This window comes from Hippoglossus hippoglossus, chromosome 1, assembly GCF_009819705.1.
Source record: "Hippoglossus hippoglossus isolate fHipHip1 chromosome 1, fHipHip1.pri, whole genome shotgun sequence".
NCBI classification, from domain to species: Eukaryota; Metazoa; Chordata; class Actinopteri; order Pleuronectiformes; family Pleuronectidae; genus Hippoglossus; species Hippoglossus hippoglossus.
In genome coordinates this window covers 18,595,661-18,667,153 of record NC_047151.1, presented here as the reverse complement: position 1 = coordinate 18,667,153, position 71,493 = coordinate 18,595,661, and the positions used below count along the sequence as shown (strand labels likewise).

At 39.5% G+C, this 71,493-nt stretch overlaps 4 protein-coding genes across 9 annotated transcripts; 3 read left to right on the top strand and 1 right to left on the bottom strand.

Moving 5' to 3' along the window:
• The first annotated feature begins 21,188 nt into the window (after window positions 1–21,188).
• On the top strand, window positions 21,189–27,203 carry bdh2 (3-hydroxybutyrate dehydrogenase, type 2). 2 transcript variants are annotated; one of them, XM_034583513.1, is made up of 10 exons: window positions 21,189–21,287; window positions 22,418–22,508; window positions 23,447–23,525; window positions 24,544–24,640; window positions 25,429–25,537; window positions 25,896–25,956; window positions 26,123–26,236; window positions 26,597–26,655; window positions 26,737–26,829; window positions 26,948–27,203. In XM_034583513.1, exons 2-10 carry the CDS (start codon window positions 22,437–22,439, stop codon window positions 26,999–27,001), a joined length of 738 nt encoding a protein of 245 aa, XP_034439404.1. In that variant the 5' UTR covers window positions 21,189–21,287; window positions 22,418–22,436; the 3' UTR covers window positions 27,002–27,203. The 2 variants fall into 2 exon arrangements, with proteins under 2 accessions (XP_034439404.1, XP_034439414.1); XM_034583523.1 differs by having other exon boundaries at window positions 21,218–21,287; window positions 22,421–22,508.
• Window positions 27,204–28,715: 1,512 nt separating this feature from the next.
• On the top strand, window positions 28,716–40,447 carry si:dkey-162b23.4 (sodium/hydrogen exchanger 9B2). Of its 5 annotated transcripts, none has more exons than XM_034583453.1 (13): window positions 28,716–28,842; window positions 30,638–30,929; window positions 31,735–31,936; window positions 32,128–32,298; window positions 33,125–33,267; window positions 33,533–33,660; window positions 34,792–34,967; window positions 35,341–35,447; window positions 35,783–35,932; window positions 36,184–36,292; window positions 36,992–37,128; window positions 37,337–37,553; window positions 37,953–38,014. In XM_034583453.1, exons 2-13 carry the CDS (start codon window positions 30,771–30,773, stop codon window positions 38,012–38,014), a joined length of 1,761 nt encoding a protein of 586 aa, XP_034439344.1. In that variant the 5' UTR covers window positions 28,716–28,842; window positions 30,638–30,770. The 5 variants fall into 5 exon arrangements, with proteins under 5 accessions (XP_034439344.1, XP_034439370.1, XP_034439378.1 ...); XM_034583479.1 differs by having other exon boundaries at window positions 28,764–28,842; window positions 37,337–37,514; window positions 37,953–40,447; XM_034583487.1 differs by lacking the exon at window positions 28,716–28,842 and adding an exon at window positions 28,891–30,515 and having other exon boundaries at window positions 37,337–37,514; window positions 37,953–38,650.
• On the bottom strand, window positions 39,671–44,285 carry cisd2 (CDGSH iron sulfur domain 2). Its single transcript, XM_034583536.1, has 3 exons — window positions 44,031–44,285; window positions 40,720–40,934; window positions 39,671–40,623 (listed from the first exon to the last, which is right to left on the bottom strand). The coding sequence occupies exons 1-3, from the start codon at window positions 44,131–44,133 to the stop codon at window positions 40,534–40,536; spliced, it is 408 nt and encodes a 135-aa protein (XP_034439427.1). The 5' UTR covers window positions 44,134–44,285; the 3' UTR covers window positions 39,671–40,533.
• Window positions 44,286–45,897: 1,612 nt separating this feature from the next.
• Window positions 45,898–66,443, top strand: suclg1 (succinate-CoA ligase GDP/ADP-forming subunit alph). Its single transcript, XM_034583500.1, has 9 exons — window positions 45,898–46,023; window positions 48,362–48,462; window positions 51,112–51,228; window positions 51,430–51,642; window positions 52,125–52,182; window positions 52,697–52,780; window positions 56,334–56,485; window positions 60,996–61,184; window positions 66,032–66,443. The coding sequence occupies exons 1-9, from the start codon at window positions 45,990–45,992 to the stop codon at window positions 66,056–66,058; spliced, it is 975 nt and encodes a 324-aa protein (XP_034439391.1). The 5' UTR covers window positions 45,898–45,989; the 3' UTR covers window positions 66,059–66,443.
• Window positions 66,444–71,493: the final 5,050 nt, after the last annotated feature.

The following is a 71,493-nucleotide window of genomic DNA, read 5'->3' as shown; positions in this document are numbered from 1 at the left end:
GGTTGCTGGAGAATTAGATGATTGAAAAGCAAATTAACCAACTAGAAACCAGTGGAGCAGTGTCCATCATTTTCAACATGTTATCTAAGTGAAGGATACAAAATAAAGGTACCTGTGCAGTGAAATGCAGTTAATGTTTGTTCTAATGCTCTGTAATGTTCTTTTAGATACAGTATATGAGTACACGTATACGGAGTACACGAGTAGTACATTGTGGGCTACTGTTCTTGGCTCCTGGGTTGTATCTAAATTCAACTCCTTGTGTGGCTGGACATCCTGGATCCTGTTTTACACCCCGTGCAAAGCGGAGCCAGGCACAAAGAGAGTGGCCTTGCTAAGTTTCAGACTGACACAGTTGTCATAGTCACATCCACATTGTTTTAATAGCAAATCCACCTCTCTGAGCGTCCTTGAGCATGTGCGTCTTAAAGGTGTTGTCAGGCACACCTGGGGTTTAAAAAGGGACGACACTCACCTATACTCACCCTAAACACACCTATGATTATTTAAAAGACAGAATAGAACTCTTCTGAGCCACATGCCTGGTACAGTCTGGACATGAGCAATAGTGCAGCCTTTCAAGCTGGGTTTACAATACAATCGAGGAAAAAAGGTGACGGGAAGGATTATATAAATTGAAGGGAATAAAAAACACAGAAATGACCAATGACGAGGGCGGAAAACATTTATCATGTTTGTGAGATTTCCTTTTTTTCAGTGCTGGCAATGAAGCATAATATTAATCGGGACCTTATCAAAAGATTCCGTGAAATAATTTTTGAACTAATGTTGTTGCCAGTAGCAGTAAAAGCTGAATAGTTTTGACTGTATTATACATGTTGATTAACAAAGACATTATAAATAGAATTCAAGCTTGAATCTTATTGACCAAAAACGTAGGAACTCAATGTAATTGTTTTAATTGTTCCTTCCAACATTTGTTTGAAGACTTCATGAAAGTATTTACTAAAGAATGTGAAGACAAAAAACGTTGTTGTGCATTATAGTGTCTTGTAATTTTTATTGAAGTTGGTTCAATATTTTGTACGTGTTGATGTGTTTAAATGTATGAGTTTTGTCTGAATGTACAGAACAACGTGTGCCTCACTTTGTCAAGTGATGACTATATAATATTCTTTGCTGTTTCTTTCAAGGGTAATTGGTCTATTTCAACCTGAGCCTTCACTACGTATTTTTGACCCTTTTTTTTGTGTTTGATCTGAACAGACCTCAAGTTGAAAATAACTTGAATTGTCCTTCAAACAAACACAATAAAATGATAATTGCTAAAATGACAATTATTTTGGTAATTTCAATGAATCTTTAAAGTTCTCTATCACACCTTTCTAATTGTAAGAAGGTTTTCATAGCTCTGCAGTGGTCAGTACTGATGTATTTGCTTCATGTTGCCTCATTGCAGCAGCCGATCCAGTGTCATGAGAGTTTACAGATCACTTTACGTGCTTATGATCTTTGATTAAATGTAGCTGTGGCTTGTTGCAAATGCAGTGAAGTACAGGAAAGAAATACTGAGCAATAGTGTTTTGTTTTGTGCTACTTGTCTGAGACAGTGCAGACTAATAATGTAATAATCCACAACTTTTCTATTGTTCGATTGTATGGAAGCAAACTGCCGTCATAAAACAAAGATATTTTACTGCCGTTACCCCGATCACAATTCATTGTGTGTGAGCATTTTTTGTTATTGTGATGTACTTCCATATCAACCTCTGCGCCGCTTGTTAAAATATTTACATTTTCCTCTATAGGAAGGGAGAACCCACAGTATACATGAGTATAGAGTGGGGTGTTGACAGCATGTTACTGTAATGTGGGGGCAGATACTCGCCATTGTCCCAATGTTGGTGCAGTTGGTAGCCTTCTCCAGTGTCGCCATGTTTTTTACATTTTTTACAAAACTGGAGTACTGTGGTTTGTACTCCGGAAGAATACTCCAGTAACATGCACACTACATAGCACATACAAACACATGGGTAAAAAGGAAGTAAACTCTGGGCCTTAGAAACTTCAAATACTCAATAACTAATGTATATTTATATCTTTGCTCAGCAGCTGCTGTCAGACCACTGCGATGCTGTGGGATACAATTGAGATCAATACAAATGTTGTGGATTAAAATGTTACGTTGACCATTAAAGTTTCAGTATGTGTTGTTGTTTCTGTTTTGCTATTCAGAGTTGCTTAATAAACCATTAGCTCATAAATTCCCTGTGACAGTGTGAACACTGCAGCTGAAGGAGTCCCTGCAGGGGAACCAACCGAAGATTTACAATCACACAAACTAAATTACTTTCATGTCCAGTTAATCATTTATCCGAGCAGGCTGCAAGATTAACAAGCCTGTTACGAGTGAATTTCAGAAATGATCAGATCCACAAATATAACTTCAGTTGCTATTTATTGCAGAGTCTCACAAGATTCAGTGCATGAACACTGTATCAGAGGCCACATAATGTCACCAGGTACAGAATTAGAAATAACCTGAAGCAGTTTCACCTGATTGACCACACAAAGAGTTGGGTGAGCTAACTGAGTGAGGTTACCAGGTTTAATCAGAGACAAAGATGTAACGATGGACGACATGTCACCACTTCCTCCCGTTGCACCAAAATGAAGCAATACTATTCCGGTCATTTTGAGTCTGGGCAGTAGTGAATGTACTGTAGAATGTAGGATGGAGGTCCTGTCCATTCACACGCTTAACCAATCATGAGTCAGCCTCAGCTGTGGATCATGAGGTTTCACCCCATTTTCATTGCATCAAATAAGACCAAACTTACTTAAACAAATGTACACCTGACCACACATCAGTATGATAACAACAATGACAGAAAGCATATTTGAGAAAAAATGTATTTGATGCATATTTTGACTTTTTAGTTTGGTCCATGTCCTTTCCACTTACATGGTTTATAATTTATACACCAACCAGCCACCAGGGGGTGTTAAAGATGTTTTGGCTTCACCTTTTAGGAGCTTTCATGTTGTCCACCTTTTTTCTGAGAATATCCAGGCTTAATCTGAGCTGGGGTTTTGTTTTTGTCCCTTTTTTAAATTACAAGCTACTCTTCCTACATAAAGTTTGATCTCACTTCTTCCTCATAATATCCATAGAGCATGACTTCTTTTTAAGTTATATGTTCAACAATAGACTCACATAAACCGTCATCAAACCACAAGGTCTATTTTCCCTTATCTGTCAGTATTTTTGAGAAGCATCAAGCTACTGCAGTGGTTTCACACTCTTCTATCATTTAAGCTTTACCGTCTTCCCAGTTGATTGAAATGAAGTTAATGACCAGAAACAGCAGGCAGCTGTTGTCATGTGGCTTCTCACAGGGAATCTGTCATCACTGAAAATAGCACCATTTGGTGGCACATCTTTTTTTCCCCCCTTCTTATTAGTAGAAGAACCATAGACTGTATAGAACGCGATTTAATTACTGCAGGTTCTTTATATAGAAGGCATCCTGGGAAATGTAAGAAACGACTAATTGAAGCCGATGCAGACGACAAAGGCTGAGAGGGAGAAAGCAAATACAAGAGAGGATCAAAAGATTAATGACAAGACATCACACACAGGCATCAATTGTTATTAATGTCAATATTAATGGAGTGCATGAAAATATATGAGGGCATATTTTTATTTTTTGAGAGTAAACTGAGATTAAAGACCAACAAGAAGATGTCATGGAGTCTATAGATGTTCAATGTACAAAAATTGAATATTAAAATAAGAAATAAAAGATACATTTAGAAAAAATACATTCAATCACATTTAACACATTTTTTAAAATGTAAAGTAATGGAAAAGAAGGGATGATCAGACCTCATCCCTCAGCGTCTAATTGTTTAAACTAATTTTAGCGTATGTGGCAGGAAAATAAATTGCACGAGCACTTACATGCCAGGGTTTATAAATTATTCATTCTGGTTTTAATAAACTATTCTTTTACTCTACAGTGAACATCATTGATTAAAACAGTGGGCACTGTGTCCAGGGGCTTGTCTCTGGTCTGTTCGTTGACAATAAATCTTAGACATGGTATCTATTCTATTAGATTATATGAATGTGTGTGTAAGCACAAAAAAATATACATATATAAATATAAATGTGTGTGTGTGTGTGTGCATGTATATTATATATATAATATAGAGACTATTACATATTCAATGTCACCAGAACACTGTTGAAGCAGCTGCTACATCTTCACATCTTTTACATCACAGCAGTGACATGTTTGCAAGTGAATGAATACAAGCGAGGTTTTTTTTAGAATAGAATAAGATAGAATAGAACAAAAAGCCTTTATTGTCATTGTGCAAGAGAAAGCAGCAGTACAGCAAAATTAGAGATGCTACTTCTGAAAACTATGAACATTTATAAAGAAAAAAGTTTAAAATCCGACACAACCAATATATACAAGACTTATATTACTTTGAAATTAAAGACTAGTTACCTATTAGTTATGGCACAGAATGTCAATATATCATATTTATGCATTAGTAGTTTTCGATGGCCCAATGAAAGACACTTTTTTTGAGTCTATTTGATCAGTTTATATTTTGATCAGTATCTTCGAACAGTAGATAAGATAAGAACAACTTTATTGATCCCACGCGGGGAAATTCACTCGTTACAGCAGCAGATTGTCAGAATGACGTAGACAAGAGAACATGTGAAAGAATAAAAATATAAATACAATCAGCAATAAAATATAAAATAAGAAATTAAATTAAATAGAAATACAGATATGTAATATACACCAAATTTGTAGAGAAATCTACGCAAAGTGCAGTGGCTCAGGATGATGGCACGAGGAGGAAAAGTGTTCAGTTAAAAAAATTCAGACATGTCTTTGACACAGTGTCCTGCAAAATAGCAGCCTTTCCAAAGAAGTGCTGTTGTATTGGTTCTGCACCACTAAATAAGGTGATTGTCACACAGAGGTCCATACTACATATGGTGCAGGAGTAATGGTCTGCTGGTCTGTGTCAGACCACTTGGCAGGTCAGTCATTTTTATTTCAGCCTCTTCACCAGTGAAATGGTAGAGGAGGAAAATGTCATAAAGCCGTCGTTGTGGCTGAGCACTGCTCGTACACACAGTTAACGACTGGTGTTTAAAATAGTTTACTGCCTCTGTCCTTCTCAAAAGAAACATTTTTATAGATGCCAGTAATTTTTATGTTCACTCTAAATGAGCTGTTTGAGTTCAATGCAAGGAATGTTAATTCCTCTAATGCCAGCAATTTATAACCAGAAGCTTTTTCCTCCTTGAGTAAAACCGCTTACAGGTTTTTTTAGTGCCACTTTTAACATTTTGCGTTTGTCACCAATAAAGATTCTACTGTGTCACCTTATGTTTTTTTTTTACCTGTGCCCAATATTTCATCATATACTCCCATATGGGAGTTATTCAGAATTGTATTAATTCGATGTGTTGTCAAACTTCTCTTCCGGTATTTGTTGTTTTGCTTCTATGGACGTTGAAAACATTGAACTTTTATGGTGGATTTCAGACAGACTGTATGCACTTTAGGAAGTTAGCATTAAAAACCGATTAGCTAAGAGGCTAATTAATTCAATTCAGTTGTTTGACATGGTTGATACTCAAACAAGTGGATTGCGGAAACAACGCATAAGTCCCCGATCTGAAAGAATGTATATGTATGTCCGTTGTTTATCATATTTGTTATTTAGTTTTGTAATCTTTTTTTTATTTCCGCATTGAATCTATGTTAAAAAAAAGTTTTAAAAAGGCTTTTTAGTTTTCAAAGTTCATTCATTCATTTATTTAATTATGTGCTGTACTTACTTCAGGCTCCTGGTGTATTTTTGTTATTTCTGTTTGAGGTTTATAACTTGTCACTGAGCTTAATGTCACAGAGATATATCTAAAACCTCAACTTGTCATCCAGGACGTGTGATAGAGTTAATTGGAATCCTGTTTGTGTGTGTGTGTGTGTGTGTGTGTGTGTGTGTGTGTGTGCGTGTGTGTTACCAACATATCCTCTGAATCACGGCAAATATGCGATAATAAAAGTGACATTCCCTGCCTGATTTGTCTCTTGGATATGCTTTGTACTCTGGAATCTGACATATTAGATTCATGGCTGAGATGTCACTGAGCAGTGATGTGAAATCTATCAGGTGACTCTTCCCACTGACGCAGGTGGTTAGTCATGACAAGCTTTTCTCCTCCGATCTCACTCCCGAGGACCATTTTCAGAGGAATAAACACAACAAAAAGCCGTAGAGATCTCTTATTCTTTATCTATGGGGTATAACTCTGCATGAGCATACGTTACAAAATATATTATACTACAGGAGAGCATTAGCCATCTTGTCATTTGTTCAAAAAAGGGGATCAGTGAAGCTGTGAGACCACGATATGTGGAAGTGCCTCAGTTTCTAAACCTGTGATCATCCGCTGAAAGTGAAAAATGAAGTGATGAACTCGTCCTGACAGGTAATTTTCCTTTAAAATTAACTTTTGTGTTTCATTGTAATGGATCTTGATAAAAAGCAAATACGGGTAAATATTGACTTCATCTCTTCTAGTATTGACTGTGACTTCACACACGTTTATAAGGAAATGTTGCCGAGTGCTTTGTGGTTTTAAAAAGCGTAAACACAAAATTCTTCATTGAAATGTGTAAAAACAATAAAGGACCGTGTTGAATATTTTGTTGACTTGTTTACTTACATTATTCAAAATGTTTACAACAATGTTCAAACCCAGAGAAATCCACAATTTTATTCAAAGTAATGGGACATTTCATTTTAGTTGCTTATTAATTGTGTCACATCCTCTTTATCCGTGCTGTGCTCTGTTACAACATCCAGAGCAAACAGCATATAACTAACCAAAGACACACTGAGTCTCATCAGGTAGATTTTCATCGTGGTGAAGACAACAACTCCCATGATCCCACGCTGCTTCAAAGTAACATATTGGAAGTTTAATGAGCTTGATGTGAAAGACGTGACATTTTGGTGAAACTAGAGGGTGCAACATGTGTTTTTTTGATATTAGTCTGACCACTGCTTCTCCTGCTGTAACAGGTCAGAACCTCTGCTGTGAAAAAAGGCCTGGAGGGACAGATGTAAAAACAAAAACAAAAAATCATACGGTAAAACACGGACTTTGAACCTTCCTCAAAGACCTGCTGCTCTGGGGTTTCACCAGACAGCTTGTGAGTCAACAGGTCTCAAACACAGAGGCTTCAACTGTCTGTTAATAAACCAAACCTCCAACTCACACAGTGTAAACCCGAGGTGCAGACCTCCAGCTCCTGAGCTGGGTTTTTATTTCTGAGTGATGATGCAAGAAGGTAAGTCGATCATTGTTTGAAAAGGTTAACTTGATAAATCTCTTGCGTGTTCCCCAGTTTATAGAGTTTTTATGCTGAGCCAAACTATGCGGATAAGGCCATGAAGCTGCAGATGTGAGTGTTGTATGAGCCTCTGGACAAAATAAACCTTTCTCCGCTCAGACATTTGGACTTGTCAAAACAAAGATGTAATGAATAACATTAAAATGGCTCCATTCCACTTAGCTATTCTAGTTCCAGGGACATAGCAATTTACCTATGTGAGCAGAGCTGTCATTATTCTTATTAGTCACGCCTGCTTATGCTGCTGTGACAAGACAAAACGGCCAATGGAAGGAAGGGCTATTAATAGGGAATTTAAAGTGTGTAACTGTGTCTCTGTATGTGTGACAAAACCAGTGGTGATGAAGAGCTTAAATTAAACTGTCTTTCTTCAGAACTTTGTTTGGAGAAAAGTACTTGAGGATCTGCTCACAGGTTGTGGCCGCGGGAAGAATGTTTTAAGCTCTGCTGCTTCTTCTTGAGGAGCCTCATGATCACTTGACGTGAAAGTAGGAATGTACACACTTCAGTGTGATTTAACTCTTGCATGATGCCTGTGATTCTTTTAAATTACTTGGTTTTGTCAAGTGAAGTTGGTCAAAATATAAAACTACAACTTTGAATCCTCCTTATTGAAAAATGGGGATGAATTTGCTTCACTTACGCCCAGTGAATATGGTACTTCTAATACCATAACAACCAGGCCCTAAGACATATAATTCATTTTTAATAAGCATTTGGCTCATGTATCTTTCCACGGTGAGATTTAACAGATCAAATCTCAATTTGTAAGAATGAGACGTGTTCTGTCCTGGGAGCAGAAGCGCTTCATCTTGGGAGTGTCTGCAAATTTGTGCAAACTTCAGCGACCATCAAAATGCATTGGCCATATTTCAAAACGACACTAAATGTAATAAGGAGATTGCAAAGGTTATGTTCATAAACTTCACAAGCAGCTTGAACGTCGTTACAGCTGCGGGGAAGAATAAGGAGATTACGATCATCTGTCTTCAGAGCCCATTTTACCACATACTGTGGAATGTGAATTTGTCATATATTGACAACTTTAAAGGATTCCTCACAAAGCTGTTGGCAGGCGTCATGTTGTACGGGTAAAGTTGGCTAACCGAAGCTCCTTTGACATTGGACAAAAAAACCCCAATAACATCCACAGACATCTTGTGTGTAATGATAGCCATCCAGTCCTCAATGGCCCTTGCAGGACTGTAATATACACAACCAATCATTTCATGTTAACCAACCTGCCTGTGCTTTCCCTGCACACGACAACACGGGCATACAATGCTGAAGTGGAGATTATGACCAGAGCTCAGCAAAGGGAGTTGCCACAGTTCAGTTGTCAGTCATCAGGCAGTTAGCTTTGACAGAGGGCTGAAGAGAGATATATTTTCAAAGTGAAGCATGCTCTTTCAAGCTCTTCCATGATTACCAACAGTAGCTTGAAGTGGCGAAAGGTGCATCAGCATTTGTTTCTGGTCAAATGACTCTGCAGGGGTCGCAGGGATGTGATGGAAAGTCACCAAGGTTCTTGATCTTCAGGCCAGACAACAGAGCCCTATTTATTGCATCAGGGAGGCTAAAGACACCCGAAAGAGAAAGGTCCCTGGTGGATGTGACAGGGCGTTCAACCCACCACCCAATTCTAGTGTAATTGTTTCTTTTGCACAGTGTGAGGGGAGGGAGTGTGACGAGAGGTTTGCACTCAGAGCAATAAACACAAGGACAGCTGCCGGCCCGAGTGATGGTGTGACCAAAAGGTTTCTGAAGGAGTGTGCAGACCATCACATGAAAAAAAAAACTCTCCCAGACTGTTATACTATATATATTGTATATTATATTATATTGTATACAAGAATGGACGACATGATATCGGTCATAAAGCCCCCCCTCCTCCATGTTACTGCCGTGGACATGGACCAAACTAAAAGTCAAAGAACACTTTACATACATCCTTCTCAGAGATGGTAACTGACATTTTAGGTATAGTTCTCATCACACTGAAGTTTCTTCAGTTTTTAATCAGTTATTTAGTGGTATAAAAACTGTGTGAAACGTAATGATTGACAGCATGTATCGGAGGGACCTCGATACGGTAGCTCTATTCTACTGTGCTCTATTAAGGACATGTGCAAGATGGCAGCATTCGTGATATTTCGGCTTCATGTCTGGATAGTGGGAGGAGGTGGAGAGACGCCGGACATCTTTATAGACAGTCTATGTTCTGCACTCATGACTTCGCCCCACCTATCTCACCAACAGCATCATCAAGTTTACGTACAATACAGCTGTGGCTGGGACAATCTCAGGGGGGAATGAGAAAACCTACAGGAATGAAGTCCAAAGACAAGGAAAAACAAAAACAACCTGCAGGAGAAGCTGCTGGTGTCTGTGCCAGAGTTTACTGCATCTCTGCGTGATCCACCAGCCGCTCAGCAGTGGACAGGAGAGCCCTTCAGAGCGTCACCTTGTCAATACACAATATCTTGTCAGCTTATTCAGCTCTCGCTGCCTCAACAGAGCAGCCAGCATACATAAAAAACCCATCCCACTATGGACATCATCAGTTTGATAAGCCGGCCCCCTGGTAGCAGCCTCACGTCATTCATATCACGGACAAGCAGACTTTTTGCAGCAGAGATGGTTCGAACACTCGCACAGGCAATAGTAACGCTTATCATTTTAAATAAAAAAAATGACTGACAAGGTCACTGGACTGCAAAACAGGCAAAAACATTTCCTGAGTGAGCAAGATCACTTCAATAATAGGGGTTTTAAGATAACAATAAAATACATAATATTTTAGCACAGTTGTCCTTGGTTTTATCAATGTGGGCAGAGCAAATCCGGCCATTGGGGCCCCACAAACAGCTGATCAGGTCAGTCCACAGAAACAAACATTTAGTGAGAAACCCCTTTAATTCTATGATCGGTTGTGAACAGGAGACTGTAATGACACCATGGTCGGAAACCCCCTGACTGGGCCCCATGCCACCAGCTTTCTGTTTTAAGACTGTGTGCGTTTGTAATTTTTTTGTCGGGACAGGTCCCTTGTGCCTGGGGCTCCTTAATATGTGAATTAAAATCACCATCACTGACTGGAATCAATCCAGTTTGTAGAAGTTGTACGGCTATCATATAAATCAGCACTACATTTTTCGTTGTCTACATACATGAGATATAATATGTGTTTAATAATCGGGCGGCAGAGCTGAGGAGGCAGAGCAGTCATCTAGTGATAAGGAGGATCCCGGCTCGATGGCTCCTGCAGAGTCTGTTGAAGTGTCCTTGAGCAAGACATTAAAACCCCCAAACAGTGTGTGAATGATTGACAAACATTGTCCCCCAGTTGTAGGTTGAAAGAAAGAGCCAAATGAGCAAATGTAATGTAATAAAAAAAAAAAGACACTCTCCACTTAGTTTCTTATTTTTGCATTTTATGCGTCTGACTTTATTCATAAAATCCAAGGACTCAATCACTTCAAGGACCCCATCGCTACGATATTGATTTGCTCTTGCACGTGTCCGTTCCAGATCCAGTCGGCCTGCACTCGTGTCTTGGTTTGCAGCAGAGCAGAGGAAAACTTTTTTTCTGTGACCTTCTCGACCGTATCAGTCTCGCCTGCCCGAGCAAAAGAGAGCTACTCCCTTATTCTGTCATGTTCATTATTAGCAGGGCTCGCGGTGCAGATTGTGCTCGACTCTGCCGGTGGAGGTCAGAGACGAGATGTGATGAGGTGTTGGATGAGGTGTTGGGCTGAGCAAAGCATGACAGTTATTTCAAAATGATTTTAGAAGGAATCAAACTGGTGGTTTATTCAATGTCAGCTCTTTTGTCGGTGAATCGTAAAAAGGAGGGAAATAGAAACATGCAACAATGGAGGGATGTTGTTGATCCTGTCTCCCAAAAAAAAACACTCTCACATTTTTAGATAAAAGATATATTGCTGCGTTCATTATATGTGTTGAAAGTATTTCTATTCCTTGTTTTTCAACCATGTTGTGTGTCCCTCTTTGAGTGTGGCTTGCCAGCGTATCCCTGGCAACACACTGAACCCTGTTTTGAACCTGATAGCTTTCCCATCCGTTTGAATGATGTGTGATAGAAAGGGTGGGTGTGAATGGCTGAATGGGACTTGTACTGTAAAGCAATTTGAGTCGTCGTTAAGACAAGAAAAGTGCTTGAATGTTGCACATTAAGGATTTTCACTGTGACCATTTTATATCCAATTTGATTGGAAAATACATCTTATGACCCAGTTCTAATAGAGCATGTTTTACATCCTGTAGTGTGCTGTAAAAAATGTTTGTCTATGTCAAAGTTCTGCCAAGTTAAAAAGCCTGAAGTCTGTCCTCTCTCTCACAGAAAACACTCTTCAACATCGTTTTTCTCATTTTATAAATAATTTGAAGACATTATTAATATAATTCTTTACCGTGCCCACCTTCAAGTCTTTCGATTTCATATATTTTTTATCCAGATTCTCTACACCCCAGATTTCCAAGCGCCCAAACTTTCACCCTATTGCAGCGTGATTCAATACCTTTTTTGAATATGTTTTAGTTTTTTCATTTCATAGTTATGAAATCTGTTGTCTTTAAATATCACCGCCATTTATTCCTTGAACAAAGTGGTCTGAGGCTTATGGGAGAATATATTTCAGAAAGGCTGGGAAACAGAAATATGTGATGAAATACAGTAGATTGTTTTTTATTTTAAATACCATCCTTATCTCGATATACAGTTGTTAACGGTGACCAGGGCTGGATTTTTAGTCTTTTGTGTGATTATGTTCCTTTGAAGCAGCACTCAGAGATTGTGTTTACTCTTCTCTCTACATGACACCCCCTCCTCAGACCTGAGAGCTTCAGCCTCATCACTCTTCTTAAATAATACAGCTGCCACCCAAGTGTCTCATGCCGTGAAGACGCTGAGGTGTTAAAGCTCCGTGTGACCTGGTCGTTCTTCTTCTGTACCTTCCACTTGTCTTCTCTGCAAAAACAACAAGAAAGTCACTGGAGAATAAAACAGCGTCTCAAAGCTTTCCACGTAGAATTTTCATGTTTTCTGTTTGTCACTCATTCCCATTTTTCAATTTCTGCAATATACTCTAAGAGCAGCAGTTTTAATTTGAAATCCACCCACTGAGTTCAGAGCTGCACATTTTCAGTAATTTGCCTTCATTCTCTCCCTTTTAGGAAATGAAAGGGATCTTTTCTTGTCTTGTGCTTTCATTTCTTTGGCTGATTGCTGTTGTTCAGCTTCCACGAGTCATTGCTCCGGCACAATGATGAAATCTGTTTACTTCAAACTTGAGACAGCAAATGAATTAGATTCATATTAGTGGGGAAGTAATAGAAATATGTTTCATGAAATATGGGAGGTAAAGTAAACATGGAAATATTTTATGTGATGCTTAAATATCTTTAAGTTATATTCAATTTGTAAGTTATAGGTGGCGTAAATATTTCTAATATATTTCTAAAAGGAGATAATACTATTATTGTAAATTAGCCATAACATTAAAACTGGTATATTGTTTATTTTTTTACTTTGTTTATTCGGTGTATTTTTGAATTTATCAAGAAATTAACCAATGGAAAAAAGTTGAAAATACAAAATTAGTTTTCATCATGACAGGTGATTTTAAATGATGTTTTTTCATAACAGGTCACAGATCAGCCAAGATGTCAAAACCACTAAGTGTATGTAGTTTTGAAAACATATATTGAATTTCCATGTGATAACAGTTTTTAAGACTTTCTTAAATCTAAGGAAGTGAAGCAGTACGTTTTTGGTTTTTTTAACTGTCTGATAGAAGGTGACTAATAAAGCCCAGGATCCTTGTCTGATTTCTCACAACTGGAGCAGCATATGGTCTGACAGCAACATAAATCACCACTGGTTTTCTAAGTGATTACAATCAGTGTGATGAATAGACTCCAGAGTACAGAGACATTGATTTTTGCATAGAAGCTCTCAGAGTCAGGAGATGTGTTATGTGTTCCCAGCACTATGTGGAAAATGAAATGAAGGAGTTTATTAAAAAATATATATACATCCCTGCTCTTTTGGAAGTTTTCCACTTAACTTTATTTTTTCTAATAATTTTTAGCTTTTCCCTCAAAAAGTGTCAAGCTTGACTGATTGGACACAAATGCTATTCTTTAAAGACACAACTCAGCCTTGGACCCTCTCACCTTGAGCTGCCGCCTCTATTTTGGCCTCTTACCAAGATCCCTCAGTAATTGCTATTAAATGCCAAATGGCTCACAGACCAAATTTAACCTTGACTAAAGAAATGATCAAATGTTGAAAATGAAATAATGTTTTAATATAATATACTCTACTAGGCAGCTAGAACTTCAGCGCTGATTTAAATACCATCCAGATACACACATTTGCATAAATATACAGACTCACTTTCTTCCTTAAAGTTTATATGAGATTATTGATACCACCCTCGTGCCTTATTTAAAAACTGTAGAACGTTAGAAGTGAGATATTGTTTGTATATCTTTTGTCTGCCTTCCTAAATTGCACAGTCCATCCATGTGCCAACAACAGCACAGCTTCATTAAAAAGAAATTCACTGAAGTAAGGCTGTGACGCAGTGTGAGAAGAGTCAAGTACAACATTGTCATGCTGAAATTCACAACTGGAAAAAAAGTGGATGGAACTAGAAAAAGGTTTATTCGTGGTTGTTGCAAGTTGAATATTTTTGTCTTTTGATTCTTTTAGGACAGTTTACCTGTTACATGTGATACAATGCATGAAAAAGGGTCCTTAAAACCACAAATTAGAATTTTTAATTGTTTAATTTGTGAATTGATTAATCAAACAAGATTTGATTTGTGTGCATTGTTGATAGTGGTCAGGGGATTTCAGGACAGAGTCAGAGCCCCTGTTTCCCCATTTTTTGTCTTTATGCCGAGTTCTCACAACCTTGATCCAGCTCCACCTTAAACGCCCACGGCAACGATCGTCCCTTCCAAAGCTAATCACCCAAAATGGGGCAGGATGCCTTCAAGTTCCTGACACAAACTTTTGTTGTTGTAGATTGTAGAAAGCTTTGTTTATCGCAGGTAACTGATCTGCATAGTCCACTCTCTGTTTCATAGAGCTGAAGCAGATGTGTGCATCAGCATGAAGACAGCCTGTCACATGGCCGTGTGAGGGGAAATGGCAAATAAGTAAGGATTAATTATTCATTAAAGCTGGTGGTATGTTTCTGTTTTGGCCAAGTGACATTTTCAAAGCTGGAATCAAAATCAACATTGCTCATGTTCCAAATGACCACACTGATTGAACCAAGCCTGCAAACAGTCGCTCTGTGACATTTGGGTGGTGATTTTAATGCAACAGGAGAAATACAAACAATCAAGCTTGACTACAGTGTTGACACAGACCTACGCTGACAGAATCCAGCTCTGGAGGATTAGAAATTGTTGATGGGATTTTCCAGAGAATCCATGGCAATCAAAGTCAGTTCTCATGGCCATGGACTCTGCCGGGTCTCCGGACGAGACACTGAGCCGTCAACGCTGACACTTACATAACCTGTCCTGTCTGAAACCTTTCAATCGCTGAGGTCATCCGAAATGAAAATTCATACGCCCTCATAAGTGAAACAGACTAGAAGGAAAAAAGCGAAAAAGATGTGAATGTATTGCATAATACAATTTATAAATTTGCTAATTTGTGCATGGATCAAATGTGAAACAGCATTTATGTGTGTACAGATACAGTTTTTACCAAATCCCAAATATTTACCCCCTTCTGTCACATCACGACCTAGAAAACATTTTACATTTGTTTGCTTGCTAATATTCTAAGTCCAGTAGGTGGCAGTAATGGCCCATCTAAGCTGATTTGCCAACTGCCAACAAATCCAGAAGAAGTCTTCATATATTTAAACACTCTTAAATGTTTCTCAATGCTGTATATCTAAATGTGCTATAAGAAAGTAGCTTTATATAAAGCCAAGCCATTTGTTGTGGCTGGGGCTCAGGAAGTAGAGCGGGTCGTCCACGAACCATAAGGTCGGCGGTTTGATCCCCGTCTCCCCCATTCTGGGTGCCAAAGTTTCTTTAGGCAAGATTACCCCTGACGGCGCTGCCAGCATTGTATGATTACTGTATGAAAGAGAAAGTGCAGCACATGTATGAATGTGTGTGAACGGGTGGATGGCAAAACTGTACAGTGAAGGTCTATGAGTGGTCATCAAGATTAGAAAAGCTCGATATAAACACAGACTGTTTAACATTAAACGAGAGGTGAGGTTTACCCAGCGTATCACCCGTCCAACATACAGAGACCAACAACCATTCACACCTACAGTCAATTCAGAGGCTCTGGACTGAACGCAGACACAAGGAGAACGTCCACAACGCCACACAGATACAGATAGATCCAGAATTTGAACCAGGAACCGTCTTGCTGTGAGACGGCACTTCCGCCATGCCACCCCTGTGAATTATCCAAATTATAGCTGTACTTGCTCCCGGCTAAAATGTTCACCATCCTGAAAGTGTTATTTTTGCAGCTTGTTGTGTTTAATTGCATTTAATTACTATGACTCAGCACTTATGTATGAAACAGAACAGAATAACTGGGACATTTTCATTCATTTCCATTCATTTCTTTTTACATATCACAGTAAAAGGGGAAAAGAAAAACAGAGACAGACAGATGCAGGAAATCTAACACATGGAGCCCAAGTCTCGGTCCTGTCTGAAGAGCCTGTTGCTGTTTGTTGTGTTTGCGCTGACAAAAGAAATATGAAAACGATGTGACAGATATTAGATTTATTGTGCATCTAGTTCACCTGAAGGAAGTTGGCCTCAACACAATGATTATCTCACGCACTAATCACTGTGTTTGCTCAAATTATCATTGTAATTGAATTTCATCAGGAGGAAATTATGTTCCTAGATTGTGCTTGAAGCTATTTATATACTTCATACTACTTCAGTGGCAGTGATAGCCTCCTCTTAATGTCCGTGGGACAAATCTATTTAGGGAAATTAAAAACAACAGCTTCCTTACAGGTAGAAAATACACAAAAGGCCGGATTTCAGATTTGACTGATTATCAGAGAGGTATACAGCCAAAGACAATTACTAATTCATCCGCTTTACATCCCCATTTATTCACATAAAAGACCAAAAGGGTTGAATCCTGGTTCTAGGGTCAACATTCACACCTATACGGTTCATTTAGATTCTGTGATGCTTGTCCTCAGACTGTGGGAGGAAGCATCCACACGCAGAACCTTCTTACGCTGAGGTGAGGGTGAAGTAAAGTGAGTGTTATCTTGTTTTAGTTCGAGAAAGGTTTTAGTAATTTCAGACATTACTGACGGAGACTGCTCTCCACTGATCAGATTGAGATGCAGCCAAAATTAAATTCAAGCACAATAAGCAAGGCAGGAGAAGATTAAAATTTCTCTGCAGCATTTTGCATTAGTTTCTTTCTATGTGTTAAACAATAATTGTTCTATTGCTGGCAGCTCGCTTATCAAACCTGCTTCATAACAGTTTATGGATTTGGACATAATTATCTTTTACATAATATGTCTCAAATATTAAGATATGGATATTGTTCAGGCTTTTATACCCAAATAATTCTGATTTCCTCCTATGCTGCTACACAGAAGTGCGTGGTGTTTTCCTTGCTTGTGAACTAAAACTGTTTCAATATCACGAAAAGATAGTAAATAATAGAAAGACATTGTCCTGAAACATGTCAATGTGCAAAACATCCCATGAAATGTATCATATTCTCTGCAAGCGAGAGCTGTGAGCTCAGACTCCTTCCACTCATGGAAGCTGCCACCTCCTAAAGGAAAGGAGAGTAATAGCACAAAGTCCAACCTCCAGGTCAATGCAGGTGGCTTCTCACCCTTGTCCCACCAGAACACGACCATTTTTACAGCTGTCTTTTACACCTACTCTCCTGTGAGTAATACAGATATGTATTACCTCAGATAAGTCCGGTATTCATACTGCTTTAAGTGTACGAAAGACTCAAACATATATCCTTTCTATTATATTTGCTCATGTGTAACCAGGTCTCATCCTTAATTTTCACTCTCAGGAACAAACGGCTCAGAAAGACACCAAATTACCTTCGATCCCATGTTCAGATGAAGAAACTAAAGAGCTCTCTGGAGACAAATACTGTAGTTTAACCCCTCTTTATAAACTGTAATGGCTGTATTGTGTATTGACTCATTTGCTGTAAATAAAGAGTGTAGATCTTACACAATGTGTTGAGAGACTGTTTAGGATTACATGGATACATAGCCTTAAGGACAAAGTGCTTTCATTTTCTCCTCCAGCTCAATCAATAAGTTATTACAAGCTTTCTTCAAGTCTCTTACAAAGCAGATATCTGCAATAATGCAGAGATTGGAGAAAGGGCCCCTCCAGTGATTTAGGATTTGCAGTTACACAAACAATAGGTCACAATCAGTGCAACAAAGCCATCATCTCTGGCTTTGTTTAGCTCCCAGTATGGTTCCTCTCCGTCCCTCGAAAAGATGTTGACCTGAAGGTTCGGGGTGAGCGGCAGTTGAAAGCTCTGTAGAAAAAGAAAATTAACTGAACCTTGAGTTGATATGTTTTCCAGCATCTTCGACCATCCTTGTAAAGCCTTGACTGTTTCTAACTCACTTTACTACAAAGTCTTTCGGTTGCCTTCATAGTTGCAATGCTCAAACATCCTTGATGATATCATACGTCTGAGGCCAAAGCCGCGAGTGTCCAGAGATTTCTGGCCGTTATCCACGTTTGGAGAAATCCTCATACCTCCTCCATCTCTCCCGTATGACTGCAAAGGTTTTTCTTTGCCTTTCGCCTCTGAGAGCAGGTAGGAGGGTTTTTTGCATTTAGGCATGATTTTGACAAAACTTTGTACAAAATGGTTTGTAATTATTCCGTAGCATATTCCTCCAGTGCAACGAAACACAAAATATAACAGTTTCTGCCAGATATGTAAAATGATATCAATGTATAAAATCGGTCAAATGGTGCATGTTAAATTAAGAACAAAAATGTTACAATAAACTATGAATACATTATACATATATTTTATGTTTTGGGGTGTGGTTTGCACACTAAACTTTGCTTGAACAGTAGATTAACTTGTGTCACAGTCTATTAGTTTCTTTCTTCTCTCTATCACGTACAGTGTTTTCATCATGAATTATTTCCTTGTCTTTTATATTATGAGGTGTACTATTTTAATCATGGGCTATTTACTTTACTATCTTATCATGGGTTTGTTGTACGGTTAGTTTGTGGGTTTATATGAGGCACATGATTTTTTTTGTAGATTTGTCATTATATAAGATTATTTTAAATTAAATTAAAATTTATTTTATTTCAGGTTGCGTTGTAAGAGCTGTGGAGGGACAATTAGCCTATACAGCTAACTGGCTCATTTACAGTATTTTGTACGTCTTCCCTATCAAAGAGATTATTAAGGACACACAGTATATAAAAAAGTCATTTGAGGCTCCATAGTCAAATTTGTTTTGAAGATATATGCATGATATTTTTTGATGGGAGACCTTGTTGGATATCTCCAGCTGAGAGCAGGAATCTGGACTCACACTAATACACATGTGTCACTCTGATGAAATACATAAATGCAAACTGTGTAACCCATTAGGACAATTTGCAGGAAAAACAATCAGCTCCTAGAAAATGTAATGTACCACATCAACAAGTGACCAGGCCACCCTGCTGTAATGGAGCCGGCACTCTCTCTGTGCACGTTATTGTCCACTGATTGAAGTGTATCCTCAGTGTTGCATCAGTCTGACTCCGAATCCACTCATCTGCGGTGATGAAGATGATAATGGTGACTTCACTCCCCCATGGCCTCGTTCAGGTAGAGCCGGCGGGTTGGTCAAGCCTGTGGCAAACCTTAAATTGTTTCATGCATATTTTATCATTCAGCGGACACATGCAGTCTTTCAATCGACCGTCTCAGATTGTTTGTCGTCGGTGTGACCACAAGAACAAGACACATCCACGAGCTCCCGTTGGTCTCCAGTGTGGTGCTTCTGGTTCCATGCACAGTACATTTTATTTCTATGATGACAGATTTGCATCGTAAATAGAAAATATTATTCTGGATCTATTAATTTATTTTTGAAATTTGCACTCTAACTAAACATGTCCATCTATTCTTATGCAGGTTGAAAATATCACGGAAAATTAAATAGGACTTTAATCTCATTAAATGTTTGCATATCTATCCTTACAACAACAGTTTTACACACAGTTCACCAAAATGAATGCACCATGCAACATCATTTCAATTGTAAAGACTGACATTTATGAGGCTGTTGAACTCAACTGTGTTATACAGAGATGTTTTTCTGTTACTTAGCCGACGCTCATTGATGTATAGGGACAAAATAATAGACACTGCAACAAAATTAATTCAACAGCACATCAGGGAGGCTGTGGCTCAGTGGTTAAGGCGTTTGTCCTTTAACCAGAAGGTCGGTGGTTTGATCCCATTTTTCCCTTGGGCAAGATACTGAGCCCCAAATTGGCTTCTTATTGAGAAAGTGCTAGACATTGATGCACTGTATGGATTTTTGTGTGAATGTAAAACTGTACTGTAAAGCACGATATAGATACAGATCATTTACCATTTACATCGAACTGCAGCCTCCAAAATAACAGCAAAGAATAAACATTGCTCCACAACAGTGTCAATACAACCTGAACTGAAGGCAGGACTTATCACAGGACTTATCACAGGACTGTATGATAAAACCTAACCTGCCATATGGTTTCACAAATTCATGTGATTCTCAGCATAACACTAAGAAACTAGTGATGGCAATAACAGACATATATTCAGTTAAGAGCCGTAGATCTCTGAGCACAAAGAAGCAGTTTTGTTTCTATAAGTCAAATACTGAAAAACTTGAAGCCAATGATTATCTGACTTAGTTTTTTTTTAAAGACAGTATTTTCAATGTATAAAGGCTGAAGGATTTGCAGTTTACACCAAATTTAAATTAATTATTATGCTCAATTTTACGTATGGATTTAATTTACTTTTATTATTAAAATGTTCTTAATATTAATGTATTATTAATACAAAATGTTCTTTTCTTTTTCTTTTTTAACAAATCATTAAACAATTCAATGATTAAACAGGGCCCGTACATTGCAGACCTTTGTGCAGAACTTAAAGGTCAATTTCCAACGATAGGGGATTTTATCATTATCAAGAGAGTTCACACACACACACACACACACACACACACACACACACACACACACACACACACACACACACACACACACACACACACACACACACACACACACACACACACACACACACACACACACACACACACACACACACACACACACACCACAATCATCTGATGCATGTTGACGTGCAGTGAAGTTATATAAACGGCTGCTGTTGCAAAAGAGAATGAAAAAAGAAAAGACAGGACAAGATAATGCACACATCATGGTTATTGTGGTTATCATGACTTATAGAGCAATACCATTCTATAAGGCTGGAGCTTCTAAAATGAGCTGAACATTATGGAACAGTCCATACCAGTCTTAAAGAATACACATGTATTTGACCGAACACGAGTTAGTGTCTAGTTGACTCAGAGAAGAAGCGTCTTCACAGTAAACAACTCAGTGGTGAGTCAAATAAAAACCGTCGGGTCACTATCTTGCTCTGTATTTCATCTTCTCACCGCACAGTCACGCTCACTTCCTGGTTGTGAACCAATAGCAGAGTCAGACCCAGGTCACGTGTCGGGCTCTGCTTGCTCATTGACGTGCACAATATCGAAGCTGAACCACACGGTGAGTTTCCTCAGTGAGTTTTTACTGAGTTTGTTCTCGACAAACAATCCGTGAATGTGACTTGTATCAGTTGTGCAGCACTTGTTAGATTGTTCATCGATAGCAAAGACAATCGATGACCGATTATGACCGACAGATTTTCTCTCAACTGCTGGAGCTGATAAGTTTAGAAAATATTTGTTCTGTCTGTGCTGTTGATAGACATCAGCTAAAAGTTGGTTTGCAGTTTCACACTCTTCCCTCTGTGGAGAAACTCATCATTTCACAATGGACACATGTTGATTTTCGCAGAAACTGAAGGGAAAATAAATAACTCATAACAATTGTGTGGGTAGAATTCATTGCTGGACTGTTGTACCGACCTCTATCCAATAAAACAGATATAGATTGAAAAACTGCACAGAGACAGTGTGTGAAACACAGAAGATCAATTCTGTGCTGAAATGACTGCAACTGGAAGATCTCCACTTGATTTGTGTAACTCCGACTATGAAAGCCTCCTTGTTACCTCAGATATTTATATCACCCTGACTGGATTTGACAGCTGCCACTATGAACAAGTGGACTTTTTTTTTTTCCCTCACTGTAAGGCATCAGTCTACTGTGCTCTGCTCAGAGACATCCATTGAGAAACAGCCTGTCAATTATTACATCCTGGTTGAACATTATTACAAACCTCAGGTGTGAAGTCAGAGGAGCTCCTCTCATTCTTTTCACTTCTACTTATGACTCAGTGTTGTTACTTTGACACCAGTCGATTTATTTTTGTTTCTTACATTGTTAAAGTTAGATTTTCTGGAGGTGGAGCTGTGATACTTTCCAATCATCGTGGCTTTGGTGACACAGTGTTACATGATGCGTGCTGTCCTTGCGTGGCCTGGGTTTATAATTGAACCTTGATATCTTACTTCCTGTTAAACGTCACAGACATTTTTCTTCGCGTAGAGTTTCCTGTATTTGGAATTTAACTAATTTTCTTTGAACGTTTCTCGTTTCATTCGGACGAAAGAAACCTTCGTAAAACACACATTAGCAAATATCTAATGAATTCTCCGGACGTGTTCAATTTGACAAAAAGAGCTTTTATATTGGAAATGAACCTTTTATTTCTTTTCTTGTTTTGATCACAGCAGCGGTGGAAGGAGCGCCATGGGCCGTCTGGATGGGAAAGTGATTGTGTTGTCGGCAGCGGCGCAGGGGATTGGACGTGCTGCTGCAATAGTAATGAGCTTCAATAAGCACTTCTCACTGATCTCTTTCATAGCAAATCACTCTTAGAAAGAGAGTATATTTTATGTGAATGCAAATTGAAGATTACAATGTCGCTGACACTGTGCGATGCTATCTCCTGCACCGAATAATCTGCAAATGACTGATTGTGTGTATGTGTACAATATGCTGTGACACCACATGGACACACTCTAAATAACTGAGCAGTAACAGTGATTTCTTGGGATCAGACAAACACGGGGTCAAGACAATCCTCCGGCCAAAGAGGAGGAAAAACAAAACACTCGTACATCTCCCACACGTACTCGTCAAGATTGGGTCATCATCGCCTCCATTCCCTTCGAGTGATGTCTTTATGTGTGCGTGAGACTGTGCCTCGTAGCACAGCGGGTGTCGTGTCACGTTTGCGGTGGAATTCAAATGTGTTTACGCTGCGTCGGATCATTAGTCGTTTAAATGACTTCCTGTTAAAGGCTTCATTTTGTGTCTCGTGAGCATTTTCCACCAAGACCTTTAAAATGTTGATTTTTTGGGGGGGTTCACTGTGTTCTGTGGTTAATGATGCATTCACTCCATCAGATACCAGCTGACCAGAAATTAAATGGATAGAAATTTGAGAGTGGAGAGATTAGATTTGAATATATTCTGTATCTATAGATAGTTGGTAATAAGTGGTGACCTGAATTATGCCTCAGTGACTGATTACAAATCAGGCAGCAATTCAGATTTGATGAGCAGAAAAAAATGACCTGCCTCCCATTCTTCAAAAACTATTTATTTCGCAAAATAGCCTCGGTGTATTTTCCTTGAATCAATCATCTTCTTTTTGAGGGAATGAAAAGGTCACAAGGGTCAGCGTTAGGGGTCAGCGTCATCATGCTCAGACGTCGTGTAACTGCTTGTAAGTGACTCATGTTTTTTAACTGTAGGCGTTTGCAAAGGAGGGAGCTCAGGTCATGGCCACAGACATCAACGGGGAGAAGCTGAAGGAACTGGACGGTATCCCAGGTAACATGATCCTCTCTTGGTCTGCAGCTGACACCTGCTGGGTGACCAGTGAAATGCAGTCAAGATGGCCGAGCCAAACACGTCTGTGTTTAAAAACCAAAGATTTTGCAGTCTGCTAGAAGACAAAATTTGTTTCCCTTCAAAATGTATTTTTATTGATTAGTCGATTATAGATATATTTGGTTTTATTTCCTGTTGATTTGCTAATGTAATTAATTAACAACTATTTTTAGTTGCACCTTTTTTGCACTTTTTAGGTTATATCTGTGGAACGCCGTCAAGGAATCCTTTCACATTAGGCGCAAACATTCACTTGGACTCCCATACATTATTATGATTTGCAGAAAAAGAAAACCCAAACAGAGTCCATTACACACACTCATACATATCAGGGAACCACTTATATATATCACACCAAGAATTATACAATCTTGAACTTAGACACGTTTCTGCAGACTTGCATCGGACACACAAAGAGGAGATATCGGTAAAGATTCTATGCAATTTACTTTTTGAATGATGCAGCCTGTGTATCACCTTGATTTGGATTAATCGCTGCCTGACATTGACAAGTGATCACTGTTAAACCATAAAAACTAACGTCAACAGGATTCTTGATTTGGCAGACGAACAGTCACTCATTTTCTTGTCAGTGAAAGTGGAGGAGCAGGTTGATTTCAAGAATTTGTCTCTACCAGTCCCTGCTGGACCAGGATTGAATAAACACTCTTCCCTCGCTCCACACCTCCATACAGTAACAAGCAAAGCCCTTCCCCTCTGATTGCTTTGTGTAGAGCTGTTGAGTGGTGAGCAGGAGAACACAGTGGTTGTAGGCAGCAGCTCGGTGTGAGTGGTTCTTATACCTCCCCTGGTTTCCTTAATTTAGAGGAACAGACCATTTACTCGAGGCTGCTGAGTGTAAGGAAGTGGGGGGAAATAAAAGAAATGTTAGGTGTTTCATCTAAAGTAAAGTATGTCTGTAGTAAAGTCTTGATTCAGATCTCCTCCTCATCAACAGGGATCAAGACCAAGGTGGTTGATGTGACGAAGAAGGAGCAGGTGGAAGCTTTGGCCAAGGAGCATGACCTTGTAGATGTGCTGTTCAACTGTGCTGGGTACCTTTTCATTCATTTTCATTTTCAGTCTATTCTTTTCATGGAGGTCCACAAACAGCAGAATACAATGAAAAGTAAAAATGAACATAATGGATAAATAAACACAATAAGAGAATACAATTGGAAAAATAGGTAATTGTACATCATAGAAATTACAGAAATAACAAAATATAAATCCTAACCACTGTGTTTCAGAAAGTAAAAACCCTGCCCGTTTATCCAGATCGGTTCCTAAATGTGATGGGCTCTTACTTCCCAACTTCTCCACAAAATTGAATGGCATTGGATTCAGTAGTTTTTGAGTAATTCTGCTGACGGACGGATAATTCAGTTAAATCCAGTTTAAGCCACCAAATCACAACATAAATCATGTCAAGACATTTTTAAATCGTAATAGACCTCACAATATTATAGAGAAACCCGACAACGAGTGGACTGTGGAGAGAACAAACTCCTGTGTAAATGGCAATGAAAACATAACCTCCTCCATATCTCTGTATGCATGGTGGCTCCATCAGACAGAGGTTCCTTAACTACATCTCCAAAATCCCTGTACCATAAGGTTTAGCCTCGACTCGACCTTTCGTCAATCTTCTTAAAGTCTCTGAACTGGCACCTTTTAAGGCTCAGTAAAATGATGAGTGGGCTAATGCAGCATTTTGACCCATATTTATTTTTCTTCTGTGATTTGATTCTGATTGACGGATGAGGTCCTGTATTTTATGAACACACTAAATACTGTCATATATGTGTCAAAAGACTTTTTATTTGTCGTGCACCGTACACAGGTTTGTGCACCACGGCTCCATCTTGAGCTGCGAGGAGGCCGACTGGGACTTCACCATGGACGTGAATGTCAAGAGCATGTACCTCATGTGCAAGGCTTTCCTGCCTAAGGTGACCTTTGACCCCTTTACCCAATACTTAACACCGTTGATCCTGTTGTCGAGAGATTGAAATAAAGTGGCGTCGTAAATTGAGTGACATATGCTTTTTTTTTGTTCTCTTCCTTTGTTCGCTGGGATTAGCTGCATTACACTGAGCCTGTGACATGATGGGCGGCGACTGCCCGATCACTAATCCAGCTTTAGCGGCAAACTAACCAAACTGTCACTGTGGGGGAATTTAAACCTCGGATGATTTATCTTTGTTAAATAAAAATGTAAAGGCTAAGAATGTTATGTGATTTTAATCTTCATTTGAACAATTATAACCTTTTTACATGGCAATTTCCTAATTTGTCTTGTCATTCTAGATGTTGGCAAAGAAGTCAGGAAACATTATTAACATGGCTTCTGTTGCATCAAGTATAAAAGGTAAAAGAATAACCCACACATCTTTTCACTGTAGATGTCTGCAGAACAAATATCAAGCCTAATTAAAGGGACATTGAAGTATGACCAAGTTCAGTGTAATCCTCTTATCTTAGATAATTGCTTTCCGTGCGTGTATGTGTGAGTGACATGTGTTTCCTTGGCACAGGTGTTGTGAACCGGTGCGTCTACAGTACCTCCAAGGCCGCGGTAATTGGTCTCACCAAATCTATAGCGGCTGACTATATTGACCAAGGCATCCGCTGTAATTGTGTTTGTCCTGGTAAGTTTTCAGCACCACATAAAAGATACTGTTCTTTTATTCTCCTGCAGTTATTACTCAAGGTTGGGAATATTTGAAAGATAACATCCTGTAGACAGACAGAGGAAATTAAATTGATGTTTATAAGAAAACTCAAGGGCTTGTAATGTTTGAGAACTTTGTGTAGGAGATATAAACCTTGAGTTTGACCCTCCTGAACAATTCTAAAAAAAATGTACCAGGGGTTTTAATGAGTACTACTTCACTGACCTGAATTAAACCCCCTAATTAGTCAAAATGTATCTATATATCTGAATTCAGTTTTGTGTTTTAATGAGGGTTTCAAAAGAAAATCCAGCTCTCTCTTTTATATTTCCTCAGGGACTGTTGATACTCCATCTCTGAGGGGGCGGATCCAGGCCCAACCTGACCCCGAACAGGTGCTGTACACCGGGTACATCTTCCACTAGAATAAATCCTGATGTCTGGGTATTGAGGACAAATGTAACCCCTCTCTGCAGGCTTTCAAGGATTTCATGGCAAGACAGAAAACTGGCAGAATGTGCACAGCTGAAGAGGTGGCCTACCTGTGTGTGTACCTGGCCTCAGATGAGGTGAGTGTTCGGGGTTGGCACAGAAACGTCATGCATGCATGTGGTAAACTGGCAGTTATGGAGAGGACGTGCTCAATATAAATTTTTTTATTTTTCTCCTGTTTTTGCTCCTCCACAGTCGACCTATGTGACAGGGACGGAGCAAATCATCGATGGAGGTTGGAGACTGTAAAAAACATCATGTTACCATTGAAGCAAATCCCTTAACCTAAATAAAGTTTATAAAACTTCAATCTATGCTGCAGATGTATACGTGTAGTGCCAAAATATTGTCACGCTGGCACATGTTGAGAGGCGTTGTGATAAATTGGCTCCATCACATCTACATTGTAAGTGTGTGTAACACCTATAAAATAAACATATCCATTTAAATCAGAATCGTCTTTATTGCCAAGTATGTTTCCAACATACAAGGAATTTGCTTTGTTGTTGTGTGCAGAACAAATATATTAAGTCGAAAAATATGGGGGTTATTAAGCAAAATAATAATGATAATAATAGTACATTTTATTTATATTGCCCATTTCAAGTTTAAGCAGTGCTTTCCAAAGACAAAAGAGTAAAAATTTAAATCAGAAACTCGTTAAAAAAATCCTTGTAGGACATTCAGGTGTTGCAATTTGACAGCATAGATATTACCAGCACTATATATCTCTGATACATCAATATATTGATAATATTATAATAAATTAAAACACATTAGATAACTAAAAAGATAATTTCATGTATCGAATATGTTCTGAAAGATTTAGTAAAAACTTATAAATACAGACTATTAAACAAACAAGCACAATTAGATTTCTAAAAACAGACAAATTAAATAGGATAGTAAAAGTAAAATCAAATAATACGTTTTAAGTTTATCATATGTAACTTCAAGTCAACAGTACATGAAAAGAGCACGTATTGTACTTGAAGGAGAAAGGTAAAGACATGACTGATAGTGAAATGTCTAAACATCTCCAGCAATACACTTTGATGACTTTTTAGAAAAATCCACGTATGAAGATATATACAAAATTCTGCTGATTGATTAATACTTTACAAAGTAATTTATGTGTAATCAGTATAATATATATATATATATATATATATATATATATATATACATACATATATAACATGTAATAAAACCCCTTCAGCAATAAACTTAGATGACTTTGTTTTGTTGAATTTTTATAAATATGTACAATATGAAAATATTGATGATATATTAATTAACACTTTACAACGAAATATCTCCCTCTCTGTGTGTGTGTGTGTTCCTGTACTTATATCTTTGTGAGGTCCATATTAAGCGTAGACCCCACAGAGTGAGGACATTTTGACCGGTCCTCATTTTGTCAATGGGCTGTTCGAGGGTTAAGACTTGGTTTCAGGGATAGGCATTTAGTTTGGATGGTTAAGGTTAAAGTAAGGGGCTTGGAGAATGTTTTATGTCAATGAGTGTCCTCACTAATAGAGACATACAGACATACAAACGTGTGTTATTACAGTGACAGATAATAAAATGTCAAAACATCCTCAGCAATAAACTTGGATGACTTTGTAAATTATGTGTATGCACATAATGAAAATATGCAGAATATATTATGTTTATGATTTGGCGCTTTAAATTGAACTGAATTGAACACCTTTTATTTTATCTTTTTGCCATGGACTTTTGTGAGGAACTTTGTAACCTTGTTTAGATAAGTGCTACATAAATAAAGTTAATATTATTATCATATTATTAAATTGCATATTGATTGATCAATACTTCACACAGTCATCTGTGTGTGTGACTGATAAATAAACGAGTGTAAAACATGCAGCAACACACTTTGACTTTTCCATTGAACCTCATCACCCCCCCTCTCCTCCTCCTCCTCCCCCTCCCCCTCCACCAGCCTCCTGTGCTCGGTACACACTCATCACTAATCCGCCTCATTCCCATTCTCCAGCTGGTCTGATCCACCACAGGGACTCGAACGCGGTACGGTTCACAGGAGGTGACCATGTTCGCGGTATGAGGTGAGCTGCTTGTTCTTTATTTCCTCTCGAATCCCCCCGGACTCGACCGTGTGACTCCCGTCAGGAGCGGAGGCTGCAGTTAGCCGCTGTGTTTTTAAATGGGAGTGGGGAGTTTCAGTGACAGCTGGCTGGCAGGAAGCGCTACTTCTGGTGCATCCGTTATCGGACAAACACTGATCATTAGTTGTGTCAGATTTAGTTTCGCTTTTACTCTCAGAAATGAAACGGTGCGAGCCTCCCGGGTCCAATGTGTCGTTAACGTCAGTCTGCGTTAGAACCAATTCATTCATTTCAACACGAGGGGGGAGCAATGCGTCATTTCCAGGTCAACGCTATGTCCCACATTAGCTTGGTGTGTGGAAACGGAGCTAGCTAGATGTCGGCTAAATATTTTAACTATTTTTAGCAGACATTAGTCAGCTAGCTAGCTTGTGCCACTGACATGTCCGATATTGGCTCTGCTAGCGTGAGGCGAGGCATGGACTTCCCTCTTCGGCTAATTCCGGTATCGTTGGCGGTGGTTTCAGGCGCCTCTGCCCCTACGCGTGTGTGTGTGCGTGTAGCTTCATCGTGTAGCTTCATCGTGTAGCTTCATCAGTGTTCATGACACTGAACCAACACTCCCAGCTCAACCAGCCTCCACACATGTAGTCTGCTTAGCTAGCTAGTTAGCCAGCTACTTAGTTAGCTACCGAGGGCTAGGTTTGTTGTTGGTTAATTCTAACCTACTTGAGCTAACGCTAGCTACATGCGCCATATGGTCGAGCTGTAAGCATTGATTAGTGTGGTCTGTTCCCAATTGGATTAACCAGCGTCTGTCGCCATATGCAACTGTCAAAACATTGTAGTAACGTTACTTTGGGCTCAATTCATCTGTGAGTGAACATAACGTGAAGTGAAGTTGATCAGATAATAGACGAGTCCGGTGTCAGAAGTAAACTTTACAGCCCAGGTACTTAGAGCTGCCACATCTTAAAGTAAACACAGGTCAAAGTATGCGCTGTTACACAGATCCTCAATTAGACGGTAGTCACGTGGCTTGAACTCAAATTAGGATCACTAATAGTTTGTGCTTGTGGAATAGTGTAGTTTGTACAAAGCTGTAAGTGTGAGCAAATTTAGTGCAGCTTCAAATTAAAATCTGGATCTAGTGTAGTAGTTGCAGTATTTTGTATCTCATGTTCAGAGCCAGTGCAGTATTTGTATGATTGATGTCAGGGCCAGACATTTTTTCCGGATAAAAGATTTACAAATCTTTAAAACATTCAAACCAAAAAAAAATGTTACGTCCTCGCACAATGCATAAATAATATATCGACACATATTGAAGTTTTGTTGATATAATATTGATGAACATTATATTGCGATATTTACCTCCACAAAGGAGGTTATGTTTTATCCATGTTGTTTTTTTATTTAGCAGGATTACGCAAAAACCCCTCAACCAACTTCCATGAAACTTTAAATTTCTGTCTGGATCGAGGGACAGATCCAGGGATTCCCCCCCCCCCCCCCTTTGTTTAACATTGCGAGATAGATTTAAATGTAGTTTTATAAGAGGACTGTGGAGCCTTGGCAGATGTATTCTTTTTTACCACCCAGCCCTAGTTAAAGTAAAGACATCTTGTCTTTTAAACATGGACATCTTGGAAATGGAGTGGAAACAGAGCAGGGTATTAGATTGTACTATTCCACATGATGCCAATTTCCACACCTGCATCAACATTGCTTTTTTACATTATTAAGTCAACAATCATTTGTTTTCCTACTGATAAAACCCGCGCTGTATGAATAGGAGCCTGATGTCAGAGCTGGACATACAGAAGCAGAAGTGAAGGAACTGCCCATCAATGGCCAGCCCCGCCCCTCAGCTTGATGCACTGTGACAGAGAAGTGAGTGGAGCGCAGAAATATTGTAGCTAATTGCCATGGAAGACACTCAGGCCAAACCTGCCAGCCCGGAGCAGAGCCCAGCGCCCAGTCCTGCTCCCAGTCCTGCTCCCAGTCCTGCTCTCAGTCCTGCACCCAGTCCTGCACCCGGCCCACTGCTGGACAACACCGCGGTAACTGGAGCAAACCATGTGGAGGTGACGTATTTTATTAATAAGAATCTCTTTCAATATTTGCTCTAGTGTGATCTTGTTTTTTCAGTTTTAATTGCTTTAACAAAACTATGCTGCCAAAATGTAATAGTGTGGTTCTGTTGTTCTAGATGATTTTTTAAAATGTTTTTTACACTCACTAAATAAGATATTTTTAGAAACGCAGAAACAATGTGACTCTTCTTCTTTCTTGTTGTTTTATTGCCACCATATTTAATTATATCCCTTTGTAGCCTTGTTAAATTAGTTTTCTGCCCTAAATCATTTGCTCATCATTTGTGAGAATATATAGAAATCAAGTCAGAGTCTAGACTTTGAGGCAATGTACCCACCTTTGCACTATGACAAATGGGGAGTTCTGTGAGTCACGGGAATCGAGCTTCTTGAGCAAGGTCATATCTTTGCTCTATTATTTGCAAAGGCAACAGTAGCTTGTAATCTGCTGGTATGACGTGCCTCTGTGTCACCAGTGCTGATTGGGCACAACAGAGGGATTTCACAATTAATATGCCTCATCTAGATCTTAAAGTTTTCTCATCTTTCCTTTTATATTTTTTGTCAGTGTGACACCATAGTTTTGATGTGCTGTGTAAAATGCTTCATTTATTTGGGTTATCTTCTTTACCCCAGTTACTTTTTAATCTGCATATTCTTACAGCAAGTGATAAGAACAGTTTGAAGCTTGTGTGCTAAAAATATCTTCAGCACACATTGCCTTTGTAGACATGGTGTTCAGGCCGCTACTAAAACATGCGGTCACTGACCCGTCCTCCTGATTCTTCTCCTCCAGCACCTAAATGTGAACCAGATCCAGGTGGTGGTGCGACGCTGCTCCAGTCCACATGTCACAGAAGAGACAACCTATTTTCTTCCCCGAAACCCGGTGGTGGATGCCGGCACAAACACAGACCCACCAGTGGTCTGCTGCCCCTTGCTCCACAGATTCTGCCCATGCCCTCCAAGAGGCCTCCTGGCTTCTCTCATTACCAAAGGTAACAAGGCAGTGGAGGTGTCTCCTGTTTGTTGCATGGTTTTCCCTTCTTTCACTGGAGATTTGGAAAAACTGTCTGTTACTCCCCAACTTCTTTCTTCATGTAATGTGTAAAAAATGAAAGATTGTATCATATCTATGTTGGCATTTACATCCCTTGACTTCAATGTCTTTCTCCTCTGTCCCCTCCAGTCATTTTGGCAGCTGTGCTATTTGGAGTGGTTTGGTCCATCACAGAGGACGAATGTCTTCCCGGAGGAAACTTGTTCGGCATCACAATACTTTTCATCTGTGCAGTCATCGGTGGTAAACTGGTGGCTCTCATCCATCTGCCCAAACTTCCACCATTCCCACCACTGCTGGGTAAGGCAGAGAATTCACTGTTTATGCCTCCACCAGAGTGATATTTAGTAGCACAATATTTCATATTGCAGTGTCAGGATAAAATGACTTATACACACAGAGAAATGTCAAGAGGATCAAGTACCCTCATGCTTCTGCTGCACTGGACCTTTTATTTGTTGTATTATTTGTTGTGTACCATATGATTATGGTCCTGCTAACTTTAAGAAGCCGATCAATGATCCTCCTTTTTATCCTATTTGTCTGTGGTAATGGTTTTAACATAACATAATGCAATGTGAATTCCTGGTGTTAATTATAAGGAAACAGAAGATGTCTAACTTCTCCCTATGAAGATAAAAATCACGGAAACTGTAGCCGCTCCTCATTTGTAAATAGAATCAAAGGGCAGATTGAAGTACAACTTGGAGTTTATGTCTCTAAACTTCACCGTCCTGTATTTGTATTTCTATATTTTGAAATATCTTCTGGCTTCAACTGTTTGCATAGTATAACTATAAATATTCTTAATGGGTTTATTCCTTATAATCTATAATTCTTAGCTTTCTCATATGTTTTAAGCAGAACATTGTTCAGATGTATCATGAAGTTGTTGAGTAGGTTTGTATATTGTTAAAACTTGAATTATCAGTGGTGTAACTGTATTTTCAGTTCACACTGAGCCTCCTGGTCTCAGGTGTCCAGTTTAATCACCGTGAGTTCAAAAAGCAACAGGGAGGTTAACTCTTGTTCCGTAGGATCACGAGAGACCGTCATCAAGAATAAACAGTGTTTCTTCGTGGTAGAAAAGCTCATCTTTCCCCTCACACCCTCTGCTGGGTCGTAGGTATGCTGCTGATGGGCTTCATGCTGAGGAACATCCCAGTTATAACAAAGGGGGTGTACATTGACTTCAGATGGTCGGCGTCACTCAGGAACATCGCTCTGGCTGTCATCCTCGCCAGAGCTGGTCTCGGGTTGGATCCCACGGTATGACTCACACTCCACCATTGGAGCCCAGTGTATGCATAATAGAAATCTTTAGAAAGATTCAGTGACTAATCTCATCCCTGTGCATATGGCTTAACTATACAAGGTCTCATAGTATTGTCTTAGTTAACCAGTTTTTTTAAGTTGTACAACTTATCTGACAGTAAAAAAAAAACACAGTATTACTGTTCCAGTGTCAAGTCTTTTTCTCCATTTGATTTGTTTCCGTCTCAAACTCCTGAATCCTGTCTGTGTTTGCTGCCAGGCTCTGAGGAAACTGAAGGCCGTGTGTATGCGTGTGGCAGCCGGGCCCTGCTTGATCGAGGCTTGCACCACAGCGGTGGTCTCTCACTTCCTCATGGGCTTGCCCTGGGTGTGGGGTTTCATCCTTGGGTAAATACACATTATTAAAATACATATATCAGATATATTGGTGTCAATGTTTTCACCCCCTATAGAATAGGCGTCAGCTGCCAACAATCCATATCAGTTGGGTTCAAACTTCAACTTATTTTTTGTGATATTTTTTTTAACTCAGTGGTTTGATAGTAAGGACAAGAGGCCAAAGCTTTTCAGTTTTGTGTGCATTAGCCCCTGGGAAACTTCATGAGCTCTTATTTATCAATCAATCAAAGAAAAAGTTGGTCGGCTTTCTTAGACAGAGCAGGAGGCTGGTTACATACAAAGCAGTTATTTAATCAGACATACAAATGTTTATCTTGACCTTACAGGGTCTACTTTTTCTGTAATATTTCTTATATATCCCTAACAGAGAGAAAATAATTGTAAAGTTATTTTTAATATACATCTCTCTTAGTATTTCTATTATCTACTGTGTGAACAGACTGTTCAGCTCTCTGTGGTGCAGGAGTATTCACCGATAGAAGATGGTTATAGCGTGAGCATGCTGAGCTTTAAAGATAAGATATGGAAGGTTTACTAACAGTGAAAACATTCTGCTTCCTAAGCACCACCAGATCACCCTCATATCAACACAGTTTATTGCTGATTAATGTTGTTTGGGTTTGATGATAGTACAAATACATCAACTCTCAACAATAAGATGTGTCTGGGTTTTTTTTTGTCCTTGCAATAGTAAAAAAAACCTTATCAGCATTCGTGTGCCTCAGTAGTTGCAAAGCAACTTGTCATATGGGGCTTTATTCACCAATGACCTGTTCCTCCTCTGAGTACTTTGCTTATCGTTGGTTGGAGGGTGGATAGAGGCCAAAACAAATATTTTTTTAATACTGACCAACTCAAATGTCTCAAACTCAGTTTTGAGGCCAAGTTTTTTTATGATTAGGAAAATCATGTGAATTTTTTAACACCCATGACCAAGGCGTCATTCATGAAGGATCATAACCGTTGTTCTATTAAATTTGAGGCCTGTAACTCATGTCAGACACACATCCTCGGCTTCAGTGTCTCCTTTTTCTATCCCTCCAAATGTATTCAAAGGCTGATGATTTCTTTTGCAGGAGAAAGTAAACTGATAAACACTCAATCTCCTCCACTTTGTAGTTTTGTGTTGGGCGCTGTGTCTCCAGCGGTGGTGGTTCCCTCCATGTTGCTGCTGCAGAAGGACGGTTACGGTGTGGAGCAGGGCATCCCCACGCTGCTGATGGCTGCAGGCAGTTTTGACGACATTCTTGCCATCACTGGGTTCACCACATGCTTGAGCATGGCCTTCGCCGAAGGTAACCTGCGGATGTATGTGTTTGCGTGTGAGGAGAAGTGAAGGGAAATGAATCCAGTGGGGGTTTTTTCTTTGAAACTTAACACTATCTTATCTCCAGGGGAGTGGCGTCCACTGTAGTATAGGTCGACACTGAGAGGCACATGAAATAAGTGACTTTAATCTGTAGTTTGCCAGGAGCTCAGTAGAGGGTGCAAGTGAGCTAGTACACAAAGTAAAAGTATATTTGTACATTTTGTACCACAGTGTAGAGTCTTTGACCTGCATATAAAAACCTTAAATAAGACCATATATTTTCACAATGCTTCTGCCACACATCTAAATCAGTTAATTTTCTTTTGTCTTTTGTATATTTTGTCTGCTGCTACTTTCAGGCTCCACATGGTTCAACCTCCTGAGAGGTGTAATGGAGGTGGCCGGTGGGACGGTTGCTGGGATTATTCTTGGTTTCCTCATCCAATACTTTCCCAGTGTTGACCAGGTAGGCATGGTCTCCCAGCATGACTGTAATATTATCTACTTTTACAATTGCTTATCAAACAGGCTCCACAGTCTGTGTAAGAAACAACTTTGAAGAACCAACAAATGCTTGAGGAAAATTTATCAAAGTGTTTCACTTCTGATTTTAATCTGTGAGGTCATCAAAAGCCGGCTCATGAACTCACATGACATTTTCTGGAGTTTGCATTTCAAGTTTGCAAGTTCAGCACGTCAAGATTATTTAGTATCAATGTAGGACGAACACTTAGATGTATGAATGTTGTATGTCTGGATTTCACCAAACTAAAATATTCAGTGTATAATCTCTTTCCCCAGAAACATTTGGTGATGAAGCGTTCCTTCCTGGTGCTGGCTCTCTCCGTCTTTGCCGTGTTCGGCAGCAACGTCGCTGGATTTCCCGGCTCTGGAGGCCTCTGCACCCTGGTGTTGGCATTTCTGGCTGGACTCGGCTGGGGGAAGGAAAAGGTTATAACATATGCATATGGCATCTTTCACACACATAGCGGTACTTATGAGGCCTCTTATTCACAGTTATCCATCTTTGATCATGAATTTTAACGTAAACTTGGCAGAAAAGAAGGCTACAGAATGAATTGTTAAAGCGTACCACTTTGGAACCTGTTGTTAAGAAAAGATATTAATCAGCATATTGTTTTTAATAACCATTGTTAAAAAACAACCTCGCTATACATTTAGTGTGTTCTGTGTTTCTTAAGGCACGTGTGGAAGAAGTGGTCGGGTGGGCGTGGGACATTTTTCAGCCCCTGCTGTTTGGACTGATCGGAGCAGAGATTCGAATCTCTCAGCTGGAGGGACACACTGTTGGTGAGATGAACACAAACAGACATCTAAATAAAACACAGTGCCATGGCTGTTCTGCGAGGGATTCAACTGTGACTGGATAATCACATTGAAAATGTGTTTGCATAATCAAAAAAGACTCCGGCAGAGTTTTAATCGCTCCATCTGTACATTCTAAAAGCTGAGCCTGTGTTGGCCCTCATGTATTGTTCTTCCATCGTGGTTCCAGGATGTGGGTTACTTAAGCAATAGATTTGAGGTGTCTTTTAGAAAATCACCTTGTTAATGCTGTTTTTGGTGATCTATCTCTAATGTCAGTATTACTTACATTAGAAAAAACATGCTTTATTACCCAGAATTCACTATGACGAGAATTCAGAGCCTCAAGCTGATACACTGAACTTATTAGGAATGGTGCACATTATATTTGTGCTTATGGCTGTATATAAACTAAAGATTGACTAAGGTCTAAGGTGGAACACAAGAACAGTTTTAGGGAAAAAACCTCTTGAACTTTCTCTTTGGCTGATAGAAAATGCGTGTGTGTGAGGAGCAGATGTCTTGGACCTCAACTCCACACTTGAGACCGCAGGCTGTTTGTTCACCTTTCTCCAGTCACTTTCCCTGCTACACTGTGCTAGTGTTGCGCCCACGCTTCTGACGCAACATTAACATAACCCACTCATGACATCTTCATCCGACTCTTGCTTTGTTTGTGTCTAGGTCTGGGTATAGCCTCTCTGCTCATTGCCCTCGTGGTTCGACTCCTGTTCACCTTTGTGTGTGTGTTGTGCGCGGGCTTTAACATGAAGGAGAAAGTGTTCATAGCCATGGCGTGGATGCCCAAAGCCACAGTGCAGGTACGTCAGTGCTGATACATTTGTCAGCAGGAAAATGATCCTTTGGGAATGAGTGTCTCTTTTATAGAACTTATCAACAGATGTTTTCCTTTGTAAACACAGATTGCAATATAATAACATTTCAAGTGTTTCCTCATGGTGATGGTGAATTTCTTTGAGAATCAGCAGCGAAAAAAAAAAACCCTGCTGTCGTCTTCTCCCTCATCAGGCAGCTATAGGCTCCACAGCTTTAGACATGGCCAGGTTAAGGAACGAAAAGCAGATGGAGAAGTACGGCATGGATGTGTTGACGGTGGCCGTGCTGGCCATCCTCCTCACGGCCCCGCTCGGAGCGCTTATTATAGGAATCACTGGACCGTACCTGTTACAGAGACCGAAGAACTGTGGTGAGCGAGTCAAACCCAATTTATCAGCATTTTACTTAGGTAGGTAAAGTCCTACGTTTCAACATTTCAACTCAGTTGATCCCGCCTCGCTTCCTAGCTGTACACGAGTAGTGAATGTGATTTTCCCTATAATGCTTTTCCCTACTTCTCCTTTTGTGATAGATGTGTCCGCTCACACAAGGATTTTTGCATAGGTATAGTTTGGCTGTTTACCCTGACGCTCACGCCTTCATGTCTTTTACATCTACACAACAGTGGCTTTGTTGATGTTAATGTGGGAATATCAGATTAACCTCAGTGCTCACGAGCGCAACTCATGAATGTTGACGACTCCAATGCTTGTTGTTTTGTTTGTAGTTCTTGTACGAATGTTATCAGACTTTTCACTTGAGCCTTTCTCATTATATTCTCTTCCTCCGCCTCGTCTTCACCCTGCAGGCACTGGAGCAGGAAGCGACGATGATAACGAAACTCCTATCACCTATGAAAGTACACTCTGACACTGCCAGTCTTGACCCAGCGAGCGAAAGGACATTTAACAACAACACTTCCTGACCCATATTTAAGTCTTTTGTTCTTCTGCACTTATTTTTACAGCTACGTGTTTGTGTATTTTATTTTTATTGAAATATGTATTAGCTGTTTGTCTTGTGATGAGAAGGGTTTGTCTAATTTACTCAGGAAAAAGATCTAAATAAGCCGCAATACTTCGTTTATACATTATGCTGCTATCATGTGCAACATGGCAGTATTTCTGCTTACATCGTCATATGATGATGTCCACATTCAAAACAATCATGTTAACCCAACTTTCTATAGTTTGATTAAGAGTAGATTTAGATTTTTTTATTTCAGAAGAATGCAGTGTGAATTGTTTTTGATTCGTTTGAATTTATATGGCCTCATTTCAAAGGTTCTCAAGTATTATTAGCCAGTTTGATAATTTTACAGAAATGAGCTTTAGTTTTTTACCAAATATTCTTTAAATAAATGCTGTAGTGAACGTGCAACATGCTGTATATTTATAGTTTGATGTATGTTTAAGAAAGATTATAATTTATCTCAGCGATCATCAAAAATCAGCACAGGCATCCAGCAACCCTGATGAACATGGTTTCATAAAGACTTCATATGTTTAAATTGTTGAATTGATTCCTTGACTCAAACTGTTCCCATTAGTCTATTTATATAGTATGTAACAAAGTACATTTACTTTAATGTACTTGAATAAATCCCCATGTATTTGTACTTATTGTTTAATAAGTATATTTATTTTCAAGTACATATCAGCAAATCTCTGTACTTAATGCTTACTACATTTTAACAATGCATTGAGTTACATTTGAACAGTGTTTTTATATTAAAGTAATCAATGCCATGAGGGGAGTTGGTCCATTGTTCCAATCAAAGCTGGCAGGTAACATTGCATCCATATGGATGCAGAAGAGGCCGCCACTGAGATGATGTAAACTGTTGCATTAGTGAATAGGCTTCACTCGGCAACTACTTTTACTTTTAATAAAAGTATATTTAAAAGCAAGTACTTACTTTCTTTTACTCAAGAACAAAAGTTAATGTACTTTTGCCTTTTTTTTGTGTCCATTTATTTGTACTTGTATGTTTAAGAACTTCTTCCACCAGTAAATAAGCCTGAAATTGTCTGATCAAATAATGTAATCAGCACCTAAGGGCCCGTCTGTCCTCAGTCGTCAGGTGAAAACAGACGAGAGGTAACTATTAATTGCAATGTTCCTTATTGTGAATAATAAGTAGGGATATTGTGTTGTTAAATTCTTTATGCAAACCCACAACCCTAAGTTTATGAAACACTTGAGAAAGGAAAAGAAAGAAATGAATCTCTTGGTTTAAAGCTTTGCCTATAATAAGGAACCTCTGTGTAAATATGAGCCTGAATTTAAGTTTTACCTGGAAAAACATTCAGTAACAGACACATTAAAAAAAATAAGGTGTTCTCTGATTCCTTGACATTCATACATACTTATTTCAACTCCAGGTTAAGTGAAGTGTTCCCCAGTTGTAACAGATCCTGCTGAGTTAAACTATTGAGACTATTTCTTTGCACATTTCACATTTGTATTGCAGAATGAATGAATGAATGAATGAATGAATGAATTTCAGCCTTACAAAGGTTCATAAACACACACACAGTCATTCTCAGACATTATGATGAAAATACATATCTGACAATACAAGCCCTTTATGTATAAAATATTGCTGATGAATTAAAAAGTAGAAAGGCTCTAGCAGGAAGTCAACTTTATACAGAGGCTAGAAAAATAAACGGCGTTTAGAAAAACCTCGGCGGGGCCGTGAGGCTAAAACTGGATATTACTCAACAGTGCAGTTGTTTGAAATGTTTGAAGGCAACAAAGTGTAAAACGTGTGTTTAGTGGCTGTGAACAAAAATACATTTGAAGAATAATAAGTAGCTTCCCATACACACAATAACTTATAAGGACAGCGTTTCACATCCTGACAGTATGTAAATATTTGGCACACGGAAAAACAGAAGCGAAAGAAAGAAAGAAAGCTTTGTCCAAAATGAAAGCTTGCTGTGCAACATTTTGATGACAGGATGAACCGAGTTTGCGCTCATGGCTTCGAATCATTTAAAGTCGTCACAACGTTGCTGAAATTGAGCTTCAAGTTTTCCCCTCAGTGGTCCCGAGTCTCCCGATGGCTTCTAACTGATTCCAAAAAATCTGAGACATGACTTTAAGTGAGTTGACAGTCATATCACAACAGTGAACAATGGCCACAACCAAAACAAAACAAAACCCTTCCTTACTGCACAGGAAAATACAGTTTTCACACTAACTGACTGTGGAAGTAGGGCCACTTCACTCTGGAAGTTAATATTTCTACAAAACATGACACCAAAGCAAGATCAAGATATGTAAAAACAAAACAACGGGAAAAAAAAACAGACAAAACTACAAACTGTTAAATGAAAACTAAAGACTGGGGAGGGGAAAGGAAAACTCCCATCAGCAGTTGATTATAGAATCTTCTTTTTGAGTATGAGCGGTCCCACGTTGTCCCCGGTCAGCTCATTGTGCTTTAAATGTGACTTGTCACAAACAGGAAACTAGAAACAGGAAACAACTTATTAGCCGATCAGTGGAGCATAAACTCCTCAAGATGACAAAAAAACATAACAGCAAAGTTGAGAAAGTCAACTCACAGTTTTGGAGCGCCAGCAGCGACAGTAACACACATTAGCGCTGTTCAGGTCCTCGATGTCTATCTCGTTCACCACCTTGGGGTTTTCTTTCTGGATCTTCAGGTTGATCAGGCTGTCTCTCTGCTTCTTCTTCTTGGGCAGGAATGGACGGATGGTCAGGTACCCCAGCAAAGCCAGGATGCCCAGGAGAGGCAGCAGCCGGAGCCACTCAGACACTAAACACAAACACACATTGATTATTTGTTTGAGTCATTTTCAAGCAAAAAGGCCAAAATGGTTGCAGGGAAGATTTGCTGCTTTTCTTGTCATTTACTGTCGACTGTTGGTCGGACACACCACACAATTTTAAGGACATCTTTATGGACTTTGGTAAATAATAACAATAACATCATCAGCATTATTGTCATATCAACAGACTTAAACACACAACCCCACTTTTATTCCCACTCCTCACCCTGAACACCTGTAACTTTGTTGCACGGGTACGATCTCTTGTGAAAAGTGTCAAACTGACTGAAAGTCGCAGCGTAAACGCTCGGAATCAGGTCCAGCAAGTTCAAGAGTAAAGCTTCACTGTAGATCAGTGAGAAAGACTTCGAAGTCATTAAAAACCATATTTCGCATATTCAGGGAGGAAACGTTTATAATATGAAGAATTTCCAAACAGAGCTTGGTGGATTAAATGTTAAAGCAGCAGCTCTTCTGGTTCAGGAAGCCAGGAATCATGGGTAATATCCACTGTTCTGTTGTGTTGTGTTTCTGTTCAGTGAGTGGGACTACACGCAGTGAGAGCGCCCATCAAGAGGTTGATAGACTTTGTTTTTTCTCTACATGAAAGGCAATTAACAGAATGAATCACCAAATGCAGCTGCAGAGGGCATCTCATGTATGTGTGTATCATACAGACACATTTTACTCCTAAGATATTTTATGACAAAAATGTGAATTAACCACATTATATAGACCACAAGCATATATAAGCAGATGCTCGTGAGTTTTACCTCTAATCCACTTGTCTCTGTTTTTCTCCCTGAGAGCTGACTGCAAGGTAACACACTGTATCTGCTGCACCCGCTATAGAAAACCATTCCACCTCTTGTCTGTATTTCTGCTCTCTTGGGTTTCATCTGACACCGAGCAGGCGAGCAGGCGAGCAGGCGGTCTTTGGGAAAAACCCCTCGTACAGTTCACCATACAGGGAGATGACAGACAAGTACAGCGCAGTGAGGATTAACCACAATTAGCTACGAGTTAGACCGCTCAGCTCCAGGAGCCTCTGATAATACTCTTATGGCAATTAAAATACTTTCACTAAAAAAGATTTTGATGTCTTATGGGACACTGCTAATCCTTAATCTCTTTGAGGAATTATTATATTCACTTTATTTTACTTGTAGAGGACTTAATAAGTCTTACAGCTTCTAATCTGAACTGACTAGTACCGAGCAGGCAAGCAGTAATGGGTTTATCTACATGCAACACCACGAAACACTGAACTTAAAACTGAAGCCCACAATGTGAGGACTTGAGCAAATCCTAATAACTTCATACCACAGCGATTTAAATGTTCTTCTCTGTTTTCTGTTGGTTTCATATATGTCTAAATGAATCAGATGCCTCCCTTTCATACTTGCAATGCAGAAGTAGCTCTGCTGTTGTGACTTTTTTTTAGACTATTTGTAGTTAAATGTGACACATTCCAAATGTCTGCTTCGACCAAAACGTCAAAGTGAAACGGTCGATCAGCCCTAACACGGACTTCCACTGCTACAGCAACTCACTTTCCTGCAACATCTGTGAAAACTCTTAGTATTTTCTTATTTCAGTGTGATGTGTGATGACCCTTGCTGAGGAAGAGTTGTAAAACAGTGAATGCATTGGCTTTGCATTTTGGGTTACAGGTGCACGGTGCAATGTTATGTGATGTATCAGAACTTGGTGTGGTCCAGTAGATGTTTATCACCTAATCTCCGTTTTCCAAAACATGTCTCAACTGAATCATATTAATGTCAAGTGAAACAAGGATTGCTGGATAAAAACAGAGCGGCCAGTTATGACTAACTTCATGTAAGTGTTTAGCAGAAAGCCTGAATTGGATCATGACTCTGATAACAAAACTTCAGAGGTTATGATTTCCCTGCTGTTTGTTTATGTGTTTGTTTGTCTGCCTGACAGCCGGATGACTCAACAACTACAGAGCTGATTTGCATGAAACTTTGCGGAGAGGTGTGGCATGGCCCAAGGAAGAGCACGTTACATTTTGGAGCGGATCCAGATCAAGAGACCAGGATTTTTTTTTAACCACTTTCATTAACACGGTGAAATAAGGCCCAATTCATCAAGTCGTGGTTCATGTCCAGTCACCTCAAGAATGTTGGTATCAGCACAGGTAGCATTCCAGCACATCAGTTCAGTGCACACTTGAAAACAGGTGCAGCCATGTTTTTCTAAACTTTCAGAATCATTAAAAAAAAATCCAACTGGACCTCCCTGCTGCGCTTTGCTTCATACAGGAGAATCACTATAGATGTTTTTCCTCATGCATTATCTAACGATATATTCATAAGTTAATCATTTGGTCTGTAGAGCATCAGTAAATCGTCATTACTTCAAAAACAGCCTGAGCCAGTGACATCTTCAAGTGTCTTGTTTATGCCTGACCACTGGTGCAATGAGGGAAAACCCACACATTCTCCATTTGAGAGGCTGGAACCGTTCATCTTCTATGTGTAAAGAGTGACTTTAACCATCACTTGAGTTCCTGAACGCAGACCAACTAATGAATCATTCACCTGCTCCTTGCGGTTCTGCCTTAACTCCTACTTGTCTTTTGTAGGGACCGTGACTCCAGATGTGGAGAAGGTACAAACCGAGGAGAAGCCCATGCACTGTGTATCACGTGATGATCTTTGTGCTGCAGGTACACAGGCTTCAGTCTCCCAATGGTTTCAGACGAGCAGGGTTAGCAGCAGGTCACATTTGCAGCGGAGGAGGACATGTTGATAGTTCTACCACACAGACACTTGGTGGTTAAGGTCACAACTGTGTGCACAGTTCAACACGTGTGCAGAGTCTCTGACAGGCACCACCTTAAGACCAGGACTGAGCTACAGTGCATCTGAGCACAACTACAAAATAAAACCACTTTTAAAAGAGAGACATAACTCACGTTGAAGGGGACGCACACACACCAACAACACAACTGTGCCTGCTGTTTTCGCCTGTAAGCTAGCTAGCAGCCCTGTGGTGTTAAGTGTCCCTCTCCAGACATCTCCACAGGACAGTCACAAGTTCGAAACCTGCCAACTAACCTGTTAAGCTCGCGAAGCCGCCGATGCTCTCCGGCAGCGGAAGCCTCTTGAGATACGCTGGAAGTTGAACTTTAATTATCCTGGAGATCGTTTCCAGAACCATCTTGATGCGATGCTTCAGGTTTGACTTGTTTTAGTTCCTGAGGTTCGCTGGTGTCATTGCGCTGAGAATCGAGCGCAGGCTGTCACCGGTGCGTACGCTTCTGCCGTAAGAGTGCGACGCAGTCTATGGAGGCGACCGCGGGAACAGGCGGAAATGATTTCGTGAATATGCGTAACAGCGACCTATGACGGTGTGCGATGTAACCAATCAGCGTTGGAGGAGTTGGTGGCTCCTGATTGGGCAACTTGAATCCGGCGTGACAGAGGTGGTTCCTGGTACTTCAGGTGCTCCTCGTAAAATTAAATTTTATTCAAAAGACCTTTTAACATTTACATAATTCTACGTACTTCATTTGTATATTATTTCTCTGTCAACGTATTTTTAAACTTTCATTTCTTCCACCCCTGTAATCATTTAAAAAGTTTTATTCTTAACCGTTTAATCTTTTTAATTTTTCTCGAAATCGTTTTAAAGTATGCTTTCTGATTTTAAACACCTTTCTTTTAAATGTCTCTCTGTGTTGTTTTTAATGTCCCTCTAACGCACCTTGAATCTACCTCTGTGTAATTTAAACTAAACGTATTGATGATTTTAAGTTGTATTAATAATTTATAACAATATATTTATAATTTTTATTTATTTATACTAATTTATCATTTTTAGAAAATCAAACAATTCTAAAGTACGGTAAACACAAAGGTCCAAAGACAATGGGTGTTAATGAAATAAATAAGTATGTATTGAATGTTTTATTTGAGTTTACTGACAAACTGAGATATATACTTTATGTATTACCATAGATATTATCTTGTTTACATTATAATGCGTAAACTACAGCCAACAACCTCTCTGCAATCATTTGATAACTGCTACATATTCACAGTTATGGGTTTGGTTAATTTAGTTTTTCAGTTGATATAATTTTTTGTATCAATTGGACGAAGAACCATTCAATTTGCTGGAACGAATTTCTTCATGCTCAAACTGCCACAAACTCTCTGTGCCATGATATAGTATATCAATACTGTGATACACTGTAACATTACAGATGGACTTCATCTACATAATTACACATTCATATCTAGGATAAAAACCAGATGGACTGGATGGAGTCAAGTTTGTATGTTTTTTTTTATGGTTTAAATACTTATTACCAAAATGCAGTGTGGAGAAAAAAAAGTTAAGTTTTACTCACACAATGTGATGTGTTCTAAACACTAGTAGCTGAATCTACTTAAAACTTATATTAAGTGAAGTAAAAAGTTGGCTGTAAAACGTCCTTATGGTGGAAGAACAAACTCACTAAATATTAGGGAACGGTCCAGTAGCTCAACCTGACATATTTACAGTAATATTAGTATAATATGAATGATAATATGAAAGTGACAGTATACATTTCACACAGGAAACACTTGTAAGGTAATTTGTCAAAGGAATTTGTCCTATGATTGTTGTTGTTTTTTCATTTAATATTTTATGCCTGATTGTCAAATGTCGGTTTATCCAAAGGTGTTCAATGTGACGTCCGCAGAAATGATTCTTGTGAGTGTTGCGCCCTCTAGTGCTGACAAAGGTTTCTTTCAGGCACACGCTGGAGAACTTCACTTCCCAGAAATGATTGCGAATTTAGGCAGCTCACTTTATCGCCTGGAGGAATGTCACTGCCTGTATTTGTTTCATGTACTAAATTCACAGCTCCCCCTCCCAAAAAAGAAAATTGAGAATAAAAACGAACCTCTTGGAGTTCCTTGTAAAAAAAGACATATTTTAAAGCAGATTCCACGAGGATATCTGTGGACAGCTAAATTCCAGAGGTCGGGTCCTCATCCTCCGGTGTCATTGGTGAATGACCGAAGATGTCTCACAGCAGGTTGTTTGCCAGGCTGCTCTGTAAGTATATCAAACTAATCACTGTGTTAACCACTGGAAGTGTCTGTCTGTGTTGTTTCTGCTACACGAGCTCATTCGTTGTCTCTGTGTTGAACACTAGCTGAGCTACACGGGCTCACATAGAGCTGCACCGGCTAGCAAAGCCCCCTCAGGTTGGCTGTCACCCAGCTAGTTAGCTACATTAGCCTTCCCACTGGACTACACTGAAAGCCAAGCTAACTAGCTAGCCTTTTTCGCTAACGACCAAATGTGACCTAAGTGTGCCCTGCAGTCAGCTTTACACTCAGGCCAAGTGTCTGTCTTTGACCTTGCTTGTCCTCTCAACTACATACATCATGTCCATCCACTGTGCTGTTGTTCTGTCAGTGAAACCTGAGCTCAGTTGTCCTCCAGCACTGATTGTTGTCTCCAGGCTTCTCACAGCTCCACAGATCTGACAACTCTAATTTTAGACGGTGCTTCGACAAGGGCACAGTTGGTGTGATTTGTTTTTAAATCAAGAGATGCGAACATGTGGTCCGAGACTCGGTCAGATTGTCCTGACAATGAGCTGAAGTGGGGAACTGGACTTTGCACTGTGTCATTGATAAATCGTCTCAGACTGAGGCACTGACAGCAGAGCAAAGTTCAGCCAGACAGGGGGAGACTGCTGGTTTGCGAGTCAGGCACTTCTGTCAGATAGTGCCCAGGTAAAATCACAATACGTCTCTGCATAAAGATGAATCTGTGGAAACAAGTTACTTAGATTTGAGATCATACATGAACACTCACCAGACTCTTTATTTTATACAAAGTACTTGTTGGTGATTTAAGTTGCATGTGGTTTTCTTTCAGAGGTGAGCCTACTCACATATGCTGAAGGACACAGCTATTTGAATTAATTGTATTTGTCGTCTTAAGGTTTCAAGACATGTGCAACAGAATAGTCAACTCAACAATAGCTGATGATGGGGTTGTTGCACCCAGTGTCCCCTTTGTTTTATTACATTCCTGCAATATCATCTGTTTTTGATGCAAAGTCTTGTTTTACAAGCCTAAGGCTGAAGCTAATCATTTTTCAATTACTGGTACATTTTTGTTATTGATTCAATTTAAGAATACGTGTTCACAAGGCTCTGGGTGAGATTTGAATAGCTAGTCAATGTTTGGCCTTTATGTAATCTATTACCTAAACCATTAATTGTTTATATTAGTGTTCTAATCTAATTATCTGTCAACTGATGTGTGGAGCAATTTTAGAATTAGCAACTATAACAAATTATGTTTAGTGAAGCCTTATATTGTGGATTTGCTTTTAACAATGTGTTAGATTAAGGGAAACAAATACTTTTAGCCATTTATACCAGTTTTGGCCCCAGCATGTCACAGTCTGTCTTGTCAGATATTGTAATTGGTGCAGCATGTTCCTTGTTTTACATTTACTGCAGGGCTGCTATACAACTCTTTGTGTGTGTTTCATTTGTTTCCCAGTAGATGCAACACTCTCTATACAGTAGAGCCTCTTCATTTGCACTTTGACCTAAATTTGTCTTGTTGTTTTCTGAGCCTGGGCCTGTGGGACATGAAAATCTGTCTGCAACTGATTAAAAGAGTTTATAAAAGATGTGACAATGAACTGAACCCCACAGTAAATATACAGACCTGAGAATCAAAACAGTGAGATAAGAAAATTAGGATTATAACACATAGTCATTTTATGTAATGTCAGTATAATAAAAATAAACCCTGTTTACCGCTGTAAACAATGTTTAACTGCTCCATTATGAAGCAGCATTGTTCCGCTTCCAAACATGTTTTAAATGCATGTAGTTACCCGGCAAGTTTCAGATAACAAATTTCACAAAAAGCTTGAGGAGACCGTTGCAGTTAATTATAGCAAAGTACTTCAGCAGTAACGTGACACCTTAACAGTTCCACAGCAGAAGCAACCATCTCTAATTAGAAATTATGCAAAACAAGAAAAACACAAAATGTGGTCACAGGTGCAGTAAAGTCTAAAGAAAACCTGCTGCTTAGCAACAATAAATGACATTGGAGCAGGAAAGACACTGTTGCCAAAACACACCAAGTATTGAGTCCAAAGGATAATTTTTAGTAAGAGAATTGAGAAGACTGCTGTTATTCTTTTAAAGCTTATACTATTTATTGTGAAAATAGAAAATGTAGAAAATTGACAAATTGCATTTTGACTTCTTTTTATTTTAGTCTTCAAATCATTTTCACAATATTTTTTTTATCTTCATGTGAATTTTCTGACCTTGATTAGTCTTTGCCAAGTTTGGTATGAGGATTTGATTGTATAATGTTTTGATGATTTATGTTGACATCTGCCCATCAGTGCAGCAGAGTGGAGTCAGGCACTGTTATACGGGAACAAGACAGAACCTCTACATCACCAAGGACACAAAGGTCATCTGCCAAGGATTCACAGGGAAACAGGTTTGTAACGACAACTTCATCATTATCATCACTTTTTTTTTATGATTGCTTCACATTGGATTTGATTAAGGTCATTGTGAAATCTCAGAAAAACACACAATTCCTCTTTTTGTGTTCCTGCATGACTAAGGTCACAAAAGAAGAGAGATTTTTACAAGGTCATTATTTTCACTACGTTTTTACTCAAAGAAAGATGTTAGTTCAAGACCCAAATATTTCTCAGAGCACTTTAAAATATGTTCAACACACAGCACTCTCCACTCTTAAACAATCAGGTCAGATGAGGAAAACCTACTCCTCTGTTTCCTCAAGAAGAGCAACAAAAAGTACCAGAGGAAGTTTCATTTCCATGCATAACACTTGTGAAGGACTCTTTCACAAGTGAAACAAAGTCCTCCAGGACTTTTTTGTCCCTCCTCTCAGGGACAACAGTAATGAGAGTATATACAGTAAACTGAGTAGACACAGAAGGGTCACAATAGAGAGCACAGAGTTAAACATAAATACATTTTAAGATGTTAAGAATCAAATAAGTGTAGAGTATAATTTAAGTAGTTTCATTCAAAGGGTAAAAGTTTAAGAGCTTCTTTTTATTTGTGGTATTTTTACCTCTACCAAAAGGGTTATGTTTTTACCCATTTGTTTGTTTGGTGGTGTATATACATGCATCAGGCATATTTAAGGCAATGAATTGCAGTGTTTCCCATTAATCTTCTAGACTGTGGTGGCTCTTCATGTTTTAATTTGTCCTGCAACAGTTTCCAACATGTTTTTAATCACCTCATAATAGCATAAGAAATCTCAAACTTGGTGAGAGCAGCGCTATTTGCCACATGCTCTCGCTATTGTCCGTAGCATTTGTACCGTCCACGCAGGCAGTGAGTCAGACCTCAAAGTTTCAGCTGCAGTTGTGGCATCAGTGCAATTCTTTTGCTCACTCAAGGACTTCTCTTTCACTCTTTAGTCTGTGTACCTATCACTCGGAATCTGTTGCACGTCAGAGTCACCGTTGTGCGCGTGCAATCGCATCTCCGTTACCGCCACAGAGTGAGTTATTCTATGGGAAAAGCTGAAGTGTGTGCAATTTGCAGCACCTTGATTGAATTCAAGGGGACGATCAGGCCTTGGCAGAGATATGCGCTCTACTGAGTGCCGTTCCAGTTGATGATGATACTTGTGATCTCAATAAATGCTTTAAGCCTGTCATTGGATCAGTTGATAGTGTTGTACTTTGTTGTAGTTCACAGTTTTGAGAGTTGTTTGATTTAATGGCCTGTGAATCAGGTTTGTTCTTGTTTTTGGGTGGGGAAAAAGGAACTTTTCAGTTTTACTTTCATTTTCATTCATTTTTAAATTTCATTTTTCCCCCTTGACATCCGTTACTCATTGTTTCAGCCAATAACATCTTTGCGTAACGGATTGTTGATCCGTCCAGTCATTTTTCAAGAGCATGAAGAGGCTCAGGTAAATCAGTTTGAACGGTGTCCAGTCAAGGAGAATAATAAAAAAAAACTCTTGGCAAGCGTGTTCAACAAGCCAGAAACATGGACTTTGCAGATTTATATCCTTACCCCCCCTGTCCTTGTTCACAGTCCATTTTTCATCTTCCACTTTCTCTTCAACATAATAAAAGATTGTTAAATATAGTTCCAGTGAACACTCCGGGTAATTAGAAACGGATGAGAAATGAAGAAAGTGCTATTCAGTGCACATTGTCGTGTCTTGCTGGCTTGATAAGCAAGCCATTTTTCAAATTTATTGTCCCAACATTTGCGATAATAACGACTGGCAAAAACAGCAAAGTTAGCACGGGGAAGGAGTCTATTATGTTGGGATTGGGGGGGGGGGGGGGGTTCTTATTCATGGCTTCTTATTCCTCTTAATAGGCCAGTTAGGATTTTTACATTAGGATCATTTAATTGCACTTGTAGTTATGACCCTTTGCTACTTAATCTACATTGTTTCAGCCTCTATAACATAATAATTAACTGACGACAGAGTGACGGGATCTGAGCAGCTGAAAATCACTTAGCAGCTGAGATTCACTCGCATGATTTTATCTCCTAAATATATTATACTTCTTTCATTGTTATTGCTGCTTCATTTTATTATTATTTTTATTTCAAATGGGCCCTGATGGGGATTTGTACAAAGTTCCCAAACAAATAGGCTCTCTTTACTCATTTTCTTTGTATTAACATCACATGAAGCTACTTTGTGACGGACTGAAATGCTCTAACTGTGGCCGCCACGCCAGGTTCCCTCTTGCGTGGAAAACACAACGTCTTTCTTGGGAGATGATTTACCGTCACAGTTGGAGAATATCCAAAGCCGCTCGTGATTTGTTTTTCAAATGTTCTGCGAGGAGCTTAAACTAAGCCTTACATCATTATCCGTCAAGAACATTTTGATTCCTCCTCATTGACTATATTTACCCGCAGTTACATCCCTGGAAGAACCCCGCTATCACTTCTGTATCCGTCCCTTTTACTCGGGAGCACAGGTGATTAATCCTGGGTGGCAGCATATTTCCTCCTTCTTCTCTGTCTGTAATGATATTTCAAGGTTGACGCTGCAGAAGTGGCTGTACCCCACTTCATTACACACTCGTACCCACACTGTCTCCTCTTGCCTCCTCTTTCCTTGTAGGGAACGTTTCACAGTCAGCAGTCTCTTGATTATGGCTCCCAGTTAGTCGGAGGTGTCTCCCCTGGTAAGGGTGGTAAGACCCACCTCGGCCTGCCCGTCTTCAACTCAGTCAAGGAGGTATGTATGTGTGGGTGTCTTCAAATCTGCTGTAAGTGTAATTAGACAAGATGGTTTGGAGCAGATACATTTGCAGCAATATCTTTTAAAGGCCAGTGGGGCTTTTCAGATATTTTAAAGAAACATTAGGTGGCACTGTTTCATAACTTTAGAATTTCAATTTTTGAATACACTGCCTATAACTTATATTCCTCGCTTCAGGCAAAAGAGGGCACAGGGGCACATGCTTCTGTGATTTATGTACCTCCTCCATTCGCGGCAGCTGCCATTATGGAGGCCATTGATGCAGAGATCCCCCTCGTGGTTTGCATCACTGAGGGCATCCCCCAGCAGGACATGGTGAGGGTCAAACATAAGCTGCTGCGCCAGGGCGCCACTCGTCTCATCGGCCCCAACTGTCCAGGAGTCATCAACGTAAGCACTCACACTCACTCACACTGGGGCACATCCTTTCTTTTTCTGCAGTTTTCTGTTGTTGTTGTGAGAGAGAGCTGGAAGCACAAGCTCTCTCTCAAGGGTGCAGGAGTAATTCAGATCGACTGCATTACTATTCTACACAGACAAAGTGAAACCTTAAAGGAGCCCGGTTTTCATCCTCTTGTTTTTGTTTGTTTGTTTCTGTGCTGGCGGTAGCATTATTAATGTCAGTTACTGGGTTTGACTCACACAATATCTGGATTTTGAGATAAAACAAAATTTGCATCTGGACAAAGAACAGTTAAGAAAGTGGGCAAAATAATAAATTGCTCTTTTTCAAAGAGAAATATTAAGAAAAAAGTTGAACTGGAGATTGAGTTTAAAGTTGGGGGCAGATATAGTGAAGCTAAATAAATACAATCGTATGAACAGTTAATGGTCTTAACTTTAATTCAAATTCAATATTATGTTTTTGGCAGCCTGGAGAATGTAAGATCGGGATCATGCCGGGTCACATCCACAAGAAAGGAAGAATTGGTGAGTTTCATAATTTGTCTGTGAAAATACACTTTATCTTCTTGAATCTTTTAGTCATTTAATTTATACATGAAAATATAAGGCGCCATGAATGCTAAAGATTATTTAAGAATGTTTGCTGATCGACGGCTCACAGGTTCCTTAAATATTGACGAAGGCTTCTCCAACAAAAAAGTGTGATAGAAAAGAAAAACTTTATTCCTTAATATCTTTCTTGTCTTCTTTTGTTGCTGACAGCTTGATAAGCAGAGTGTGTGCTGCTGCTGGCCAATGAACCTTTACAGGAAGTCCGTTTTTATAATGAACCGACTATCATTCATTCAAAGCATCGGCAGAACAGCTGTTAGAGAAGATAGTGGTCTTTTTTTTTATACTTTCTCTAATGTTGACAAGGTTTCATTGAAAGTTGGACCAAAAAACCAGATGGATTTTCTGTCATATCAGTATTTTATTTATATTATGTTTTACCAAAGAATTATAACATCACAAAATGTTTTCTTAATCTGCCTTTCAGGCATCGTGTCTCGATCGGGCACCCTGACGTACGAAGCTGTACATCAAACTACACAAGTCGGTCTGGGACAGTCTCTCTGCATTGGTAAGCTTGCAATGATATGTGGCAAATTGATTTTAAACTTAGCACACAGTAACACAGATTGTTACCTAGAGGCTGACTGAGATAATTTGGGGGACGAAACTGATGTAGCGGCTGACACATATATTTTTTAAAATGGCAATGATTCCTATAATGTCGTTATCAAATCCTTATAACAAAGGATATTATAAAATATTATTCAAACAAGAACCAATTAGCTTTGAATAAAGCAAGCTTTGTTTGCTTGTTTGGAGAAGATTGAGGAATGTTTCACAGAAAATATTATTTAAAAATAAATGAAGTGCTGCGTTTGACTTGCTGACCAGATTGTCCTTTGATACCAGACACTCAACATCACATACTGGCATTTGACTTGAACCTTGTAGTGAATGTTAATAAGACATAAGGCCTGAATCACAAGACATAAGAAAGTTGGTACCAAAGATATGGGTGTTTTTAATATTTACTCAGAGACATAAGCTTGTGAAAGTTTTACAGGATTTACTGGTATTAGGAAAGTGATTCACCTTTTAAATAACACTCTTTTCAACACAGACATTAAAAGTCCACTTACCAACTTTGTGATCACTGCTTAGAATGTCCTCCTCAGATCTGAGCATTGAAGTTGGTGTTTTCTTTGAAAGGCTTTTACTCAGATTGAACGGATGCAAAGAATGACGCAGGTGTAAGTTGAAACGTCGTCTGTCTTTTCAAAACGTCTTTGACCTCAGAATCTTGGGGAAAATGGGCATAGACAGGAAATGTCTTGTTTCTGAACAAACCAGACGAGATAAACCTGCGATTCTACATCACTTATCTGACACTTAAAATTCTGAACTGAATGCTCTTGTTACCATTGAAGTATTCTGTGAATCTTCTTATGAAATACCCGCCTGTAGTTTTCCACTTAATGTTTTGTTTGTAGTTGATCATGACTTTCATGAAGCAGCTTATTTAGATACTGCAAACAGTACCATGCTATTATGACACATTGGGGAATTGAGCTTTTTTAAAGTGTTTTATAAGCTGATAGATAGTTACCAGGTGTCACTGTTTAAATTCCAGTAATACATTTCCACAATCCCTAAGTACAAACTGTATGTGGAACTTCCCATTCCTTCCATGTACTGATTTCTACTGTGGATCAACAACACATACAGCTTCACAGCACAGCCTAAAGCTGGGACTTTCTATGGAACAGCCTGTTTCTGTCTAAAAACAAATTTAACTAACTTAACATATTTATTCATCAATTTTGTACTCCCCGTTATTGTCATGCTCACTGAAATGATCATCTGAGAGTAGGTCCCATCTTTGTTTTATGAATGCAACCATACAGGATCAGTCTATATGTTTAAATTGTATCAGAACATTTGGGCACACTCTGTACCTGAACCTAACTCTGTTATTTCTTTGCAACACTGCAGATATAAGATTAACTTTTTTACAAGAAAACCTGCCACACGAAAAGGGCTGGTTGGACACTGGAATTAACTGAAGAACAACTTGGCTTTGGCATTATTATTATTCCTACATTTTAATTATGCCCTTTAACCAGACTTCATGCAGCCAGTGCCACAACCAAATTAAATATTGTAGAGTTCATTAAGGGGTTTATTGGCGCTTCTGCTCGCAACTTCTTAAGTCTGAGTGCGACCTAGAGGCTACAGCAAATTACATTTGTTACAATATTTAATATCACTGTCATCTTTGTTGCTAGTAATGTGGTTCTCTTTGATTATTATTCATGCAATTCGTTTTTTCTTCGTATTGCCAGGTTTTTTTAATGTATGAATATAAATTTAGGTGACATCTTGTCTTTGAAGATTTGTCTTGTGGAGGTTTGCCCAACCTTTTATAGATCCTGGAATCATTTTCCATGGAAATTATTTTTTTAAAGAAAAAAACAATTATTGGTCTCTTGTGATTTGAAAAAGCTTCGACAGTCATGTTCCCTGGTTATGAAAGGAGCAGGCCCATTAAAGTGCCATGTGGAGATAAAGGCGGTTTGGGACAGTTAACAAACTTCTGAAGTGACTTTGAAGTCAAATTGAATAATGGGGTTCCTTTGTCCTTTGTAACTTTATTTAAAAAATGTTTCTCATCTACAGTGACTTCAGAAAGTGGTCAAACTGGTGGTCACTTTTCCCTTGTTTTAAAGATTAACATTTTGGTTTTGACAATAAATTACATAACCAATTGTATGTGAAACCAACATAATTATCACATGGCTCTGTATTTCCCTTCACCTCGGTGGATCTTCCTTACAGCCCACAACTTTCCTGTCCTGGTGTCCTTTCCATCTTATAGTCATTTTCCAGATACGGCTGTTATACTGCAAAAAAAGCCCCAGTTGCTCAGCAACAAACTGCAGACGGGCACAGTTAGAGACTGTCTGGTGAACATAGTGGAGATGCATTTGCCTCAGAAGTTTGTTAAGACCAAACCAGAGGTAAAGGACAGTAAATATCAGACTTGAAGTTGTCAGGACACCAGAAACGTGACTTAAAATAAATCTGGATCAGCTTCAAGACATGCGACAGAAGCAAAACTGAAATAAATAAAAAAAAAAATATATATCTCTGGATGAAAATGATTTGTCACATGAAAGATGTCAGAGAAAATGTCAACTTGGAAAGGCAACAAGATTCAAGAGTTTTTTACTGTCTGATGCTGGTGTCGGTGCTGTAAAGAAAAACACCTGATTTCCACAGTGGAAGTTCAAGGTTACGTCCTGCCTCCTGCACGCTCTTCCATGATGCCAACCCTTACTTGGACAGTCTGGAGATTTTCCTGTTGTTGTGAATGACACAGATTCTCCTACTGCATGTTTCATATGCGAAAGGCAAACTCCAGAATATTTCAGGACCCAATTGTCCTGAGTTTATCTCCGAAAACGACTCTAATGTTGCTCCATGTCTGCTTAATGTGTAAATACGCAACTGTTTACTAAAGCTGGTTTCTGCAGGGGATAAAAACAGCAATTGCACATTTAAAATAGATTAATTTAACTTTTAACTTTTGGGGGGAAAAACATTAACAGCGATGAAAAATGAAAACACATTCAAGTTTAAAGTTTTGGGGAAAAGCTGTTCTCAGGAGTTATTGATTATTAAGAGTTTAACTCTCAGAGGGTGAGATAATCCTTCTTACCAGAGCCGGGAATGTGTGGTATGGTTTGATTGACAGTGGCCTGGGAACGTAAGCAAGCAACACGTTTTTTGGATTTTTGTTGTTTAACTGAGTTAAAATCTATATAATAATAGATCAACTGGTAACTGCTTGTGCTGGTGATGTGGACATTTTGAAAGAAAGGCTTGAATTACTCAGTACAAGGGAATAAAAGGTGAGATGTGAAATTCACTAACATCCCGACACCAGTGAACCACTGAACAACCTCACTGCTGATTTTCAGACCATATCAACATAAATTTGAGTTCCAGCTGCTGATTTTCCTTCTCTCAGGCTCTGCAGCCAAGTCATGCTCAAATATGCACAGGAATTACCCTCCAAGAGACTTGACTCTACTACACGTGTTTGCTTTGTTTCCTGCAAGGTATTGGCGGCGATCCATTCAATGGTACAAACTTCATAGACTGTCTGGAGGTGTTCCTGCAGGATCCCAAGACGGAGGGCATCATCGTCATCGGAGAAATCGGAGGCGATGCAGAGGAGAATGCAGCAGAATACCTCAAACAGCACAACTCTGTAAGGAAATAACACACAGGACACCTGTTGGTTCACTTTGCTCTCCTCCTAATATTCTCTGCCCCAGCACGTCACCTCTGCAGATATATCGATTCGTATAAAACATTTATCCTTTCCTGAATTAGCTCGTAGTCATGCCCTTTCAAATCCATCAGATGTAGTGAACGCTGGAAACCATCGCAGTGCGGGAACAAAGTAGAAGTGTGAAAGTGCCCTTTCTTTTTGATCACAGCCTCAGCTGCCCGTCTCAGTTTTCAGTGTCCGTGTGATTTGTGTGATAAAGATAAATAGTGACAGATGGCGTGTGCGCCTGAGTCACGGGGCGTTTTCTGGAAATCTGCAGTGCTGATGAGCAGTGAACCTTTTGTGATGCATGCGATAAAGAGCAGTATGGTGATGAGTGACTTGTGAAGCCAAGTAGCTGAGAACTTGTAACTGGCCTGTACTTGGCACTTAACTCCCTGCGGACGACTTTTTAATCTGTTAATTTTTCAGTGTGCACGCGTTTGTTTCTGTGAATACGCGCACGCTTGTAGTTCTCTGGAGCTGAGAAATGGATTTGATTTGCCCTCGGCTGCTTTAATGCATGCAAATCTCCTGCTGGCGTCTTAGGAGAATAACTTCTCTCACTCCACAAATAAAGTACACACACCACCCCGCACCCCACCCGCCCGAGCACCCAGAGTTTTGACAGCGAGGGACGGCTCAATTGAAACGCGTGCATGAAAAAGCTCAGCAGAGCATGCGAGTAAGCTGCGGATCTTCTGTTGAAAGTCAACTGTGTAGAACATTGTCCATTAAACAGCGTATTTGGACCTTTTTTCTTAATAGTCAAAGCTCAAAAGCAGTCTGGAGACGTTGTTTTACTTCGGAGGAAACTTAACTTTTCCTGATTTGAATACATTTGAATTCAAGTCAGCAGCACACTCACCTAGGGCAGCTCCCATGTATTCCTGTTTTTATTATGTGAAGCACAGTGTTGCAGGAAATGAGCAGCAGGTGAACTCAGCCAAATCTCCCAATATAAGTATATTTTACAAAATAGTGAAGATCTCAACTTCATGATAGATTCTTTGTTCTCTCACGATCAAGAAGATTGAATGAATTCATGAGCTTCTTTGTTTTTGATAAACCTTTCTATGTTACTTGTGGTGTGAATTTCGAGCCTGAGCTGAAAAACTCATTTACAAGTCACTTTGCTCTGGGTTTTAATGATAACAAATTTTCAAGTAGACTATGAATTCTGGTAAGAATGATCACATTATTCCAAATGAGTAATCTCTCATGTCACTGGGTCTTCAAAGCTCCTGAAAACTGTTTTCTAAATAGTTTCTGAATTTCTCTTTAACCTTCAACAGCTGGAATAGTTAAGTTTTTTAATCAATAAGTCAATCAGTCAATTATTTTGATAAACTGAACATCTTTGTTTGAAAAAAATCATTTTATAGACAAAATTATTAATCCGACAAACATTTGGCAGATTAGAGGATCAATATAATTCTTAGTATCAAATTTAAAGTTCTGGGGAAAAGCCATTCCTGTGAGTTATCAAGAGCTTAACTCTCAAAAAGTGACCTCATCAGGACATCGCATGTGTGGTCTGATCAGATTTGATTGACAGTGGCCTGGAAACATAGGCAAGCAAACTGCCAACAAGCTGTTTCTCGACCTCTACATTTCCACCCACACCTCCTAATTGGTTCAATAATTTTAAATTGGTCTGGCGTTTTGTGCACTGAAGGCTAATTGTGGCAGGAAGAGCTGTCTCGATGGTCACATCCATGATGGTCAACATCAACAAAAATGGTGACAAGCACGAGATCGCAGCATCTGGAAAAGTTGTTTTCAAATTGACTTGAAGAAATAACAGTAAAACCAACGCAGTTCTGTCATGTTTATGAAAACAATAAGTAGAATTATCCAAGCAAAGGTGGCCAGGGTGGCTGGCTGGACATAAACCCCGCCTCCTTCATGTTAGGGGATGGGACATGGTCCAAACTAAATATCAAGTTTATCAAGAGTTTTTTTTTTAAAGTAGTTCTTATCACACTGATGTTTGTTCAAGTGTAAATTTTTCTGGTCAGGTTGTTTTTAATTAGTTATTTGTTGCTATAAAAACAGTTTGGTCCAGCATGTCCCTTGGCAACGTCAAAGAAAATTAAAAAGAAAAATCCTGGAACCGCTGCTTTGTCCAGATTGGTGCCAACATTTTATAGATTTTTCTTTCTTAGCTCATCTCCCATCCTTCCACTAAATATTGTAGAAATCAGTTTAGTAGTTTTTACGTAAAATAAATGGACAGGAGTGAAAACATAAATATAAACATAAACAAAATTGGAACATTATAACTTTTAGAAGGAAGAATTTATTGCATTAGCTTCACTGCATTAGTTTTTATTTATCTAATACGCTGCCAACTATATGTCACCATTTTCCAACAGTCACTTAAAAACACGGAAACTAATATCTGGTGAAAAGAGTAAAACATTTCTAACCCCGGCAGAATATTGTTGGACCACATCACTCAGACGTTTGAAGAAAATAGTTGTTATTTTTAAAGACGCTTGACGTTTCACATTAACTTGACAAATTCTGCCACACTGGTCACATTATGTATTGAATGCCCGGTGAAATTAAAGGTCCGGTGTCGTGATTGATTTGTGTCATGCAACATTAAATATATCGAACTCCTGTTTGAGAAAGATGCATTATACCAGAAAGGTGAAGAGATATTGATTTCAGTATCCATCAGTGTTACAGCTGAGTTGCTGCAGACTGTTTATCTACCGACGCCTTAATTCAGTAAAATTCAGGAAAACAAGCCGATATTTCCTACCGGCTCCTGCTGTCAGCTTTTATGATGCATGGCATATTTCAGGACTCAGTCTTCATCAGCGTCTGCGATGCTTGCCAACATCATATGGTCTTAAGAAGTCACCTGTATCAAAGGAGTGCCTATCATTACCACGGCTTCACAGGCTTTCTGAAGTCAGGAATAGGTTTTACACAGAAAGACCAAATAACAATCTGCGTCATGCATAGCAAGTAGGTCGGACTGTTTGGCACCTAAGCAGCCTCGGAGGTTTATAGAATTTTTTGTATTATTTTTTTATTTTTCAGCCTCTTGACTTATAGCCCAGCCCGTCTCCGTTGAGCTTAACTAAACCCCTCGTGACTCTTGTGTAAACAACACTGGAAACTAAAGCTGGTCGTCGTCTGGAGGAAGCCGAAGATTAGAAAAAATCAGAAATCAGTTTGCTCCACATGTGTGCGCACACATGCCAGGTTTTATTCATGTCTACCAGTTTATAGAAGCGTATAATTGTCTCGTATTTTTTAAGCTTGTGAATGTGATTCCTCACATCAGACCAGAGTTGTTTTTAGTGTTTGCAGAACAAAGACCCTCCACCACTCATGTGAGCACACTGAGGGAGACAAACCACCTCATCGGTTCATAATTAAGGGAATACATCTGAAGTGCTTACAGTGGAAAACAAAACGAGGAGTAAAGCGAGCGGCGGTGTGACTCCCCTCCCTGTATGCATTAGTACTTAGTATCCGGGGAGGCAGGGTTTAAGAGTAATTAAACCCCTTTTCGTTGGAGGTAGATTTAAGACTCGATTCCCACAAAGGTGGTTTGTTTATTTAGAAACGTGATTTGACTTCTGAGTCGAGTTTGGCAGTAATTTGTTTGGTGCTGACACTTTTCAGCGCCAAGAACAGATGCTCATAACATATTAAGAGCACTTTAAAGGGATATTCCTTCTCTCGCGTCCCCATTTTCCTTGTTAACTATGCAAGTGTTGATATATCATTAGTGGTGCATTTCTAGCCAAAGTCCTTCACATTTCCCAGGTTGATGTTCGTCCACAGCCTGTGCGTGTGTGTGTTTTTTGTGCGTGCACACAAAGCCATCCTCTACAATTAGATTATTATTTCCTAACTGTGAAATATTAGATGCTGCACTCACACTCTCCGTCCCTCTCGCTGCTAATGTTATTGCAGAAGATGAAACATTAGCTCTCTTCACCTTGGAAATGATCTTAACTGTTGAACGTAACATCCATCAGCGAGCAAGCAGCATAGACAGGCGCTGAGCTAATCAGTGCCTGCATGACTAATTACCATCTCCCCGAATTGAGACGATATGAAATGGCAGCAGCCTGAGTCTCTATCTGGTCATACACCAACCCATGCAATTAAATGGCTTGATTGACCCTTTGTTTTAATAATGCAGGCTGAGACGGAGATGGCTGCTCAGACAAGCCTGTTATCACAGGGGCTCTGTAATGGGAGGACACGGCATGTTTGATTTCTCATGAATGGATAAAAAAACAGGTGCAGAAAATGTATCCTCTCTATTTTTGTACAACCCCCTCCCTTGCTTGTTTTGCTTCATTCCTTCCTCCCTTCTCCTTATCTTGTCGCATCCTCACACTTTGGCTTGAAACTTTTCCCCTCTTCTATTCTCACTCTACTCCTGTTTTTCTTTCTCTTCCTCCACGTCCAGGGTGCTAATGCGAAGCCCGTGGTGTCCTTCATCGCGGGGCTAACCGCTCCTCCTGGCCGCAGGATGGGCCACGCCGGGGCCATCATCGCTGGTGGAAAGGGAGGAGCCAAAGAGAAGATTGCAGCCCTCCAGTCGGCGGGAGTCATAGTCAGCATGTCCCCGGCCCAGCTGGGCAGCTCTATGTTCAAGGTGAGTCCCCGCCAGATTTTTATCACGGGACAAGGGCAGTAATAGTAATTATGGTAATGTGATAATTGTACCGTTTAATGGGGTGTGGAAGAGGACAGGATCACATATTAAAGTTTATGGTATAGTTGTAGTAGATAACCTTTAAAAGACTTACCTAAACATTAATTATAATTAAAAATAAAAGCTTTCTCGATCGAGTTAATAATCCACTGTCAGCTAAAAATAGCCACCTTTTTTCTTCAGCCTTAAATGTAATTAATTATATTTTAGGTGGGCCTCAGGTCTGAATAAGTGTCTAAGTTGTACTGTAATATTTCCTGCTTCCATGATAATTCTGTCATATCTGAATAAAACCTGAACAAAGTCTCACGTAGCGTTCAACTGTGTCGTTGTGAAAGGTCTCTGACAGGGAGATGAATCCAGCGTTTCCTCGTCCGCAAAAGGATTTAAGAGGCTGGAATTATTCATATGTCACACCTGAATTATTCAGCGTATTTAACACTGTCACCATTACAGACGTGCAGAAGCTAACTTCCTCAAAAGTGATATTTGAACTCATTATACAAACATAATCCCAAATATATTGGATTCAGAATTCCCCCTCTCCGTTGTTTTTTTCCACCTCTTTCATCAATCTCGTCTTATCTCTCTTTCTCTGTCTCGCATCTTTTTTCGTGACCCCGGCTTCAGTCTTTTCAGTGTCGCTGCTGTCAAATACAAATGTCTTGAGATAATTAGAAATCAAACTTAATAACCAACAAAAAGTCAAATATTCTCTAATCCGGTGTTTTGCTCAGATTTGTCGAAGTTGATAAATGATAGAAAATGTGTTTAATTGAGCTTTAAAAATAGCTCACAAATAAACAAACACTGTGGTCGTGTTGGTTTTATACAGATTTATAAGTAAGCTAATAAAAGCTGACAACCAGCCCGACTAATGAGGAGGTAATATAATCACTTTGTAATACCACTTTAATAATGTTTGGCTTTTGCCTCCAGAGAACAACATATCTTGCGCTGGTGGTCATTCGTAGAACCATCGTTCATCCCCGAACAGTTACAAATGTGAGGAGGATCACTGGAAACAAGAATGTATTTTATTTTCTGGGATCAGAAAGGTTGAGATTGAACTTTTTACTATCCTGTAAAGACGGGCAGAAAAAGAAGGGGCAGAAATGAATAAGCGCGTGTTGACAGTGGCGGAGTTGGCGTCACTGCTTCTTTATTTCAGTTTATCTCGGGGAAGCATTGTTAACAAGATGTATAAAAAATGAAAGCATGTATTACACCCATTCATCATCTTAAACTTTCATTACCAACTGCCGGCCCGACTGCGCACGATTATAGATTAACACGTGTTTTGTGTGTTTTTTCCCCCGCAAAGTTTAATTCATAATCATTGCCCGTAATGATGAAAAACGTGCTAGCTGGTGGCTCATTTTGCTGCGTATCGTGTTCATACATCCCTGTTAATCTCATTGACCCCTGTAATCAAAGTAATGACACGTAAGAGACATAACGCTTTGGCTGTGGGAAACAATGACGACCCCGGCCGCAGCTGTTCCAGTGGTGAGAGTGAATCTCTGCTGCCGCCGACCTGTAGGAGCCTCGACACGAGTGTTGAGGGGGAAAAATGAATTTTCCAAAACGGGATACATGCGTCATCGAGTTTAATTGGAAGCTTATGAATTATGCATATTGCTGCAGCAGATGTTTTTATGCTAAAAACATGATAAGTTAAGCAAAACGACCTCCTTGTCTAGATTCTGCATTCTGTCGACAGCAAGTTTACTCTCCCAACGTGTGTTGAGGATCAGAAAAGGTACACTGTGTGTTTCCAAGACGTTCCCAGTCAAATTAAATGTGCAATGGCAATAATAACACATTTCCTGCCAGAGTGGTACATCGTGGAAAGAAACAAATACTGCAGAAGAAGCTTCTGTCCTCACAGTTACTCAAGCTCTTGCTGGTACACTGTTCATCATCATAGTAATTACAGATACACCCTGACAGTGCAGTGGTGGTGTAAACAGGATGCACTATGCTGATATCGTCTCTGCTAAAAGGTGGAACATTTTCATTTCAGGCCATTTGACAATTTGCTTAAAGTAGAATATTGCAGAGGAAATTATGTCTTTTTATCTCATATCTTGTTTCGTGCATTTTATCCAATATCAAGTTGTCTAACGCTCATCCAGTAAACTGGTGCATTGGAAAACTGAAACCATGAAATAGAAACTTTGGAATTTGAATCCCTACACACTGTCAGCTCCTAGTTTATTAGAAACATTTTTTCCGTCGTGGTCCTCACTGTGAACTGATGACTTTGTTTTTATCAAAAGGAGTTAAAGTGGCGTAAAATCAGACAATAACCAGTCTGAAGTCTGATTTGAATCCTCCAGTGTTTGTGATTTGACATCCCTTACTGCAGCTCATGGCTTCATTAAAAATATATTGAAGTTTCAACCCTGTCATACACTGACATGTTGAACTTCTGATATGACAGTGAAACTGGGAAAGTTCAGCTACTTTTTCCCCCTTTTTAGCAATTTTTTGCTTATTCATTAAATATTCAAATTGGTTCTAGCAGAAATGTCCTTAACAGTTTAACACACAAAGCTCATGACAGGACTCAACTCAACCACTGCCATAATATTAGTTAACATTTTCAAACTCAGCCTGTCCACTTTGTTAAAAGTTTTCCTTTTCCGATCTCTGAGCCCATCAGCTATTGTCTGGCAATGAATTAGCCTCTGGGGGCAGCAGCCAGTGTTTTGGGGCGTTCCAGTGTAGACAGGAGTCGTCTGGGCCAAGATTTACAGCCTGACTCGTTTGTTTTAGTACAAGAGTCGAATGTTTCTCCACACTTTAGTAGCTGTTTTAGGGTCCAGACGACATTTTGGCTCACCTCTATTTACAATCTGCGTATGAATGAAGATTAATTAAAAAGCTGATTGGTCAATATGTTCTGCTTTTTTTGCTTCCGTTTACCTGCAGGCAACCAAAGCCTGCTCAGACATGGTCAAACTAAAAATGAAAACCAGGTCTCTGGCCCTTAAATCTTGTCCTTCGCCTCCAGATGCATATTCACCCACAGAATCTGTTCACAGAGATGAACTAGTTTGTAACAACTAAACAAGGACAGAGACACCAATACAGAAAACAGACAATAAAAATAACAGAACCCCTAAATACTGCTGGGACGTCTGTGCTCATGTTGGTCCCCGTCACAGAAAGATATGTATTGAGAAAATATGAGCTCTGGGCCTTTAACAATTAAAAAGAATAATAAACACTACGTTGAAACAGAATTAAAAATGCAAGACTCTCAGTGATACGATACAAAGTCATTTTCAGTTCCACTGGTGCATGGACAAGATAGTAGAAAACTTGTTTTTTTTTTCCTGAGAAAGACTTAATTCATATGCAAGGTAGAATAATTATGACCTTTTAGTTGTTTACAAAATATCAGAGACACGTAGTCGCAGCAGCAGACTGTATTATCCTGTCCCGCTCAATATCCATGCACGCACATGTATACAGATGTGTCCAGGAGCTTTAGATCCATTGTTTTAATGAATTCCAAACCCGGCTCCCAGGCCATATTTACGACGCCTGCTCCTCCTCGTATACATCCGTCCCTCGTCGTGTGGAAGCCGTCGTCACTTGTAAACGTCTTCGCTGTTAGTTCACGTCATGTTTTCCTCCGCTCTCCACTTCAGTTTGAATCCAGATGTATTTTCACCCGTCCTATTTGAGTGGCAATCTCTACTTTGCTCATTTCACTCCCCCTCTTCCTCTTGACTTGTCAAGTGTCTGAGTCTCGCACAAAAAGTCTGCAGTATTTTTCTTTTTTTCTTCTTCTCCCCCTCTGGCACAAACAACTCTACTCTTACCTAGGATTCCTGTCTTGTGTCCTTGAGTTACTCTCTTGTCATGCACCAACAAAGAGTGGGTCTGGTTACAACCGCCCCCCCCTCTTTTTTTCATGTCGCTCTTTACATCCCATTACTCTTTCTTTTGTTCTTTTCCTCTCCACTCTCCTCTTTTAATTACTGATCCCTTTGTCACTCCCTCTGCTACCTCACCTCATCTGTGAAGTAAAGATCTGGTGAACCAGTCCACAGCTCTCTGATCCACCCACCTATCCAAATTTCTCCCCGTTCCCTTCATCCTTCCCAGATTATCGAGCTCAGGGAGGCCGAGCTTTGCCTCAGCAGGATTTCACATTTCAGAAACAATAAAACAATTTTCCCCTCAAGGTGGCAGTAGACCTTCAGGTATTCACAAGCCGAGGAGGGACGAGCCAACATGTGCATGAGCACTTGTGGGTTCTGTAAACCTGATAAACGACATTAGCATTAAGTTGCTTTCCCCCTGTGCAATGGGGAATTCTCTGTGAGCGACATATTCTATCATCCTACAGTTTGTGTGATATTTTCCAAATTGAATATGTAAATAGCTACAACCGTTTTAATGGCCAATATAATGCGTTCTCATTTATAGTCACATGGTCGGACCGCGCTGATAACACACAGCGACTGCAGCTTCACATAAATCACATTCTTCCAGATGCTGTCGCCCGGATGAATCGGAGGAAGTGAGCTGTTTTAGTGTTGACAACTGGAACTTACTGACACGTACACGCTACTTCATTTGCACTTACCAGGAAAAACAGGCTCCCCAAAGCTCTTGTCGCCTGATTCCCATCCCCCTCCTCAACAGCTGATCTCACACACAGGATCATAACAGAGCTATGTGAATTCCGCATGAATAAATCATCCAGCTCTCTCACTTCATTTCACGTCGTTTCTTTTCTTCCTCCTCTCTGTTGTCCGTCTCCGTAGGAGTTCGAGAAGAGGAAGATGCTGTAAATTCTGCAGGAAGGCGCTCAACCTTTCATCCCCTGCCCCGAAATTTAGATGAACAGCCTGGTTGTGGACGTGCCCTACACTGTCTGTACACCCTGAATATTACAACTACCAAGCGCACACAGTGTTTATATTGTAATTTCTGCCATGAAGATGTATGTTGCACATAACAAAAGACTAAAAGATAGTGGCTTAATGGTATGATAAAGAACTCATTGTATACAAGTCAAAGCTTTATAGATGTTTTTCTCCTCCTCCACACAATGAAGGGAAGATGCCATGGTAACCTTGGTGATCTGTCGGGTTCTGATATACTCTTGTAAGACATATTCCATCACATCGTTCACTGGCTGTCCACCTGAATAAGAAATATTTCTCATACCCTTTCCTCTGCTGTGTTGTGTCAATACTTCTTTCAGCATTGAAACAGATGCGGTCTCATTAAAGAGTCGATCACGTCTGTCTCCAGGTTTCCAGCTTTTTCAACCAACTCAGGAGGATTAAACCTCCACGAGAACAGACAGGGAGACAAAGGATATCAAATGTTGACTGGTGCTGATGTTTACAAGCTCGCCGGCACAAACTGAGCCTGTTATATAATGTGTGTGGAGAATCAATTACCAGGTGAGGAGCGAAACCGAAGGTGCTTTCAAGCTTTACATCTTAAGGTTACAGTTTTCTGGAAACCTGCTTTTCTCTGCTGTATAGGCTGTAAAATCATCACACACACCTCTGGCTTTGTTTAGACTGTTGGAAGAGCTGAGAGGATTAATGGATGACTGGTCGATCAAGAGATCTGTCGGAAACAAATCAAAATGGTGGATGATTTTATCGGCCGGTCACACCAGCAGTCAAAATAGCCAAAGTTTTATATCATCAAAAGTAGACGGCTAAACAAAAAGTTTTTCGCGGTTCAAAGAGCAAAAATAGTGCAACAACACTTGCACATGAACATAACACACGACATAATGACAAAAGCAAGACTACAAAGGTGTGTGTTGCATATGACTGGTGTGTGTGAAGGTGATGTACACATATAGTAAAAACTATACATGAGCAGTGATCCGCATGTAGTTATACACATATAAAAACTGATCACGTAAGAGATCTCCATCCATCCATTATCTATACCACTTTATCCTGTTTATGAATTCATTATGTAGCATTTAGATTTTCACTGTTCCGCTAACTGCAAATACCCATTTAGAAAAATCAATAGTATATGTATCGAGTTGGTATAATGGTAAAAAAGTAAAGTCCGTACAGATACAGTGTGTATATTTATATAGTCACATGGTATTTTTTAAAGTATAATAGAATGTAATATAAAAGTTATAGACATTCTATTTAAATAATTTCAACTTGCAGATTTGTGCAGTCGAATGCAAGGAAGCCATTTTGTCACAGCTGAATTTTGAGGGAAACCATTAAAATAAAGTTTAAAATGTAGGAAGCTGTTTTAGATAATCAGCTTTGTTGTATCATAGAATTTCATCTAACCTCTTAGAACGTGAGTCTCAGAAGAGGCACGAGTTTGTTACAGTTATAAAACGGTCAACGGCACAAATTTCTCTCTTGAATAAATAAACGTATTCACATTTAGCAAAGTCACCAGCTCTGACCGATTTTAGTCCCGTTCAAAAACATCGTTGTCAATGTAAAGAACGTCTTCACGTTATCCCTCCATACGTCCGATTCTCAGGAAAGTTGTATCTCGGCAACACCTTAAGGGAATTTACTAAACTTTGGCACAAACTTTTTGTCAAAGGTCAATGTCACTGTGACCACCAGTCCATTTTAGTGAAGGCAATATATCGTAAAACACCTGGAGAGGAATTCTTTACATGTGGTATAAATGCTCACTCAGTTTGAACTGATTGAAATGTGGCCGTCAAAGGTCAAGATCATTGTGACCTCACAAAACATGTTTCCGTCCATAACTCAGAACTTAATGAGCTAATAATGACATAACTTTACAAAAATGTCTCATTGTATAAAATGATGAAGTGGTGACATTTTATGTCCAAAAAGCCAAAGGTCAACCTCACTGTGACATAACGTTCTGCAAAAACTCATCTGGGCAATATTCAACAACAAAGCTCAGGGACAGAACAGGAAATGGAATATTTCACATTTTGTTCTTTACTTAATATTATTAAAGTGAAGTAAACAAGTTTCCCACTGTAATTTATTTACTAAACTCATGTGAAATAGAAATTGCGTCTGTCTCACCAATATTACCCGTAATGCCTTTTATTAAACCATCATCAAAACCTTAATTTCATATAATTGTGGACAGACCTGCATGTAAACTGTAACTGTAACCTGACATGATGGCGGAGGCCTACACCTGAGAGGCAGTGATTCCATGGGATGAAGTGATGTGTGATCCCAGGAACAAAATGCCAAGTAAACAGCAGAGTCCAGGAAAACGAGGAAGATGGGAGGAGAAGAACTATTCCCAGCTTGCTCCAGTCTGTTAGCGGTTAACTGGACAGCTACAACAGGGCTGCGATGAGAGAGTGTTATTTTCCCTCAGTGTAAAACCCCTCAGGGTGTGGAGCTCTGGATGTGTCGAGTATTGAGTGCTGCGAACCTTTCGGGCCACAGAGTGCAGGACACAGTAAAACACTGAACTTATAGTCGACATGCAGCCGATACATTATAACAGCTGTATCTTTCAGTTGATGCTACATGTGTACTGTCACAGTGAATAAACAGAACCCCATGAACTCTTGTGTTTTACACCAATAACAGAAATCAGGAATAATGTGGAGATGGTAACAATATTTAAATCTCTAACTTTACCAAGCTGTTCAAAGCCTGCAGGACTCAGGCTCTTTGGTACAAACTTTAGATTGTATGTGAGGATGGACGACACGTGTCCGCTTCCTTCCACTATCTGGAGATGAGTCTGTACCGTAGTGATCAAGGGATGGAGCTGAGGTATCGAGGTCCCACCAATCACAAGTCAGTCTCAGCTGTCGGTCAAGACGTTTCACCCTGCTTTTATAGCATCGAATAACTAATTAAAACCAAATGAGCACTTAAACGAACATGAGTGTGATGAGAACTACATAATATGACAGAAACCATCTTTGAGAAAAATGCATTTTACATACCTTGACTTTTTTGTTTGCTCCATGTCCCATTATCTAACATGGAGGAGACAGGGATTATGACCTATACTGCAGCCAGCCACCAGGGGGGGGATCGAGAAGCTTCACCTTTGAGGAGCAGTCACGTCTGGGCTCAAGTTTAGCCAAACTCCCTCAGACAGTAACCAAGTGAGTTTGTAACATAATTCTAGTTAATATGGATATTACATATAATAAATGTATTAATAATAAAATAAACAATAGAAGCCACTGTTCCAAAAAAGCTACAGTTTAGTTCACTATATAAACCTGTGGCTTGTCAGTACAAATCTTCTATTTCCTACTATTATCCACTGCTTTTCTTGGTAAATCAATGGATTTGACAATGTTGAATTTGTTTCTGCATAATTATGGTATTTTTGGATGTTTTATTTGACAAATCAATTTATCCAGTCACAAATGGAAATGGAATGATTATTATTACATTAACAGCTCAGTACTGTAACCACAGTGAGTGGAGGGAAATAAAGGTGGAGATAAGGTTACAGTTGGTTCCGCTCGCACAGAGTCTTTTTAAATGAACGCAGGAGGAACAAAAGAGTGTAATGAAGCATAGACACTGGACATCTCTACTGCCTATTCTTATCTGCTCCACAGCAGTCAGCCAAGGCAGATTATTCTGTGTACACATTGTTAGCAATTACTTTTTAATCTGCATTAGCGAATTAACATAATGGCTGTCAGTGGAACAGAAAGCTTATTTGTTTAGAGGCTCAGAAGTTCCTTCTTTTGTTGAAGTTGCCAAGCTGTATTTTGCTTTGGTTGGTCTAAGACATTAAAGAGGCCAAAGTTTCCCTTCGGCTGGCGATGTTTAGCAGGGATTTCTGGCCTTGTAATAGCGTTAGTGCAAATACTAAAATGCTAGAAACACATTTTAATCGTATTCCTGAACATTTTCAAATGAAAGACAGTTTTCCTTGTGCGTGAAGGAAGTTTGGTTTGAAGCTGCTCAACGTGAAGTTTACCTCAAAGTTTTTGTCCAATTCATTGTTCTTATCCCATCAGGACCAACAGAAAACCACAGGAAACCAGATTCATTTTTGAGAAACACATTTTTACTGTGAATTAACATTGATCGGCCACTTCATTTATAAATAACTGTCTAGAAGTGTCCCACAAGTGTTGCACAATGTCTCACTTCACTTATCGACTGTGCTTTTAATAAATATGTTTGGCAAAAATATCCAATTCAAGAAATATATTGAGTTCTAAGCAAATACTAAAACACACAATACTGGAACACACATCACGAGAACTGTTCAACTTATCAGCTTCACACTCGTCACAACCTCCTGTGTCAAATTCAGTGCAATATAGAGATGTGATACATTTAATAGAATTAGACCATGAATGAAAAGGTGACCAGACGACCGTGACAACAGAACAGATGAGCAGCTCTTTGTGCAGGAGAGGCTTCAGGGTTCTGCAGACCGAGTCCCACAGTCGGTCTTTTCTTGCCGGGGCTCAAATACTGAAGGACATTTTTACAGTTTCACAAAGAAAGCAACAACCAGCGTCACCACAGGACGAGCAAACAACCCATTCCAAACAGGCAGATTTAGAAAGGACACTGTGCTGCTGAGTTTAAAATTGATCTGCTGTTGAGCACAGTTGAGTTTATTCCAAAACAACATTTTTCTTTTCAAATTTTGCTTTTATTTCAAGTGAACACAAGTGGAGCAGAATTCCCCACTTTCCTCACAACCTTCCTCGTCGCCAGCAAAGCAGCACTGATGACGGGTGTGTTAAATTTCGGTGTCATCTTCTTGGCCAGACGAGCCGCAGCCCACGAGCTCACAATTTATTCTCTCAGACCAGTTAGCGTTATTAATCAAACTGTGAGACCCACGGACCTCCAGCAGAGGCCTCATTACCAAGAGAGGGAAGATCAGCCAAGTCAATCGCCCAAGTTGAAGAAACACGAACATTTCCCGGAGCAGACGGGGCTCCTAATGAACTCAACAGGGTGTCCTGCGTGTGCCCTTGCACACACAGCAACACCTTATGACTAATGTATGTGAGGCGAGGCTGAACAGTGCCAAAGTGCCCGGCATGTAAATCAGTCATTTAATTAAACTGTTGCTAATTAAACAGACAAGATAATTCTAATGTTAAGCACTTGTTTTTTTATTTTAAATTAAAAAAGAGTAGAGGTGCAAACGTTGGATCATTAACTGCCATTGAAAATGTAACAACAGCACAACCGGCCACTTTTATGTTTCCATACCAACAAGAAAAGTTGTGCGACCTGGAAGTTGCACGGTTGCAGGTGAGATTTGC

Excerpts from the sequence above, each read along its gene's own strand:
- bdh2 (XM_034583513.1), top strand. The coding sequence starts at position 22,437 with ATGGGCCGTCTGGATGGGAAAGTGATTGTGTTGTCGGCAGCGGCGCAG. Across the intron at positions 25,538-25,895 it reads GCAAGGCTTTCCTGCCTAAG|ATGTTGGCAAAGAAGTCAGG; the intron begins GTGACCTTTGAC and ends TTGTCATTCTAG. Across the intron at positions 26,656-26,736 it reads CCCAACCTGACCCCGAACAG|GCTTTCAAGGATTTCATGGC; the intron begins GTGCTGTACACC and ends CCCTCTCTGCAG.
- si:dkey-162b23.4 (XM_034583463.1), top strand. The coding sequence starts at position 30,771 with ATGGAAGACACTCAGGCCAAACCTGCCAGCCCGGAGCAGAGCCCAGCG. Across the intron at positions 35,448-35,782 it reads ACTTTCCCAGTGTTGACCAG|AAACATTTGGTGATGAAGCG; the intron begins GTAGGCATGGTC and ends CTCTTTCCCCAG. Across the intron at positions 36,293-36,991 it reads GCTGGAGGGACACACTGTTG|GTCTGGGTATAGCCTCTCTG; the intron begins GTGAGATGAACA and ends GTTTGTGTCTAG.
- cisd2 (XM_034583536.1), bottom strand. The coding sequence starts at position 44,133 with ATGGTTCTGGAAACGATCTCCAGGATAATTAAAGTTCAACTTCCAGCG. Across the intron at positions 40,935-44,030 it reads CGGCTTCGCGAGCTTAACAG|TGTCTGAGTGGCTCCGGCTG; the intron begins GTTAGTTGGCAG and ends GTTTGTGTTTAG. Across the intron at positions 40,624-40,719 it reads GCTGCTGGCGCTCCAAAACT|TTTCCTGTTTGTGACAAGTC; the intron begins GTGAGTTGACTT and ends TCCTGTTTCTAG.
- suclg1 (XM_034583500.1), top strand. The coding sequence starts at position 45,990 with ATGTCTCACAGCAGGTTGTTTGCCAGGCTGCTCT. Across the intron at positions 52,781-56,333 it reads GGGACAGTCTCTCTGCATTG|GTATTGGCGGCGATCCATTC; the intron begins GTAAGCTTGCAA and ends GTTTCCTGCAAG. Across the intron at positions 56,486-60,995 it reads ACCTCAAACAGCACAACTCT|GGTGCTAATGCGAAGCCCGT; the intron begins GTAAGGAAATAA and ends CTCCACGTCCAG.